This window comes from Atractosteus spatula, chromosome 14, assembly GCF_055471065.1.
Source record: "Atractosteus spatula isolate fAtrSpa1 chromosome 14, fAtrSpa1.hap1, whole genome shotgun sequence".
NCBI lineage: Eukaryota > Metazoa > Chordata > Actinopteri > Semionotiformes > Lepisosteidae > Atractosteus > Atractosteus spatula.
Window position 1 is genome coordinate 30,260,468 of NC_142719.1, and position 72,089 is coordinate 30,332,556.

Here is a 72,089-nt window from a genome sequence, read left to right on the forward strand (position 1 = left end):
AATTGGAACATGCAGACTCCACCTAGGAGACTCACCAGCCTGGAATCAAACCCAGCACCCAAGAAATATGAGGCAGCAGTGGTAACTATCATATCTCTGTCTTGTAATGCAGTATAATTGAATTTATGTTAATAATGAAAAAATCTATCCCAACATGCTGTAGTGAATTTGATCATCACAACCGTGTTGGGGACAACAATGTTTTTGCAGGGTACTAAGTGACATCAGGTGACACCAACATTCTGAGATAGACTGATTCCATTATGATGTCACTGCAGACATTAGAGCCGTGTGTTGGAAGTCCTGTGCTATCATTTGGTAGATCAAGATGAAGCTGAAAGCTGGAGTGGTCCTTCACTATCTGAACTTGGACACTACGTATTGTCTGTTATCGTTAAGAAATGCCAAGATATTGGTGGAGTATTTTCGGCTCCTGGATGTCCACAACAAGAACACTCTGAACGGTACTGAGAATCTTGACGTTTTCCATGAATGTGTGTTGGGACTGCTTTTGACTGCTGAATGAGTCAGAGAGAGTGTTAATAAAAGGTACTAGAGGAGCTCGGACTTCAGTGTGCAATGTAAAAAGATTGAAAAAGTGTTTCTGTTGTACATAAAGAAGTTTAGTTGGTACAGTAGCTTTCCTTCCTTAGAAAGACAGAGGCTTAAAAATGGCAAATGGTGTTAGAAATTATATTAACGAAGTAACATACTAATGAGGAATGAAAATGCAACTGTGCATGATTTTCTTTAGCTGCCCACTGACACACACCATTCACCATAGTGCGATTTGCATTTTAAATAGTAAACAGTTTTAGAAATTGAGGAGCCTTGTTCTTCGGGATAATAAAACACTGAGCACGGGTCACTTGCTAAATGATGCCAGGTGTTCAGTTTCTGTTTTTTTTTAAGAATGAGTTGATTAAGAATCTGCATAAATGGCCATTTAAAAAGAAGACAGTAATTAATACAAGAACAGTGAAAGACATGCCATGCCCCAGTTTGACTAATGAAGATTACCAGGGTGCTATCAGCATGTTTGAAGGCAGCCTGTCTGTGCGATAAGTTGCACAGAGAATGAAATGATCACCATTTTGTTTCGGTGATGTCCTGGAAAGCAGAGGGTCACCATACCAACCCAGAACAGTCAATCTGTGTGATCCAGCTGTTTATCTTCTTAATTTTGGTCAGACTGCAGCAATAGAAACTCCAGGAGGTAACAAACAACAGATCAGCAGAATGATTGTAGATGATGGATCTTCATACTCTAAGGACATTCAGGAGTAAAATATTGGCACTTGAGAGATTCAATCCCCGTGTTTTTTCAGCCATACATTTATCTGAGCTGACAGAAGCAAGAGAGGTTGACTTTTTTATTTACAGCTGAATGCTGTTTTTCCCTGGACAGATCTGATGAAAGACAAAGGGTGTGGAGACGTTGTGGTGACAGTGTTATGCTGACGTGTGTCAACCAACCACCGAGGGGGAGGTGGAGGTGTGATTATGTGGTGAAAAACCTTGTGAAAAACACAAGAAAACCTATGGTAGTAATTGAGGGGAAAGCCCTCAAGTCCCCGAGCCAATGGTTTTTCTATTCCTGGGGAACCAATCCTTGTGAGACCAATGCGAGACCACAGAGTGCTAGGATTACAAAGGCATAACTTCAAGACAACACTGTCAGGGTCCTCGTGCACTTCTTACTGTCTCCCCTTCTTCTCCCCTCGCAGATGTCCAGTTTTACCACTTTCTCAGACACGTGACCGATCTGAGAAAGAAGGACATCATGCTGATATTCGACATGCTTGACTGGAACGCCTCTGGAGAGATTGGCTTTGAAGAGTTCTACTTGCTCGTCTGTATCCTGCTGTCCAATGAGGTACACAGGCCACCTTTTGGAAAAAAAACGGCTGAAAGGATTTAAGGGGCAAGATTATCCTGGGAATTCCAATCCAGTGGGTTTCCTGGGTCACCTTTCTAATTAATGGGGAACTAATTTGAGGACAGATTTAAACCTGTTTGATTCAGTGAGGAATGGTTATCTCTAACCCCTCAGGCTGTTGACTCTCTTAATGACTCCCTTGAAAAAAGTACCTGTTTAGCACATCACAATTCAAATGCAAACTAAAAGCTTTTATAGGAAGCACACACACACAAAAAAGAGGAACTCGCTGCAGCACAAAACAAATCATATCTTCTACATCAAGCATACTGCTGTCTCATCACAGTTCCTTAACTGTTGCCATAGTACTTTGAGCGCAGCACTAAGCCGTCAGTTACAAAATGTCTGAACCCACCCGTTACAAAGACTGGCATGAGCTCAAATGTGCAAAATAAAGATCAAGAGAAAACAGTCAAAAGTCCAACAAAACACATGAATCTGTAAGCTGCAGGCTTTGATAATGTAACGCTTACGGCCGACAGGCACTGTGTAAGAGCCGGCGTACCAGAGCAGGTGACGTCACCGCCCTTCCCTGTGATAGCAGGACTACAGCTACTGGGCTGTAGAGAGATCTCTCTTTAGCTTACCGGGCTGGGGAACCCTGCTGAGTGACGCGGGAGTCCCGGGTTCGAGCCCCGGACGGTGCGGGGCCGACCTAATGCGGCAAGCATTAGCGCCCGCCTGAGCCCCCGTTGCGTTACAATAAATTGCTGATTTTAGGGGCAGTTTTGGGTGGCGATAGCTTGATCGTTAGAGGATCAGGGGTGTCATGCCTCCATCTGTAAAACCCCGGAGAGGAAACGTGTGGATGTTGTGCGTCGTTCATGTTGCATCTGTCCTGTCTGCTGCTCTTCTCCCCCGGCCCGGCTGGTGCTCCACGGCCACAGAACCACGTGGAGAAGCAGTTCATCTCGCGGCACTCCCGGCCCGTGTTCGAGCTCATCGACATGGACGGGGGGCGCACCATCAGCCCCGGCGAGTTCCAGGCCTCGGGCTTCCTCTTCAACCTGGGGGGCCACGCCCTCAACCGGATCTTCTACGACTTCGACGTCTCCGGGGACGAGGTAGGGCGAGGGGGGGGGGGGTTGGAGCACGGCGGCGGCGGGGGGCCGGCACTCTTCCGCATTGCCGTCTCGTTAAACTCGAGCGCCGAACTCCCGAATCGAGCTTGAGATGTGGTCTCGAGCTGCCGATGATCGAAAGCGAGCTAAAAAAAAATAAAATCAGATTGCTGCTTCTGAGGAATGAGGGGCTCCATCCTTCCACAAAGTGGGACTGGTATGCACAGGTATGTATGCACATAGCCTCTCTCCGGGACGATTTGTTGTTCTCTCAACAGCAGAAAAATCTGGAGCATTCTCTTTGACAAGGCGGTGCACGTTAGCAGTGTCATTAAAGAGACAAACATGCAAAACAGGATAGTTTCAAGGATGTTATCAGAATGCACTGTGGCTGAAATAAAAGATAAATCACTGCTGAATTTACATATAAAATTGGGCCTTTCGTTTTTAGCAATCCCAAACTCTCTTGGATTAGCCCTCTATTATTACTAGCTACTGTACCGCGTTTTTCAGGCAGTGTCCTCTTTTGTCCGTGTGACAGTGCTGCTTTTCGTGAAAAATGATTCCAGGAGAATGATTAGCGCTTTAGTTCTCTGCAGCTCACACAAGAGTGGGCTGACTAATTGCTCTTCCACGAATGTGTTGAGTCAATATAACGGAGTAGGTTAAAGTGTCTGCTCAAGTTTGCCATCTCAGTTGATTCAAGAGAAAGATCCGATTCTTCCCTTTTTTCAAAAAAGGGGAAATTTGTGTTCACACTTCCACCTGCCAGCAGCCAGACTTGTCTGCTGTGTCTGTGCAGCTCTTTTGCAGTGTCACTGTTCCTCTCCCGACTCCAGATTCACTCAGCAATGGAGAAAGATAGAGCTGGAAAGTTCACAACCCGATGTGCAGAAATGCCATCTGATGGCAGCTTTTCATGACTTGCTGATTCATGTCACATCTGGGGCCCAGATCACAAACTTAACCACAGAGTTCCTTCCTGCTGCAAATTTGATGAAAGCTGTACATGATGACATATTCACACTGCATGAGATGGAAAGTCACATGCCTATAAAGCCTGACTTATAATCAGGGTGTCATGAGGGAGGTTTAAAAGTCAAGTCGTTCCTCACACCTGACCCTTAACACTTTGCTCAAAGTGAGACATATATCAACAGTTCTAACCAGCGAAGTTGAAAATCGGTTCTGACCAGCCATGACTTTTAGATTCAAGTTGCAGTCCTTCAGGAGAGACACCCCCACTGTTAAATTCTTTCTGGCTTAGAATGTCTGCCAGATGTCAACCAGGTGGGTGCTGCACGTCAGTGGTGGAGGAACATGCTGGGATCCTTCGGGATTAAAATCAAATGTGCAGACCTAGATTAATAATATCATGAGGGACCAGGACTGGGGACCCCTGCTGCAGACACCCTGACCCTCCAGGACTGGGGACCCCTGCTGCAGACACACTGACCCTCCAGGACTGGGGTCCCCTGCTGCAGACACCCTGACCCTCCAGGACTGGGGACCCCTGCTGCAGACACACTGACCCTCCAGGACTGGGGTCCCCTGCTGCAGACACCCTGACCCTCCAGGACCAGGACTGGGGACCCCTGCTGCAGACACACTGACCTTCCAGGACCAGGACTGGGGACCCCTGCTGCAGACACCCTGACCCTCCAGGACTGGGGACTCCTGCTGCAGACACCCTGACCCTCCAGGACTGGGGACCCCTGCTGCAGACACCCTGACCCTCCAGGACTGGGGACTCCTGCTGCAGACACCCTGACCCTCCAGGACTGGGGACCCCTGCTGCAGACACACTGACCCTCCAGGACTGGGGACCCCTGCTGCAGACACCCTGACCCTCCAGGACCAGGACTGGGGACCCCTGCTGCAGACACACTGACCCTCCAGGACCAGGACTGGGGACCCCTGGGTTAAACTGTCACATTCTGTAGGTGTGGAAGTAGTAGATGCTGTTAAACACTCTCTGTCGTCTGTTTTCTTTAATGGGACAGGGTGCTGGCTTCGACTGAGGAGATCCCGGGACAAGTGAAAGGCAGATGGCAGCCCAGTGACAGGGAGATGGAGGGATGGGGGGAAACACTGGCAGAAAACCAAAAAGAGAAAACTATATTCCATCTTCTCGTCCCAGAACCTGAACTACAAGGAGTTCAAAATGTTTGCCATGGCGTGCATCGACATGCAGGAGGAGACGCGTGAGAAGGAGAAGAGGAAGCTGAAGGAGATGAGGAGAACGCTGAGGACCCGGAAGATCCAGCCCCAGGACCCCAGCACCAGCACGGAATGAGACAGCAGCCAGAGACCTTTCCTGGCACAGACAGCAGGCAGCACCACTCCCTTCAGTCAAACCAGAGATTTATATGAATAAATACAGAAAACCTCCACCTGCGGTATGACTGTGATTGTGGTATTTGTACCCTCCCTCGAACATGACATATCTTGAACAGTCATAAATATAGATCTACATACTGTGCATATATAAAGGTCTTTAGGTTAATTCGTTCCTTGCATTAATATTGTGCTTTACGTACAAGAGGGGACTTACTTCACCCTCCCCTGAAATGCAGCACCACCTGTACCACACCATTCTGCACCTGCAGCCTCATGACACACAGATCAGGGGAGGAGAGAGAAACTGTACAAGACCAGAGTGGGGTTCAGTCCTCCTGCAGCCCCACGACACACAGATCAGGGGAGGAGAGAGAAGCTGTACAAGACCAGAGTGGGGTTCAGTCCTCCTGCAGCCCCACAGCACACAGATCAGGGGAGGAGAGATAAACTGGACAAGACCAGAGTGGGGTTCAGCCAGGACACTAGTATGAACAACTCTGGGATCTATTAGGACTTTGCATGTTATTGTACATCATACATAAGGTACAAAATATTCACAGATGGTCGATATTTTTAGAATTTACATAGTTCTAGGGCTCTATTTGGTTGAAAGAGGCAGACTGACTAAGATAATGACCTCCCACATCACATGGCAAATAGTCAGGACAGCTGTCAATGGCACACTCTGTTGCACTGCCCAGGTGGTTGTTGTTTTTCATGGTGCATAAACCAAGCATGTTCTACTTATTTTTGGACTTACAGGAGCTGTATGTCCAAGTGGGCAAAAAAGACGGATTCTAATAATTACCCTGACTGGAACTCCACCCCCCCCTGCACTGTGGGAATTACCTGCAGCTTTGGGGTTTCCTCAGCAATAAATCGAGCCTCCCTGCTCCTGCCTGAAGGGTTCGTCTCTGCGGAAGTTAAGGAACTGGTCTGGCGAATACCGAGGAGAGCCCTCCCAGAAGCAGTTTTTGCTCACATAATGTCCCCAAAGCACAATGTGCCTGGAAGAGCTAAAACGTGAAGAAATATTTATAGCCAAATTTTACTACCTCTTCAATTTCTCTTTTCCTTGACAGCTGAGAATCTCTCCAAGTGCTTGGTATATTTTTAAAATGGGTTCTAGTTCCTCATTTGGCTGTTACAGGTCCTGACAGCTGTGTTTTGCAGGAAATCCCCAGAAGGTATATTTTGTGCTTCAATCTGTGTGTGTGTTGGGGGGGGACTTTGATTTCTCCAAACAAAGGCCTCCATGACCTTTAGAATAAACAGTTCTGCTTTCCTCTCCCTGAACTTTGAAGTCTGGGATGTTTTGAACTTGGTCTCGGTAACCTTTAATCCACAGACCCTCTCCTGTCTCCGGAATTTTCTTAAATGATCACTTTTCCACACAATTAATTTCTTTTTTCTTTAAATATTTTTTTTATGTTTTATGAGTTATGGGGAAAGAACTAGACCCAGCGCAGTTCACATGAATAATTACTTCCTATCAAGTACTTTGGAAACTATCAATGTAGTTTTTGGAGCATTCATCTTTTACACTGAATGCAAGTTGCCTTCAGATTAAAGTATCATCTTAAAAAGGGTTGATAACAACAATAAAGTATTATTAATACTAAATCAGCCTAATTATTCAGTTTTTAATTGAAAAATCCAGTTCTCAGGGTCTGGATCATGGACACTCTGGGCAGTTGTAAAATCTCTCAATATCCTTGCACATGGAGACTTCCTGCTAAAAAAGAGTGTCTTGCATTTTGGTGGGTTGAAATTTTAATATAATCCACGTCTAAGTGTGTCAGGTGCAACTCTGCCCCCCCCCCCACCTCTGGGATTCAATCATGTAGGCTCAGAGGTTCTCCCCCTGTGTTGGAGCCACACAGCACTTCTGCCCACTACACCAAAGGGCCAGGACTCATGCCAATTAAGTTTTTAGCATTATACAAGCTCTAATGGCACAATCACAAATCCACTCGCCTTCTGGCATAGGGTCAGTGCCAGATGAGCCCCCCACTAAACTCCTCTCTCTGTCGCAAAAGCTTCAGCAACTGATAAGTGTCAGTCAATAGCATTCATGAAACTAAGCCCCACCCCCCCAGTGTTCAATCATTGCTGAATTCAATCATGTGAATTCTGCTACGCCAAAGGGCCAGGCCTCCTGCCGCAGGAGAACTCAATGCTATCCAGGTTCCAGAGTGGTGATGTCACCTTCTGGAAGAGGCTCAGGCCCAAATGCAATCAGGACTAAGCTTCATTTACACCCCTTGAAGCTACACAAACAGAAAATGCATCCAGCAGCAAAGAATGGAGAAAGAAAGGGCCAAGCCTACATAAATGAAAGCAAATAACACTTACACTGCCACCTCTGTGGCGACTCTTTACATTTAAATAAGTCATTCAAGTCTTAAAATAAGCACTTATAAAGTTTTATTCAATTTTTGGACATTTTTTTAAGATTACAAAAAAAGACACAAGCACACAAAGTCTAACTAGAAAAAAAAAATAAGTATAAACATCAAAAAGGTCCTAGAATCATTTTTTTTCAGTAAAAGCTGCAGTCCAACAGATGACTCCAAAACCTCAAGTCCACGGCAAACAAAGTTAAAAAAAAAAAAACCAACACAAAGAAATTTAGCTTTAACCACCAGAAAGGCACATTTTGGTCAGGGAATAAATAACAGAAAAGATTTAAGCTTCTTGGTTTAGTGCCAACATCTGCATGATGCACATCCTGCAAGAGTATTGTATAATATGAAAAACATGACTTAAAATAAGGGATGCATTGTGATTGTCCTTTGATAGATCACTGTGCTATTCACAGGTAGCATTCGGTTATTCTGACAGTTCATTTCAGAGTTGTCCTGAACCAGAACGGTTTGACCTTGGATTCACTTTGTCCCTTACTGAGAGGAGACCAGCACATGAACAAATGCTCTGGAGAAGGAAAAAAAACCGGACCTGAAAATACACAGCAAAGCTCAGATCTACCAGCTGAAATCGCCTCCCTGACTGGACTTCTAGCACTGTAAAACGCAAAGCAATTTCAGATAATACTTTAAAGGACCAAGGCCCAGACCTTGAACTACAAAAACCGAATAGCTCTCAAGCACATCTCTGTGAGACTTATCCCCATGATAATCCATTAAGAAGCCTAAGAAGACTAATGCAGTCTCTTTAACCCACTGCTTCATTTCTGCTGTTCTAAATATTTAATTACCCGCACAACCTCAAAATCATGCAGCGGTTCAGTAGTTACATTCGTTTCGCATAAAGCGAGTGGCTCCGATTTTGTTGTGAAGTTTTGAAACGGTTATCGAAGCAACAGACATCATTGATCATAGGGAAATAATCATATATAGCTACATTTATTTTTATTAGGGAATATTTTCATTTTGGTGAAACTGAAAGTGCTTCGCTGTTACTAATATTTGAAAAATAAAAAATAAATCATTTGCAAGTTTTATTGTTGCTGACACTACTGACATTCTCAAAGCACCTTATTATTACCATTTTTAAATTATGCTATTATCTATCATTCATGCCCAGTTACCTAATGGACTAATAGTGCTTAATTAGGAACTGTGTTCTAAAAACCTAAGTGAACTCTTTACCTTATAGAAACTCTTCTTTAAATGTGCAAGAGACTAGCAATATATACATTGTCGGAGTCTAATGTAGTGGAACAAACAGCTGTCTAAACAAGTACAGAAAATGGAGGAGAAATTCTCCCTTTTCAGATGGCAGGAGGAGGAAGATTATAGGGCAAAAGGAAAGGCTGAGCTGGTGTTGTTTGAGTTTAGATCACCACAGTCATGTGTCCTTGTGTTTTCCAGATCTAAATTTTCAAAAGTCCAAGTTTTGATTATTTCAAGGTCCAGGTTTTCCTGTGCTTGTAATTGCTGGAGGTTTATAGTATGTTTCACTTCTACATGAAACTTTGCCAGACATTCTAAAGTTAATTCACCATCTTCAACTGTACTTCCCTGCTTCCTTTCTTCCACAGACAGAAGAAGGGCCTGTTGTTTGTCCTTGTTTCTCTGACCAATTGACCAACAAGTATTGTGCCTCCTTCAGTGTTTTTCACAACTCTATACACACAGCCACTCTCGGCAGCCAGATTAGTCACAGACCAAGAGACCTGATCCACTCTCTTGTTAGCAAATCAAGATGGCTTAGAATTCAAAATGATTGGTTCACCAATTGCAGTGGAATTTCTTTGATATTGAGAGAACGTAAAGTGAAAAAGTTATATAATGAATGGAAAAGGTCTCTGAAAGAATTACGACCTGGGATATAGAAAATACATGATCAACAGGGGGTGTTTAAAAAGCTATCCAGCAGCAAGAAGATCACCTCTGCAGTGCAATTTAAAACGCGCTTCAAACAAAACACAGGCATATACAATATGACGTCCGATGATACAGTGGCACTTCAGAATATGATGTTACTAACTCCACAATCCCATGACTGACACAAGTTTTTGTGAAGCTTGACTGTGAATTCAGTAACAAAAATATCTTTACAGGAATACAAACATTCTAGAGGTCCGCCTTGTACTGAGATGAACACCACATGAGAATAACTGATTTCAAAGCCATCTGTTCTTGAGCAGTGAGGAACTGTGACCTATTCATGTTGTCTGCAGTTAGCTCAGAGTCTCAAGGAGCAGTGTCCTGAAAAAACAGTTTGATTTAACATTAAAATAATCTGGTTAGGTAAGAGAGAAGTCATCTGGCTGATCATTAAAATACTCATCTTAGGAGAAGGTCAAAGAGCCGACATGTACATATTATTAAGGTCTCCGGACCCAGAAACCCTCTAGTCTCACGCACAGCAATCCTGAGAATGCAAGAGCCAGAAGCCCTCATATTCATTCTAAATCCTGGGAAAAAAACGAAATTCAAATTTGAAACATTTGCCAGGGCAGTATTAAAAATACTCAAAGATTCTCAATAGTCTTGGTGTTTCCTCATACTGAAAAGGAAAAGCAACGCTGGTATTGCAGAAGGAAAACCTTTTAAAAAGGTTACAAGTAACTCAAGAGTTTCAGACTTTGCACAAAGATCCCTGGCTTCAAGTCACCTGATGACTGTCCATGGCATTTTTATTTGAAAATTAATCATCTGTTCAAGGCATATGCACAAGACAAATGTTTAGATTTTTTAATAATAAAGTCCTACCACACAAACAAAAAAATGACATATTATTGCCCATGACCAAATTGCCCTAATCCAGAAACATGTTAATGTAAATCAAATATATCCCCTTGAAATGAATTAAATGGAAAAAAAATTAAAAAGAAGAATATTTGCAGCTTTAGTGTAAACCCGTTAATATGTGCAGCTCATATTTTTTGTAAACAGACATTTTTTTTCAGAAAAGCTTTTCAATGGCTGCTCTACGATTCAAGTGCAATTAGGGCTGTCTTTTTTTTAAAGTTGCAGGTGTGAATGCAAGGCAGTGTGCCTGCCTGCTGTCCTTGGAGACTTGCAGAAAAAAGGAAAACAAATTTAACTAAAATGGGATTTCTCTCGCAGGGTGAGCACTGCTGCCTTGCAGAGCTGGGAGCCTGGGCTAAATATGGGACCTGGGGTGCTATCTGGGTGGAGTCTGCATGTTCTCCCTGTGTTCACAAGGATTTTCTCCAGGTGCTCCAGTTTAGCCCCACGGTCCAAAGACATAGTAGTAAGGTAAACTGGCTTCTGGGAAAATGACCCCTGGTGGGAGTGTGTGTGCGCGTGTCTGTGTCTATATGTGCCAGGTTTCTCGTCCAGGGTGCAACCTGCCTTGTGCCTGTTGCTTCCTGGGATAGGCTCCGGCTCCCCACTTGTCTAACTGCACACGATAAAGTAGTTAGAAAATGGATGTATTTCTCTTACAGACATTTTTCTTAAACACTGCTTTGCTGGTCACTGCATGTGCTCCCTGCATGTCGCTCATAGGTTATGGTGTGACACTGCACCTTTGATGTTGATCACAGAGCCCGGCCTGAAACAAACAGGTAGCCACATTAAAACACACAGAGGCAAAAGGAAAGAAAATAAATCAACTACATTTTGACACTCCGATAAGAGCTAGGTCCTTTGGGGGAGCTGTACAAAACTCTACAGCAACCCGACACAAAAGATGCAGGACTGCGGCGTGCCTTGTGCCTACCAGCATACCTCATATTCACTGGGGCCACAGTGGGTGACAGCCGAAAGGGACTCATAGATTGCTACAGGTTACTGAAACAACAGCTCTGCGTTCCACAGAGCACCCTAAATCACACCCACACCCACCAGTCACAATGCACCAACCCAGGAATGTGCTCAGTGACGGCTTTTGACAGCCAGAGTTTCATTGGGAAAGTTGCAATTGTCAGGTGGGGCAGAAGTTGAGATTTAATTCATGCTGAAAACCGCAGGCATGTGGCGGTGCTCTGCTGCAGGGGTGCCCACACATCTGCTGCTTTTCTTTCCAGCCCAGCTCTGAGTTACACATATCGAACCCTTGACTGACTTAATAACAGGATTGATTTGCTCTGTTTGACAGCTATTAAGCATGTGGGAGGTTGCCTTTTAACTACTGCATCTCTTTACTAACATACAATTTCCAACATTTGAGTATAAAAAGACATGCAAATGCGCCAATCAAGCAAGGCATTAAAGGCTTCACTGGAGCAGTTAAACTCAGATGGACACACCTGCTGGTTTTTGCTCCATCTGATCACCTAATTAAATAATTTAACCCTTGACAGATCATTTTTCAAATTGTTTTTAGTTCCTAAACATGTAAGACTATGCCTTCTAACTATTGCATTTAAATAATTTAAGAGCTCCTGCCTTTGTCTAGAAAAAAAGAACTTGCAAAAAATGTGAATCTTGCTGGCTCCAGTTAAGGATCTGTTTAAGAGCTCAGCTACAGTGAAAATCGAAATGTGTGGGCGTCCAGAATCAGGATTGGACACCCATGATTTTAATCAACCCCACCTACAGCACAGGTCCCTTTAAAACAAGTATTACAGTCACAGTGCATTAAGGAAAAGACTGAATTGGTTCATTTACACCTTAAATTGGGCTGATTAGTAGGCTAATGATTTAGAGAAAAGCAGAATCCATAACATTCAGACGTCAACATAATGAAATGCAACTGGCTGTTGGATCAGAAAAAGCCTCTTGTAGCTTGTTTTGGAGTTCTGCACGATTGTATAAGTGCACCAAGACATTTAATAAAAACTGTTTGCATTACCCACTCCACCTGAACCTTTGTGTTTTAATTAAAAGCACAAGACGGAACCGTCTCCCTGGAGGCCCATGACTGGAGACTCCGAAGTTAAATTGTGTGCTAAGGTTTTTCTCTGCGCATAATCTACAGGAATTTCAATTCTTCTTTCCGGAGAATCTGCACAAACCTAACCAAGTGCAGAACGTACCATCTCAACAGGCATAAAGGAAATGGAGATACGAGACCGTTCATAAAAGTGGGCATTTGCGTTTGAATTGAAAGATGTGCTGTGAGCACGCACAGATTAGCCAAACAAATAATAAAGTCTTTTAAACCAAAATGCCATAAACAATTTTTATTGGTGGAAGAGGAATGAAAGTACACTTCTCCGCTAATGAAATTAGAAGAAAATCTAAAAATCATCTGTCAGGGCCTGGATACAATTACTCAAAATAATATTTTGGGTGCAGAACTTTTATTGGCTGGGATGGTGGCTGTTTTCTAATCCCATAATGACGGTGCAGTTATTTTCTACGTGAATAACTAGTTTTGCTGTAATTCTATTTTTTTTCACAAAGAAAAGGGAATTTCAGAATTGCCCCTATTTTACCTGGGATGAGATAGCCCACCAGTTTATTTTGGTGAACTTCTAAAGAGTTGCATAAAATAATTATATTTCGGCCTGCGTCTCTTGTTAGTTTTGTGGAAATATAGAGATACAAATCCTCTGGCTTGTGATTGTTTTTTGTTGTGCGTGGTAAACATTATATGCATTATAAAATAGGCAGGCATGAAAAACTTGACTTGATGACTCAGTAATAAACATAAAACAGTGGCTTCTGGATAAATATGTCTCTTTAACGCCTTTAAACAAACCCATAAACCCAGCACTGAATACTACAGAATCGTCAGCCAAAGAGCTGTGGGAGAAAACATCAAGGCAGTGAAAACCTCTTTTCCCCCCCCGGGGATCTTATCTGTTCATCTGTTTTTCTGTGATTCATATTTTTGGTTGCTCGTTTTTCTTAAAAGCAAGGGAAAACGACAAGACTTTAAAAGCCAACAGTGAAAAAAACAAAAGGCCGCGAAGACAACAAAACCGCCTGCGGCAATCCCGTGAGCTCCGACGTCATCGCGCTGCGACGCCACCTGCCGGCGAGCCTCTTCGTCGGCCGCGACCTCTCGTTCCGAATGTTGGAACGGGAGCAGAAGTTTAAAAGGGAAAAAAACAAAATACAAAAGCCAGAAAAGCACAGATACTTATTAGTATAAAGTTTTTTTTTTAGTTTTCCACAGGTGTGGGATTCTGCAGCGGTTGACTGACAATGACCTGCACCACGTAATCCTTGGGAATCTTTAGTTCTTCAAGTTTCATTTTGTCCGTCAGCGGCCGGCCGGAGAAGAACCAGCGCTGGCTGGCCGGGGCGACGCTCTCTTCTGCATGGAGCCGCCTCTTCATGTGGTGCACCGTGTCCGTGCTCCGCACCGTCAGCCTCAGGTCCTTGCCCGTGGAGAGCCGCAACCGCAGCTGACACTCGTGGCCGGAATTGGGCGGCGGGTCCGGCACGTCCAGGATCTCCAAGTCGCTCTTCTCCTCGATCATGTTGACGGGCGGCGCCAGGCAGTAGACGGGGAGCTGGTATCTGTTGCCAAGCTCATCGTAGCACTCGGTCAGGGCGCCTGGCGGAGAGAACATATGGGAGTTACTGTACAAAAAACGCATCAAAAACTGAAACGTTAGATTTTTAACTTCCCGAACGACTCCCCCCAATGAGCAAGCCTGAAAATGTATCCTTTCATCGCCAGGCAAAAAAAAAATACAAGTCATTTTTAAATAAAAACAACAATAAAAAAAACGTGGATTTTTTTTTACTCATTCCAGACGTTTTGGAATCAGTAGGAGGATCTCCCAAGTGCAACGCTCATAGTCCAGCCAAAGGTCAAGAAAGTGAAACCACGACCTTCCTGTAGTCTCGCTCAGATCCAGGCCTTTAGAGTTAAATAAGTGAATCAATTTTTTAGATACCTCTTTTCTCCCCACCCCACAAAAATTTAACAAATCCATTAATTGAACCTATAAATCTGTTGGGGTTACACCCTTGAAAAGTGAAACTGAAGAGCGCTGTCTTGCAGTGAAAAAAGAGGAGCAGATGAGAAAGGCGATTTGGGGAAAAGAGGGTAGCCAGTATCAAAGCTCTATGAATTGGCTTTGGTAAAAAAAACAACAACACAGGGTACTGTGTAAAAGCACCAGCAATACAGGTGCAAGTGGGGAGCTGTGTGAGTGTACAAGCTGCAAAGGAACAAGCAGAGGTTCAGAATACCCCTCTGAGAAGCTGGGAAAAAACATTTCAGTTGCTGATCCTTCTTCAGGCAAGTCTGCGAAGAAACAGACTTTTTACTTTTCCACAGGGAATTAACCACTATATGTTTTCAGTATAAAAATCCAAGCAAACCATAAAACTACCAGTTAAAAGACAAGGTCAAACAAGAGGTTTCTAAACGTATCTCCACGGTACGAAGAATCCCTGACTGTCCTAGGAAGTGAATTTCAAAGACATGGCTCCAATCACCCACAGATTTTAAAACTGGTCTTCATCCACCCATGAAGGACTGTCTCGATTCACTTAGACTTATTTTTAACCACACAGTATTTACAAACGTGTAGGCCAGCAACAGAAAGTTAAGCCTATCTTGATTTCCACAGGCTGCCAGTGTAGTGACTCCAGTACAGGTGTTTAACATGCTGAACAGATTAGATGCTGTTAAAACCCAGGCGGCAGACTTGCACATCTTATCTTATTTTCTTCTGTAATGTCACAAAAGTCAAACCAGTGTTTCTAAATCAAGGATAATCTTAAAATATAAGCAAGATGGCAGAAAGATGCCTTTGTGATGCCTTTAACATGGGTACTAAGAGGATGAAGGTCTGTATAGTGTGTACAAAACCCTGGGACCATGCTGGTCCTGGACACTGCTTTCACAGTACACTCTGAAAAGTTCAGCAGTCTCTGTAAATTACAACAGACTATGATGTACAGTGCTCTGCAAAATCAGTACAAAATCATGTTAAAGCAGAGAGAGGTTTGCTAAAGCAAATGCATGAGCATGAAAATTCCACGAGAAACCTGAAAACACCATGCAAGCCTGCTATTATCAGCTCTTCCAATGGCATATATATTCTGTTCTTTGGAATGCTTTTTTTTTTAACAAAACAAGCATGTGCCAATGTTTTTTTTTTGTTCGTTTCGTGCAGTTCAAACTCTGTCATGATCAGCAAGCTGTACAATATTTCCACACGGTCTCGCAAGCCTTCATTTCATATTCCAAAACTCATTTGGACCACGTTATTTTTAATGGCTAGGGGACTTTTGACCATGTCAGAAGATGTCAGCAGAGGTCTTCATAATTCTGAGGGACTCATCCACATGCAATACTGAGATTGGAATTCCTCTCTGCTGGGCCCAGGCTGAACACACAGACCAGAGAAAGTGAGCAACACTAGCATTAAGACATAAGTGAATACCGGTGAACTAGTACGGTTTTCCCACTTGTCTTTCCACATCACGCTTTGCTTAACCTGGTGAGGATCTATTGAATAAGCATGATAGAAAAAAAAACAGCACTGCTCCAGAGAAGCAGGGGCTGGTTCAAGGTACAAGCATGGACATTCCAAGGCTTAAATGTCTCACTTTGACAGGTTAAAAGAGAAAAAGCTCTTTGGTTTGAAACACAGAAGACTACAAGGGGGACCAGATTTAAGTATCCCAGATCCTCAAAACGTATTGTCAAAGTCAACCAAATTGTATTTCTTCAGGATCAGCAGTGAAACAAACCAGAGAACACGTGGTTAGTAGGAGGAATTTAATTTAAAAAGAGAACAGACGGGTGTTCTCTACACAAAGGTTTCTTGGGACTACAGAACAAGCTCCTCAAAATTGTGGTTGAATATGATGCTCTGGCTTTAAAGAAACGGATGGAGGATATCCTTGGATCAATTAGCTATTTAAAACTGACAACTTGGGGCACTTTATGTACACAAACGATTGTGGGTGCCTGGGATTGTTGGCAACCCAGCCCTGTTTTTGAAACCATTGCTCTGTGCCAAACAGAAAATTTATGACACTAGCATGATGGCCTCGTATGTCAGGCAGGGCCAGACTTAGACACGCATGCAGAAACAGTATACAGTATTTATTCTGTTGGCACAGATTTCAGCTAATGACACAGAGCTGACATTTATATCAAACAAGTGGAGCATATTACTCACTCATGCTGATCTGTGAGTAACTATACAGACTGTTTCTTTCTTATTTCCAGTTTTTAGAAAGTAAGAATGTACAGTACCTCAGGTAACGTGCAGGGACAGTTTGCCACTAGAGGGAATCATCCTCCATTTCAAAGGGAAATACTGTTTTTTTGTAGTCGAAAGAAACACACAGGCCTCAATATTCAGAGACATGGTATGAGTCACTGTGTATCTGTGCAAAACACCCTCACGCTTTCTAATTAGCTCTGTCATCTGTGACATTGGAAAGAGAGAGAAAAGTGGAAAGCCTCTTTTAAAACCTTGTTACTCGATTCCTATTTACAGTCTTTGTATTAACCTCTTCAGAATGGGGGAGGGTACAAAGAATCCTGTGTGGAACATTTTCATCTTAGTAGGTGTGGCTGTTACCCTCCCTGCTTTCACCCATGAGACACACACACTGTACAGGTATTCTGCACCTGCAGCCCCACTGCACACAGATCAGGGGAGGAGAGAGAAACTGTACAAGACCAGAGTGGGGTTCAGTCCTCCTGCAGCCCCACGACACACAGATCAGGGGAGGAGAGAGAAACTGTACAAGACCAGGGTGGGGTTCAGTCCTCCTGCAGCCCCACGACACACAGATCAGGGGAGGAGAGAGAAATTGCTTCACCAGCATAATTAAGGGGAGACTACAGGAAGAATAGACTTAGAAGTCCAAATCGGCATTTAGCCAAGCCACTCTTTTGAACCGAGGAATTTCTAATAAAGTTGTCTGGACTTTGATGTAATGTCTCATTTGAATGACAGCACCTTCTATAGCACAATGTCACCAGTGTGCCACTGGTTTTCTGGAAATTCTGGTCATTAGGCAAGAGCACCACCTACTGGTCCACCAAGACCAACAGCAGGCAAAACCAGGTTTTGCTTAGAGAAAAAGGGAAAACTTTTTTTACTACTACTTTGGATCAAGCTGCCCAATTAATGTTAAGAAATGGGGAAAATATTAAATTGTCTTGTGTCAATATTGTAACAAAATTTAAAATGAACATGGTAAAGACTCTGTCCTTACTTAACCATTTGAATTAGCTGATTGACCTTCTTTTTCAAACTTCACCCTGGTCTTTAAGATCAGGCGTGGGTGCCCAGAACCGAACTACTTTCTGTTGCGGACCATCACCTTCTCCATCGATGCTCCTTGCTTGTGGAATAGCCTGCCTGATCATCTCAGACAAGCAGTTTCAACTGAGACCTTTCAAAGAGATCTCATCTCCTCCACCAAAAAGGCCTATAACCTTCCAGTATTCTAAAACTCCTCTAATTTCATATCTTCCTTAGTTATTAAGCTCCTTGACTTCTCTTTTAGCTGCTTCTTTTATGTGCAGCGCACTGAGATTCACTGTAATTAAATGTGATATAAATAAATGTATTATTATTTTCCGTCCATGAGAGACGGTCTGCAACTTCAATAGTGACACCAGGTTACGAGCAGAACATGCAAAAACAGATTCTCATCAATTGCAAGAAAAAGAAAAGAGAGCCTCTTTTCCCACCTCTTCATTGGCAGCAGTATTACACAGCTGCACAACATTCTTTCACCTCTCTGATGCCACAAAGATGAACAGAGGGCAACACTAGCTACCTGCTTTAATGAAGAACTTTTCAAGAGCCCAGTGAAGAGAGGAAACTAATCTGACAGAGAGCTGTTTCTGTGTGCAGTTCACTGGAGGAGAGCATTATCCTGCTGTTTTGGGATACTGCATTCCAAGGACAAGGCTGAAACTCAGATGGGAAAAAATGTGAAATAAATTATTCTCTTTAAGTAAAAAACATCATCAAATAATAAAGCATGAGGTGATGAAGCACATCTTTTTTTTCCAAAATACTGAGCATTAAACTACTACTACTTTTCACTAAACCTTTCCAAAACACACAACGTATACAGGTTATGGATTAAATGTTTCTGGTTTTCATTTTGATTAACCATTAATTTGATTAATCATTAGATTAATAATTCAGGACACTCCCACGACTGTTGCATAACCTTTAAATCCCCTCATTTGCAAGAGCTCATTGGGCACAGGTGAGGAGGTGATTTAACCTGTTCAATGTCAAACCTGGTGAAAATCAAGGAAGAATAACAAAGAAAGGGGCCAATATTCTCTGGTTATGAAGAGAACATGCCATTGGTATGCTAGAGGCTGGACTAAGTCTCCCCAGACAGACCTGCTACCCTTCCTGTGGGATCATCCCAGCAGGACCGTGCACATTGTGAGCAAGTCACCCTCATGGCTGTTGTGCACAGCTGACCCTATTTATAGAGGCACCCTAGAGCCATCTGGGCAGGGGTGTCTAAGCTCTACAGAACGTACATTGATTAATGGAGACATGACTCCGGTGCAATACATTGATCAAGTCCTGGGACCTTCCTGGGGGCTCACCCTGATACGCCAACTTCACAGTCAGTGGAACCATATGTTCTCGTGCAGCAAATGTAACAACAGCTTTTTTTCTGTCAGATGAGAATGTGATGGTTATGCCGTGGAAGGATCTGTGGGATGGCATGTGTCATCTGGGGCTCAGAGACCAGTGAACAGCCCCATGCCTGTCCAGGCTCAATTGAGAGGAAATCACCCAAGACAGCATCTGCAAGACATGCATGCGAGGCACGCAACGCAGACATATAGCTTGTATTGTTTCCAGTGGAGGTCACACATGCCACTAGCCTGTGACATTCATAGTAGACCCCTGTTGATCAACTTGGCTAATAACAAACGTTAATCAGCATAATGAATTTAAAGGTCACATCCCTTCAACAAAATGCCACTGCCATTTGCTAGGAAAAAAAAAAAGATTGTCATTTCCCTGATAACTTTGTGAATTTGTTGCAGTTACAAGTGCAATGTTTCTTTTGATGCTCAGTTTATAACATATAAAAACCGGAATGAATTATTAATGAACCCCTGCAGTGTTATAAGTGGATCGAGAATCAATTGCTATGGATATGCCCTTATAATGATGTTTGGTTTATTTATTAAAAACACAGATACCAGAGTGCTGTTGAAAATTACACATTTGGAAACTAATTAGAAGCACAATATGTGTATATTTTTAACTCATCTATAAAAAAAGGTAATTAATTCCAACAGGGGATATTTAGCTTAGGGGATGAGCTACTTCTGTTTTATGAGACAGATTCTACAGAATTAAAATATTTCCTGAAAGTATTTAAAGACCACTGTACTTGGTTTATGTGAGGCAGATGGCATTAACATTGGTAACCGCAATTAAAAAGGCAAGCCCAGTAGTCACAATAATAAGCAGATGCACCTCGGGTACAGAGAAACAATTTGAGGTTTAAGAACTCAAATACATAGAAGAATGTTAAGATCAAAAGAGCTTGACTTTGTGACAAGATCAAACAGTCCACTGTGAGGATCCAAACCTATTATTTCCCCTTTCTGCACATCCCCACCTACTGTACAACTTCAAACACTCACTCAGAGCCCGAGTATGAAAACAGACAGAAAAAATACTTGAATAAGTTGGTTGTTTTTTTTTACCATTTCTTCGTAATGGCATGATACCAAATAAATTCAACCCAGTTTCAGAATTTGACTTTTTATTCTCTGGAGTAGGCGACTTTAGAAAACAAAAGGTCGTTTTAAGATTATTTTATTTTTAGTTGAAAAGAAAGTCAACAAGGACGTACTTAAGATATGTAATCAAATCTAGTTTAATATTATTATTATTATTATTAAAAGAACAGAACAACAGGGCCATTGCAATGATCTTTCATTAGCCAACATAAAGCTTTTCAAAGTTTTTGCACTTTCAAGCAAAGGGAGGTTAAGGGTTTGCTGATCATGGGATTACTGAGAGCAAGGCCACAGATCTGGTGAACAATGATCAGGAAGCCATGCTTCCCTGTACACAGATGCAACTGACCGATCCAAACATTAATTTGTGGACACGCATCTGGACTATAGGACTTTAAGGTCCTCCTGCTAATGTGTCAATATTGACATAATCTCGCTGAGTGGTCTAGCACAAAGTTATCGTAAGAGCTTATTGCACGAGTACAGTTCAGCTGTTAATCTTATTTTTGCTGATTCAGACCTTCTTACTCTGCCGAAGACCCAGGCTGCACACAAAGAGGATCTCTGTGTCTTCGCGTCCAGCGCCCTGTCTGTGGAGCTCACTGCCCAGGCCAAAATTAAGAGTGTCTTTGATTGTCCAAAATTCTCACCATTTACTCGAAGGATTCTTTTCTCTATGGCTTTTAACATATAGCTTAATGTTACTGTTGTCTTGACCATATCGATTTGTGGAGCGTCTCTTTTTCCACCGTACTGCTCTCCAGGTTTCTCGAACAGCGCTCATAAATCAAAATGTTTTCTCACTGTCACACCTGCGCGTGATTTCAATGGGCAGCTCAGGAACGCTGCGCGAGTGGGGTCTACTCAGCTCCTGGGGGTGTGCAGGTTGGTCTGGCTATTGATATCATAGAGAGAGGGCTATGTTACTACATTAATGCAATTCATCAGATAAGTGGAATTTTTCTCTTCTTTCCTGCCAAGGCTAAAAGACACTAGATTTGGAAAGCTGTAGTTCTGTAGTCCTCAAAGATATCTAATTGGTATAATTAGTGGCTTAACTGGAGCAGTTATTTCCCCAGCTAACAGGTATTGCTAATGTTATAGAGACCTATAAAACCTACAGGAATGTGACTCTAAAGTATTTAAGTTACTAAACTCTCATTTAAGTGATCACATATGGGGAAAATAAATATGAAGAATATTTTAGATTTGTCTAATAAAATTAGATAACTCGAGAACTCAGGTTGGAACGGAAACTGGAAGGCGCTGTGGCCCTCCAAGAACTGGGTTTGCTGACTCTGGTTTAGGCATAGATGGTCTGTACAGTACCAGGGCCAGACTTTTCTAGAAATTTAATCTGTGTTTTGGACAAAGAATGCACTACTTGCGCTGTTAAAAGGCAGAGGTGGTTGTTAGTTTGATAAAAGGGCTTAAATAAGAACGCCATTATTAAACCGAATGAGGCCATTGAGGATTATGCAGAATTAGACCTTAAGAGGTATGCTACAAAATTAGACTCAGGTTTCACAAGGCATTTGTTAAAACACTCCTGCTATGGCAGACCTGTCACAGACTGGGAAACATATCCGTGCACCATTTTATCAGCTCCTCTTCTGTATTTTAAACTACTACTTCATGTTTTACTTGATCATAAACAAAACAGCGACTCAGGACTGACAGTTCCCCCCAATAAATCTGATTTCATTGAATAACGCGAACAGGGCGGTGTCCCCGGCTGACTGTCTTCAGCAGACGCACGAACGGCCAAGCGACCCGGGGGGAGGGGGGCGGGCAGGCACACCTCAACGTCCTTTCTGCAGCGGCCTAGAGAGCACCAACGTGCAGTGGGTGCCCAAATGTGTACATGGACTTCCCTTGACATCACGAAGCCCGTGAGGAGTTGGCAGTGAATTTAGTTCAGAACTTGGGAGATGGCAAAACCTAATGCAAACAGAACTTGACTCATTTGAAGAATCGCACAAAAACTGTCATTCTTCAAACAAGCCCACCCATTCAAAATACATCCGTCTCCATAATGCAGTCTGATGTTTTTACATTACACAGAGGGGTTTTTTTTGGGACTGCGTTACTTGTGTGATAAACAACTACCAGCGATAAAACAATGATGATGATGACGACGACGACGACATGCAGCTTCGTTTTGACACCCCGAGTCAGTTAGTCGCTGCATTCTGTAATTATTCGTATGCAGATATGTCATGATTAAGCAGTGCAGAAGAAACGCTCATACGCCAATTAAGGGATAAGGATTGCTTTGATCCGATGCCAGCTGTGAAGCTGAGACCTAGTATCTGGGGCAAACACATGGAAACCCAGAGACAGGCAGGGCGGCGGGGAGAGATTTAAAATTCATCTCCAACAAAGAATATGCTGTAAATAAAATGAAAGAATCAAGTCACATCATTATGTTGCCTTTGTAAAAAAAAAAAAAAAAAAAAACATAACATGCTCAACTTTTTTTTTTACTATACTGTAGATCGGTGTGCGCTCTCAGGCCAGGCTAAGGAGCTGCTGAAAGGAGTAATATGAAGACTCTCACTGCAATCCCGGAAATAAAACTCGGCAGGGGAATAGGCCGGAGAGCAACAGTTACCTAGGAAAGTGACATGCTCCACAATAAGGGGAGCAGCAGAGAAAGAAAAACACCCAGTCGGTGCACAAGGAAAGCCACACACCCAGGGCCCGGTTATCCAAGAGGTTCTGGATAACGGCCTACAACAACTAAAGGACCTATGAAAAAAAACTGCAGCAAAGACCTTTTCTTAAATAAATCCACAGTAAATCAATACTGCTACAGTATAGCAAGGATAGACTATTTGAAAAAAATAATTTTGAACACCCGTCTACCCATCGAAATTGATACACCTATAAAAAGGCATCTAATCCAGGGGCCTGTGACTCAGAAGGGACAACAGGGCCTTGATCCTGCCCTGCACACACGTGGCCAGGAGCCCAGCTTGAAAGGTTGAAGTTCACTTGTTTTGGAGAAGAAGCTGCTCTTCTCTACCTAGAACACTTAGGAGAAATATTCCCCCTTTTCAGCAAGTGAGCGCTGATTCGTCACTGAAATGGTCTATTTTGCAAAAAGGAACTGGGCTCTGCAGCAGCCTGGAAGATGACAGGTTTTCTCTGGCATGAGTGACCCTTTTTCATCTGGGATGTTTGTTTCTGGGACCTTCCATGGCCTGGATACATGGGGCTGGAGACCAGCCTGTTTGTTTCTGGGAGACGGTAAAAGAAATCATCAAGATGTTGCTATGGTTGTTTCTTTCGATCTTTTGGCATTCGGTCTTTCTCTTATCTGTTTTTGCTGTGTGCTGGTCCTTTGCTTTGGCTGACCTTTGATGTCCATCTGAAACAGGGGTGCGTGGCCATTCTGTTGGGGGTCTCCGCTTGTTTGATCGTTAGATGTTTGTTGTACACCGTTTGATGGTATGTCATAATAAAACGTTGACCATGAAAAAAGGAAAGGTTACGAAAATATTTCTTCTGAAGTAATGCAATAAAATTGCTGTCTTTGACCTCTGTGTGACCTAACATGGAAATATACTTTGCTTTGCTCGTTAACCGAACACCCAGAATGCAACAGCAATGGCAGCTCACTTAGCCAAAAATTATTTTTTGAATGCATACCAGCCCTCGGTCAGCTTCCTCTTTTTCAGAAAACCCATCTTGCCCCACTGAATCATGGGAAGCTCAGATTCATCAGTGAAACTTGTCTGGAACAATCAAGCGTTTAACAAACATGTGAAAAGGTTCTTCCGTGAGCCAGAGACAGCCAGTTTGGAGCAGCTCATTTCACAGGCACAACATGATGCTGGAGAACTACTCCACGAAAAGAAATGTTTGATCTGAGAAAGTATGAGAGTGACCCAGTTCTGTCACTCAGCCCAGAAACATAAGTGCAAGTCTGAAGCAGAGATACTGCTGTCTAATCTACTGATTTGTCCTTATAAGCAGTCAAACTTCATAAGGATGGTTTTATTTCAAACTCTACCAAAAAACTACCAAATTGTAACCTGTAGTCAAAGTCAGGTAAAGGATATTTATGGCCAAAGTGAATTCTGTCCCTGGAATTCCTTTTGCATGGAACAGACTGGCTGAAGGTGATTTGTTGAAGCACTGCTTTAGCAGCAAAAACAAATGCAAAGAAATATGCAAAAAGTTGTATTTGCCATTCAAAAAAACCTCCTGGGAAAGCAAAGGTCGCTGCTGGAAGAGGTGTTAGTGGGACCAGTAGGGGGCGCTCACCCTGCAGTCTGTGTGGGTCCTAATGCCCCAGTATAGTGACGGGGACACTATACTGCAAAAAGCTGCCATCCTTCGGATTAGGTGTAAAACCGAGGTCCTGACTCTCTGTGGTCATTAAAAATCCCAGGGTGCTTCTTTACCAATCATGGCCTCCTAATAATCCCCATCTATGAACTGGCTTCATCACTGTGTTCTCCTCCCCACTGGTTCTGGTGTACTATGGCTGTCTTCACATCATCCAGTGTGAGCGCCCCTTACTAGACCCACTAACACCTCTTCCAGCGGCAACCTTAGTTTTTCCCAGGAGGTCTCCCATCCAGGTACTGATCCAGGTACTGACCAGGATCATACTTAGGACCAGGATCCTTAGCTTCAATTGTGAGCTGTAGGGTGATTTAGCTGCTGGCTATGAGGCCATTTTCAAAAAGAAATTTGAAGATAAACAGCTGTGGTGCACAAAACACAGTCAATGGAAAGTGAGTGGCACCTTTATTCATTGTTTTGACTTGGAATTTCTGTGGGACTTACAAGGAGGCGGCCAGGCGTGCCCAGTTCCTGGCTGGGCCTCTCTCTCAGCGAGTGATTAGCACGCCAGGGGGCTCATTTATTATTGACGCCACTCCCTGGCCTTGCTGCCGACAGCCCTGCCATCACAGCAGAGGCCCAGCTCCCTTTATAGGGCAGCACTGAAGCCAGCTCAGGCAACTCCAGGTAAGCAGAACAGTGGAAATTAATACTTTAAATTGAACAAAAAGCACTCGACATTTGAACATCAGGAGGAAGCGCCTGCCACGTGGGAACATTTCCAGACCCAGCTGGCCAGGTGAAGTCGCAGGGTAATGCTTCTCTCCTCCCCGTATTTCCTCCTCCTGGAAAACGCCGTCTGAATAAGAGAACAGCCCTTACCAGCATCTCCTAACAGTTCATTTGCCGTTTTTATCTCAAGCGATGTCTGTGTGCGCCCGTTCACCCAACTGGGTATTTTACTGGCGCAAGGACGCGGCCAGTCCAGCATCGGGCTGGACCCGTGTCCCAGCAGCCTTTGCCTACACTGCCCCGGCAAGCCCACGAGGCAGACGTCACAGAGCGAGAGCACCCCAGCCAGCCTGAGGCTTTTCAGGGGGCTGCCTGTCCTCGGAGGTGGTGAAGAAATGAATTAATTAATTCATTCATTCATTCATTCTTACTTCCTAGACTTATAAACAAACGTTGCTCCCTGCTTGCTCAGCCTCTGCTGGGATCTCAGGACATTTCCGGATTAACCAGAATACGGACTGTCAGGATGAGCGGACAGGCTCTGCGCGGTACACGGCGCCAGCCTGCCCTTGCCTGACCTGCTCACCGAGCTCCGGTTGCCCGTCATGCGATTCTAACCAGGCAGATTGCATGTCTGCCGCTCAGCCCCGCGGGCCAAGAAGCCAAGAAGTGGCTTTCGCGGCGCGCCGCACATCCGCGTGCTGGAGTGAGGACGGGGGCCGGCCGGGAGAGAGCGTACAGCCTTCTGAAGGACGGGCCTGAGATTCCCGAGTGCCTGCTTGCTACAGTACATCTGCTTGCAAAGGCGGAGAGGGGGGAGGCCTGGAGAAGGACTTTACAGCCCAGCCGCCTCAACATCTGTACGCGAGGCTTAAGGAACAGCGTGTGGAGCTGCAAGACCGCAACGGAAGGGCGTCAGCGGAGGCACGGGTGATGAGCACAACTAGCGCACGCACGTCTGAGCGTTCCGTCCCTCTGTGCCACCATCGCCCGGGCTCCTCAGCTCATCTGCTCGCAAGAGGGCTGCGATAGCCACGTCCTAATGGTCAGGCCCAGGCGAAGATAATTAATGCCGGATTGCCTGCTATGTAATACTATGGGGTCTGTCTGAAGCTATTTATACACACACTTACATACGTACATAGAGTAATATATAACATTCGCTTGCAACCCGAGCATTAAGCTCCATCTTTGTACCAAAGATGCACGCTTCATCTAAGCCTTTAAAGCATGAGATATTCCCTTTATTGATCTTAAAGACAGCCTGAAAAGCTTTTTCAAAGGCCTTGTTGTACTGTGCAATTATACCACATCCATGCCTTACTAATGCAGCTCTAAGAAACTATCGAGCTTTTGCAAGCATCCTGTTTTACGAAAGAGAAGAGAAGAGAAATAAACAGATAGCGAAGATGCCAGCATATTAATTAGAAGCCTGCGTCTGCTTTCTAATGAAAAAAAGCTCAACTCTACTTGAGCTCCTTAAGAATATTTTACAACGTTCCTGCTGGGGACTGACCTGCCTGAACCAGCCCGCGGGCACTCATTTTAGAATTATAATTTGACGGGAGCTTTATTTTAACTGGCGAAACAAAAGGATTGCAGTGCCAGATTACAAAGGCAATCTGCAATTCTCTCCAAGACCAGCCTGCAGCTCTAACCATGCATCAGGCCTATTCAATCACATTACATATAGTGTCCATTACCCCTGTCTGTTCACCTGTTTATATCTTCATGCCCAAGTATGACATGCACACTTTTTCAGAACCTGGAGCTCAGTGTAAAATGATTCATTAGTATGAACCAGTGCACAAAGCAGTGGATGTACTGTAACTCTATCGCCCCTGCTATGGCAGAGATTAGAAGCCAAACAATGAGAATCACATTATACTTCATAAATGCGTGGTGAGTGTTCTCAGTACAAAATATCACACACGTCTCACCACACGGTTTTAAAGGAATTTTAACCCCCCTACACAACAAACAGAAATCTCAGCTTGTTTTAGGCTCATGTTTAGCTTGGACAGGTAATCAGAGATCAACACACCAGGCTTTAGCAGACCAGAACCACAAAGAGCACCGACTCGCTTTCTACAGACTAGCAATACCGAAGAGGCTTTCAGCCTTTGCAGCTAATTTGCAAATAAAAATGAAACCAATGGAGAGAAAAGAGTGAAGAAAAAAAACCAATAAGTTAAATTGATGCAGGGACAGAAAAAAAATTAAAAAAATACAAGTTTATGCTTTTGTTGGACAAATTTTAATTGCAACAACAGCCAGAAAGGAAGCTAAAAGCACATCCCAGTGCCCTGGCTTATTTTCTTCCTTGTCACAACACCTCTAATCCATTGATTTTATCTTACACTGCTGGTGGCTGATCTTTTAAGAAAGTCTGGTTTTGGCTGTGCAGATTTAATCTGCACAGAATCCCGGGGGCAAAATCTTCCATCTCCTGTAAGGCCACGGTATCTTGACTGTTTTTTAAAAACTGTCCTCTAATCATTTCAAATTCCGAGAGGTTAAATGAGGGAACAGAATAGTTCTCTCCGAAATAAACACAAAGAAAAACATACCTTTCCTAGGTATCCTGCTGCAAAATCTAAAGACTGTAGATCCAGCCTCCCCTGTGCAGGAGACAAGGAGAATGCACGTGTGCACAGAGTGTCTATAATAATAATAAATGTTATTTTATATAGCGCCTTTAAATCTGGCTTCTCAAACTGCTTTACAGAATGACAACAACAATAAATAAAAAATACACAATATTAAACACAATTACAACACACAGAGGAGACCGTGGATGGTGGTACTAAGTGTAGTAGGAGCAGAGGGGTAAAGAATGGAACCAGTGAAGTAAAAGGTCTTCTAAAGAAGGTTTTGAGTCTGGATTTGAAGGAGTTTAGAAAAGGTGACTGTCTGATATCCTTGGGGAGAGAGTTCCAGAGCCTTGGGGCATAATGGGAGAAGGCCCTGTCACCCCTAGAGTGTAGACGGGCTTGGGGGAAAGTTAGGAGACCAGAGTTAGACGAGCAATAATAGTTCAGGTAGGTACTGAGGTGTCAAGCCATGCAGAGCCTTATAGGTGAGCATGAGGAATTTAAAGTCCACACGAAATTTGACAGGAAGCCAGTGCAAGGACTCCAGGATAGGAGTAATGTGAACACTTGCACTAGACCTGGTCAGGATTCTGACTACTGAATTTTGGACAAACTGCAGTTTGTTCAATGTACTGTAGATATGGATACCCCAGCGAGTAGAGCATTACAGTAGTCAATTCGGGAGAACACAAATGTGTTGATCAGCTTTTCAGCCACAGTTAGTGATAACATAGGGCGTAGTCTAGCGCTATTTCTGAGGTGAAAAAAAATGTTTTGGACAATATGCTGCACATGTGGGTTGAATGTTAAGCCAGAATTGAATATCACCCCAAGGTTTTTCAATTTAGACTATGGGAAGCTTTCCACACCTCCTACAAATTCAAAAGGCAAATGCCCAAGTAGGTCCAGGGTTATTTTTGTCCATGTAGATGTGCTGACAATGAAATTGAACCTGATGAATTATTTTCCCAGGAACTCCCCCCATCTTAAATAATGCCATCTCCACATCTCCACAACCATGCCTCTCTGGACGAAGAGTAAGTGGCACAGGGGTCATGACAAACGTGCGTGTGCTGGCTGCACCCTGCTGCTAATGGGGTTGGATGCACACACAGGTGGCTTGTCGCGGCAGAACCGCTCCGCACCTTTGAACTGTAGTTGCACAACCGCGCCACTGTATGGCGCCATTATGTCAATGGATTGCTCTGTCTGCAACTGCTCTGGACTGGAAAGAGGCTCATCTTGCATGGTCTTAGTGAGGCAGAAGCAGAAAGATAAGCAATTCAGCCTGATAGCAATGCAATTTTTGCTCATTTTTACCACTCTTGGTCAAGACACGCAAGAGTTCAACAGTCTTTTGTTTAGTGGTTTGGGGGAGGGTACAACAGAAAAGGCAAGACGAAATACACTGCGATGCACCACATCCTGACAATCAAATAAAAAAAACTCTTGAGCTCCAAGTACCAACTGCTTTACATAAACCAAGTAAAAATGTATAGAAAATATCTAAAAGCCCCGTTCATAAACATGCACAGTGAACAAAGGAGCCTGCTACTTGAGGTAGAGAGCACAACATCCCAAAGGAGCTCTGAAGCCATGGGTTCGAGCACACACGGAGCACTTGTGCAACAGCCAATTCGTGATCCAGCACTGAGCAAGCTCAGACATTAAAAGATGCCAGTGTAGGTAGGGCCCTGGAACGCAAGCAAAATGATCCTGTTTCTTGAGTTGCAGGAAGCCATGGGAGATTAGATGAATGGGGGTGCTCTGGCTGTGGATTTGAACTCATGGTGTATAAAGCAGTGGTGGGGATGGGTAGCAGAGGGAGTCGTGTTTGCTACAGAAAGCAGGGCCCTGTGGCTTTAGAATGGAACTACTTCACTTTGACTGCAGAGGTTTAGCTAAAGGAAGCCTGAAAATAGAGCTTTCGGCAAGTCCAGCACGAATAGAGATACACTGGTCTTATAGAGATAATGAAGGAAACCTACATGCCCTGCTTTTATTCAATCCAAACATGGACAACAGATGCCAAAACCTGCATCTACAATCCAGACTGGAACAGAACAGATCCCAGAAAGTCAGCAGGACACGAGACTCCCTTCACACCACAGACTGAATTTCAAGGAACACGGTCTAGGGAGAAAGACGCTGTGTGGCAGAACGCTTGAAACATGGGGGGGGAAAAAAAAAAAAGAAAAGAAAAGATTTTGGCTGATGCTTCCAAAAAAGCATCTCAGTAGCATGAAGGGTGTAGCACTATATCACATGTGCATGTTGCGTTGCTGCAGAATCACTACTGACAAGGTGACTGTGCTTTGATTCAGCACAATTACAATGAGAAGCTTACATGCTCAAAGTCCTACAATGCTCTCCCTGGTCAAGACTACAGACCTACAGCTGGGAGGGCGAGAGCAATTAGCGTAGCACCACAGCAACACTCACATGACCCTACTCTTCGCACCTCTATATGTGGAGGGATAATGGAGATGCATGCTGCTCAACAGGCAGACCTTTAGAAAGCATCAGAGCCAACGGGACTGTGCAATGAGATGGTTCCCAAACTCTGCAGCTGATGAAATGACTCCGATCCAAAGGCATGAATCATCACCACCTGCACTGAGTGCTTGAACAGGCAGAGCGATATGCAGGGATTTCATATTCAGCCAGTTAAAAAAAAAAAAAAAGACGAGGGTCAAAGCTACACCGCTTACAAAAAACTGTTAATAGGCGGACACTCTTCATGAGGTTTTTATAGGTGGAGTACAATTTTTGTGGAGGATATTTCAGGCTGCCATGTTGTCTCAAGCACTGACCTGCTGTTAACCCCAGTTTAGTTGCTGCGGCTGCTGCTTAAAACTCCCATTGCTCACTGGAGTTTATGCAGCTCCTCTGTGAAGAGAACGAATCAAATTCTAATGGATTTTAGAGAGTCTGACTCACTCCATCTGGGGTGCCTGTGTTGGGGAACCAGTAGAGACAGTACATGCAAACAGTTCTTGGAACTGCTTTTTTAAAGTTTTTAAAGAAGACTGACAAAAAGGCAGTCAAGATACTACAACAAAAATAGCACTGGCCACACAGAACTGCTCAAGAATTGCTTATGCAGCTCATGGAGGTCTGCAGTTACTGACAGTTTGAGCATGTCTTGCTTTGGTAATTTGTTTTCCACAGGTCCTGTTAAACTGACTCTCCAGGAACTCAGATGTTTCAGTTCTAGAGTGACTGAAACGCCAGAGACCCAGTCTGTAAAAAAAAAACAAAACACTGCGATCTTATTAACCTGTCTGGTTCAAAGAACGGGTGAATTTATCATGTCCTGACTCACGGCACCTTAAGCAGAGGCCTAATAGCTTGCTGCACTTTTAATTAGCTCTGTCACAGACCGCTGCACGAACAGCAAATATTCAGCAAGCAGAATGGCATCTTTAAACCCCCCTCTTCTTTCACCTCCAGCCCATTACTGCTCGTTTCAAATTCCTCAGCACCCTGTTGCCACTTTATCTTTTGGATGAATTACACTCCTGCATGGTACAGAAATAACCTTCTTTGCCCAGTGGCCTGTAGCTCCACCATGAACAATAAAGTGAATCTGCTCAGCTGGTCACTTCTTTCCTGGGACTGCAGCCCTTATGAAATCTGTCCGACGGCTCCAGGCTCTAATTTTCAGTGAAAAAAAGAGTCAGGGGGCACAAGTGCAAACTAGGTGGCAGTGCATTTAAAACTGAGAACAGGAGACTCTTCTGTACACAAAGGGGTGCAGGAGTGTGGAACAAGTTTGCTCTCATGGGGTTGAAAGCGACACCCTGGTTTCTTTCAAGAGACAGCTGGGTGAGATCCTCCACTCGGGACAGGAGGCATTTCTTTACACAAAGGGGCGTGGAACAAGCTGCCTGGCCATGTTGTTGAAGCCGATGTGCCGATTTCTTTCAAACTACCAAACAGGCCAGTTAGGCCAAATGACCTCCTCCACTGTTTTTAACGTTCCTGTGTTTGGAAACGCAAGCTTCATTGAGGGCCACAACGCCTGCCCTTTGTCCATCAGCCGCTGCAAAGAAGGAGAAGGAAGGCGGGGGGGGGGTAACCGCGCAAGAGGCAGCCCTCCGACCTACCGTGCGGTAAAGTTATACTCGCGCCGTCGATGATGGCCTGGGCCAGCTCGTGATCGTTGCTTTCGAAAGCGTGGGCCGCAGCCTTGAGGGCGTCCCAGATCTCCTTGCGCCCCTCGAAGGCGGGCGCCGTGTCCCAGAACTCATCCCGTTTGCTGCGCAGCTGCCCATCTGTCATCGGGTAATCACTCTTCCATTTGGGCTTGTCCTTCTTCAGGGGCTGATTCCGGCCCAGGGCCACTGAGGAGGGGAGAGGAGGAGTCACAAAAAGGCCCAACAACGTGACCGCTTTTTTTGCTACCCATAAAAATAATGAGCATCAGATTTGGAGAACTTAAGAACTTCATAAACCTAAGCCAACCCTTGTACTTTCTGTGGCTTCTGAACATGTCAGTGCTGACAGTTTTTATGAAGCAGCACATCAAGGATCCACTTATCCTGCATATCCTGAAACTGTGAATGCAGTCCAAAAAAAAAAAGACAACAGAAGGAGAAAGAAAGCATATATATACAGTATATAACGGCTCTTGGTAGAGAACGATCAAAAACTGAAAGCAGCTGAATAAAGGAGTGTGATGAATGGCATGCACAGGTTAAAATGACATTAGAAAGGCCAAGGGTGGCACAGAAAAGAGCACTGCAATGGAGGCTGAAAGAAATATTTTTCTAGCTCGGTGCTGTAACAGTGAAGGATGAAGTAAAGCAGCTTGTATACAGTAATGGGAAACATCCTGCCCATGAGAAGGACGAGGCTGTTAAACGAATAGTTCACTCAGGTGTTTAACACAAAAGACACTGAGGACATGCCACGGGCAAAGCAAAGAATTCTGCATTACACAATATTAGCACAGAGGAGGCATTGAAGAGGAGGCATGTTAGAAATACTACATCCCCAGGGCCTGATGGCATTTTCATAACTGTGTTAAAAGAAATGAGAGAGGTTATTTATAGACTGTTAATACAACATTCATTCAGGACAGGAGTAATACTCTTTGACTGGAAAACAGATCATCCACAGCAGACATCAACAAAAAGATTGGCCAAACCAAGACAATTAAATATATGCCAAAATACCAATGCTAACCACTGCACCACCCTGCCACCCCCGCAGCCCACATTTCTGACCCTTTTATGTCCTTAAAAACACAATGTTATGATCACAAACAACTCATAATCTTGATAATGCTCTTATGAATATCTCATCAGTCCATGATCTAAAGAAGCCAACATGCTTTTGCTTGATAAGCAAAAGTCCCTAAAAATGTATACCAAAGGGGCATAAGAAACGAAGCAAACACTATGCGTTTTGGATGTCGGGGAGGGCCAGCAAGCAGCATGCTAAAAAGGCAACCTCAGTCCTGCAGATGAGTCACGGAGGATTTCCTCATTCCCAATCCCAATCCCAGCAGCTGCAGACCTAGTACAGGCCTGCCTGTCTGTGAGGCAGGGGCTGGGAGCCGGCTGTCTCCAAGCCTGCCCTGGAGATTGGCGTAATACACGGCAAAGATTTCTACAGCAGAGTCCCACAGGACGCACTGATATACATACCATCTGTCTGCACCTATGGAGCCACTCTGCAGTCTTCCCCTTCTGCGGCAGGACTAGAATTACTTAAAGTGTTCTGTAAAAGGAGCGACTCCATTACCTGGTATAAGGCAGTCCTAATGCACAGTTAGTGAAATCTCCTGTGAGAAAAATCCCTAATTATAAACCAATCTAATAATATTTAAAGATATGTTTAAGCCTTAACTGTGCATTTGTAACATAATCATGACTAAAACCCCCCTTCAAATACACAGTGTGAGAATTAACTGGTTTAACATTCTATAGAAGCACAATGCACAAGTACAATCCAGAAGTGTTAGGACCACAAAAGTAAAAACATATCACTGTACTGCAGTCAAGAAATGTGTAATTTTGATCATGAAATGGATATGGATGATAACTACAATACAATAGGTCTTATATTGGGGCTATTCCAGGCATCCATTCGATCACATACTTTGTGTTCAATCTAGTGGCCAAAGGTATTACGGCACATTGCCTTTAAAAGTTTCAGAGGGTACAAGTTTGGTTGCACATCCCTTTAAGGCAATCACTACCCAAAGTGTGCAACCCACTGGGCTCGCCAAACTCTTTCTGCAATCATTTGAAATGTTTGCTGCAGCCACCTCCGAGTTCTTGCCTTTTCGTGGAGTGTTCCGACTTCAATTTCTTTCTCCAGCCTGCAAAACGCATGCTTGATTGGATTGAAGTCGGGAAATTGACTTGGCCAGTTGAAGATTTCCTACTTTTTTTCTCCCGATGAACTCTTTCGTTGCACTGTCCATTTCTGCTAAAAGTGTTTTCCCATTTAGTGTAAATCGTGCAGAAGTCGCATTTCTCTTAACTTGAGCAGCAGCAAAATACTGGGGAAGTGCAGATGAAATTGAGAGCAATAGTCAACCACGTATAAGACAAAGCAAAATAAATTTACAAGATTAATGAAAAGAAAATGCCATGCCAGTCCTTTAGGGCCTCAGTCTTTTCAATTAGTGCCTGATTACGACTGAAGGTGATTTGAGTTCTTACTCAAACAACTAATTCAATTAAACAATTAAGATCAGAATTGGTATGAAAACCCTCAGTCCTCAAAGACTGGCATTGCTTGTTTCTGAGTTAAATGATTAATAAATTTCTTACGGCTCAGTGACCACTATGTGCAGAGAAGGTATATCCAATGAATTTGAGTGGACAGGATGCATGATTTAATTTAGTTTCCACTCCAGCGTTACTTTTCTAAGGAAAACCCAGGATGTAAGTGAGGGCTGGAAATTAGATTCCAGGTACACAGCAAGTTGATCCCATTTCAGGCTTTTACAATCAGCAAGGTCTTTTACAATCAGCCTGACGTTAGCTCCGGATTTTAGCCACTGCGAATTTTCTCAAAATAAGGCTACAGGAATAAAACACCTCGGTGTTGGCTCACATGCTAGCAGTGTTGAAGCCAACGGAGATGCAGCTGGTGGCCACCATGGAGAGGCACCCATGCATCTAATGGAAAGTCATTTAGAGCAGAGAATAGGTAACACATCTTTACTCTAAAAGTGGTGGATGTCTGGAACAGGTGTCCCAGCCAGCTGTTAGAAACGCAAACTCTGGGTACCTCAAAAAACAAAATTAGATTCACTTGGCACTTGAGTACCAAACTACCAAACTCACAAGATGGGCCGAGTCCCCCCATCTATACTTTCTTATGTTCCAAGTATGGGCCCAACTTTTAACTCAAGGCACCACACCTAACATTAAAGTTAAACATCAGGCGTTTAAGAAAAATAGTTGCTATTCTGATTATTTGAATTCACTTGTATTTACACTAATAATAATGAAAGTCTGCCCTGCTCACAGGACTTTCTCTACTCTCATCAAAACTGGTTTAATGAAGTAATTTAACTGATATGACTGTGGATTACGGAGTGGAGGAAAATGGCTAGTTCAGGCTCTCTGTGCCACTGTGGTCAAGGATACAAAATAGTCAAGCCACCTGGGCCACTGTGGTTAAGAGGACAAACGGTCAAGCTGTCTGGACAGTTGTGGTCAAGCAAACAATGGTCAAACTGTCTGCGCTGCTATGGGCAAGGGTATCAAAAAAAGCTGACTGCTCCCCAGTGTCTAGCTGCCTGCTGAATAAAGCAAGAGATTTTTACAGCAATACATGGATGCCATTATTTTAATGGCTCTTGTGAGAAGCACAGGTTAGTAATATAACAAAAGAAGGATGGAGAGAACAGTTTCCCTCGGCCTCATGCCCTGCTGTACAATATACATCAGTGCTTCCAGGAAAAGCCGCCTGTGTTCCATTAACACTGCAGCAGCCTTTTAATTTCAGGCAGCAAAACTGGGCACTCAGTGATGTTACTGCAGGATAGCAGACTTCATACAGGAGGCCTGCATGCACCAGGGATGTCATGGTTGTTGGCCAAAAACAAGAGTCAGGGTAACTTTGCAAAAGAAGATTCTGTAAATTGTTCTGAATGTTAAAAAAAGCATATAAAAACCTTAGGGGTTTAAAAACATTATATACATTTAAAAGCGGTTATACAAAAGCTATCTTGTCAGATTCCCCACAAAACACTGGTATTAAAGGGCAGTCATTAAGTTTGCAGAATGTAAATGTTCAGCAAAACATGGCCTGTTATTCACAAGAAAAAAAAGTCAGGCTTTTATTCGTAGAAGCGGTTAAGGTTAATTAATCCCACTTGTTTTTATTTTGTGCATCTTTTAGATAGTTTTCAGTAAATGTGTCAATGGCAATTAACATGTCACTTCTGAAAGAGTCAACATACCTCTCTAAACCCAAAAAAAAACCTCAGTGATAGAGCTGCTTTTTATTTCTCTTGGTAAAACAGCTGCCTGCAACCTCACAGTTGTCTCCCTTTAACTGGTGCCAGCAGGAAAGCGCATCAAGTCTGCATTTCAGATGCCTGTTCACACAGCTGTCTCCCTAACTCTCCGACACCAAGAGCTGTTCCCGCATGGAAAAATACCAGAACCAGTCTGGTCACGGGTACCTAAACCCAACGCCACAGTACAAATTGTCCTGATGAGGCGTAAAAAGCAGCGTCGCCTTTACAGTTTTATCCGTCGATGTAGATTCATGCGAAACAAGCTCAGAACATTCGGCACGGAGCGATGCCTTTTTACAGGCAGGTGAAACCTGAAACGGATCAGACTGGCCCGCAGTCAGCCGGAAGACGCTCACACATCCAGAAACCCCGAGAGATGCGTGCTCACACACTTGCCACCATAAACTCCATACATCGCAATCCCGGGCAGCTATTCTGCTAGTTCCAGCTGCCAAACGGTTTAATTTAATAGAACACCGTTGGAGACTGACAGCATACGTCCAGATTTATCACAAGAGCAGCTTCCATACCTGAGCTTTCACGAGTACGAGGCCATCTGAATTGCTTACCGAAAAGCATTCATTGAATTGCCGTTTTCGGCAGAGATGTTGTGTGAATCTCTTGTCAACAAATCATCTAGAATTGGAGAGCGAACAATGACTGTCGGGTAACCTTTTCTACTGGAACTACTGCACATATAAACACATAAGGTGTTCATATCTGTTTGAAAGACCCATAGTGAAGCCCAAAAGCATTTGGAAAGGCACTCCAGATCCGACTCTCGGCTCCTGCTAGACTACAGATGGAAGACAATGAATGCACATCGCCGGCTCTGGTCTGATAGAGAGTATGGTCATCTTGGAAAGGTCCAGCTGTTTTGGCAATCTATCTCCTTGCGCCAAGCCATTCACAATAGTCACTTTGCACTGTATTCCCAAGTGCCTGTGACCTACATTTGAAACAAAAGAGCCTGTCCTCCTAAACAAATGGGCGGAGTGGAAATTTCTCAGCCCCTCTATTCCTTGAGAATTCATAATCCACACGCTGATCTGACAGTACAAATCACTTACCACCAGCCGGCTTCACTGTGCCAAAGTATTCAGAGCTACTGCAGTACACCAGATTTAGGGGAAAAAAAGGAGACAGAAACCATTAGAGGTCATGCATTAGGTTTTAGAGCAGCACAAACTGACAGGAGGTAGTGTGGTGGTCAGAATTGGTGCCTTGCAACGCTGGGGCCCAGGGTTCAGTACTTGGGGTCCTATTTGAATGTCTGGAGTGTGTATGTTCTCCTCGTGTTTGCCTGGTTCCTTCCCCCCACGTTTCCTCCCACAGTCAAACTACCAACATGTCTTTGAATTGGCTTATGGGAAAATTGTCCCTGACGTGAGTGTGCGTCTGTGTGTGCCTTGCAATGGACTGGCGTCCCATCCAGGGTGCACCTTGCCTTGTGCCCATTGCCTGCTGGGATAGGCTCTGGCTCCCCCACAACCCTGAATTGGATAAAGTGGGAGAGGAATGGATGGAAACACAGACAGGCCTTGTTGGAGGGGGATCCTCAGCAGCCCCTGTTGCTCCCTGACATAGCCATTTGGAGCTGAAAATACGCCACCCCCTTTCCCTGACAACTGAATTCACCCGAGTTTGCTCCACACTCCTGCACCTCTTTGCGTTAAGTGGCACCTTCCTTCTTTCTGCGCCTGCTCTCCCTGCCAAATTCAAAGGAGCAGTTCGGAGTTAACTCTGCAGACTGCTGCGATGAACACCTGGGTAAAAAAAAAATCCTTACTTCAGACCGCTTTCCAACTTTGAATAACTTGGATCAAATTACCGAATGGTGGGATAAAGGTAATCCACTTTACTCCTTTAAATTACACAGCTCCAGCAGGATTGAAGCCCCTGGGGGTGTTAAGATTAGGATGCTTGTTCTTGACAGACTGAAGCTTGCCAAAGTCAATTTACTTTTATTACCTCTATGGTTTTATTTTAGGCAATTCGTTTTTGGACAAACGTTTGGTCATTCATCAGATCCCTGGATTTCTATTAATCCTTCCCAGAACAGCATTCCACAATCTCTTCTCCAAGCCCTCCAGAGCAGCACTACCTCCCAACCCCTAGAATTGTTATCTTGGACTTGAACTAGCAAAAGTGGAGCCACACTGCACTGTACTTTCACCTCAAACACTGAAATAAAGAAGCCGACACCACTCATCAAGTGTTTGCTCGCAGTGCACCTCCGGAGTTTTGGAAAATTCATTGTGTGGCTCATTTGTCCTGGCGGCTGTAGGAGCATTTCCACTGAAACAAACAACAAATAAATAAACTTCAAGGGTGCAGATGGAAAATCCATGGACTGATTAATTCACAGTGTTACTCTTTCTTGAGCCAGTTAATGCTTGCGGTTCTACCGAGTGTATAAAATGTCACTAACTTTATAAAATCAACCTGGCTAATCTATCATTCTACTGTGTTTGAGATAATATTGGCAATGAGGCTCATCCATCCATTTTCTCACTGCTTCTTCCAAGTCAGGGTTGTGTGGGAACCAGAGCCTATCCTAGCAAGCGATGGGTGCGAGGCTAGCTACTCCCTGGGTGGGACGCCAGTCCATCACAGTGCACACACAGACACGCACATGCTGAAAGCAGGGTCAATTTTTTCGAAAGGTAACCGGAGCAAACCCACGTGAATGTGGGGAGAACATACAAACTCCGCCAAGTTAACACCCCAGGTCCGTAACTGAACTAGGGCGTCAGCGCTCGAGGCAGTAATGCTAACCACTGCACCGCCATGCAGCCACAATGAGGCTCGATTTAAACTTAAATTGACTTGTGCCCAGACTGCACACATACCACCTACTCAATGCACACTTTACCTGCTACAGTACTGCATATGTGCAGCCTGTAGGGATCTGTGGGTTTCGTTCTTACTGTATAAAGAAGAAACCGTAACGGTGGTTGTGTGTGCGCAGACACTGCAAAAGCCATGAATTCAAATGCTGCGCTACTGTCTGATTCTTTCGGTTTAACTAAGGTCCTCTCACCCCCTGTGGTGAGCCCTGCTACACAGCCGGTCTTAGATCTCGCACGTCTGCACAGTAAGGACCCGAAGCTGAACGACCTCCATTGGCCAGCGAGACACTGAGAAGAAACAGGTCAGGAGTCACACTTTGACACAAAGTAAAGCACTTTGAATGGTCTGGGCCCTTATTGTATAAACTGCTAAGAAACATACAAACAGTTTCACGCAGCACTGTTCTTTGTCGTCCAAACCATCACAGAACGATGTGCGGTGTGTGAATGAGCCATCACAGTATCTATTTGGTGCTTTCCAACTTATCGTTGGACATGGAATTAAAATGTACAGTTCTGTGCTGTTGTGTAAGAGAGTCTAGACATGAAGAAATAACTCCATTGGGGTTTTTAAATAGTCTAACTTTGTGTCATAACTGGTACAAACACGCCAATCAAACTTCTTGACGCCCAAGTTCTTTGATTTACACATCATCAGGTAGTTAACAGTAAACAGGTTTACAGCACGATATTCCCCAACATCTTTTAAAGTTCCTGGATTTGGAAAGTGCCACAAAGAGCAGAGAAACTTGCTTCTGAAGCATTTTCTTGCACTTGCAAGAAAAACATTGCACATTTTCTGCGATGCATCTGTAGGCCCTCCATGTGGTGTATATGAAGGCAAAAAAAAAGACGATCCAAAATATTTGCTGCATTCCTACGTTTTGAAAGCTGGAGCTTTCACAACTTTCGATGGCAGAGCCCATGAAGGACAAGTGATCCGAGGCGTGATGGAGAAGCGGAGGAACTCTCGACATGTTTTGGCGAGATCGAAACGTGTGGATTTCATTTTCTCAAGAATCGCAAATGAGCACCATCTGGGGTGAAGATTTTAAAGGAGCAGCGCATTTCAATTACCGAATCCTGTCTTGACAAACGGGGCAGAAAAAAAACCCTTGAGGATTGTATTACCGTGTAATAGGTGAAGTTTCATGTTGCAGACCCACGTGTGCTTTACGGCAAGAGTGTCTCTCTGTGCCTTCACAAGCCCATCAAGATCAGGCTGTCCAGAGGAAATTAACACAAGGCTATGGGCTAAAGTCTGTGCTTGACCAACAAAATGCCTTCAAACTCCAGAATAGATCCGACTCCCATTTTTAAAAATATGGAGAACCCTTACTGACAATCATTCAACAAGAACTGACATCTTTCCATTTTTTTTTCCTATTAAGGAAGGAAATGCGCCGATTGAAGATTATGAACAAATGGTAGAGGGACATTTGCAAATGGACATCCTTCCTGATGCTTGTGGCATTACACAACACATCGCAAGTGCCACCTTACCAGCCATTCTCACCAGCCTGTGTTAACTGGGCCACCTGACAGCACCAAAGCATTCCAAGGCAGGGCATGCCTGAGCCAGGGCTTTGTCAGCGGTCCTTAAAAGCAACCGTGCTTCCTTTGTTGCAAAGCCAGCAGCTGTCCGCTCCGTTTTCAGCGGGTGTGGCTCGTCTTTCCGGATGAAGAAGGCGGCAGCAGAACCAGGGCCTTGCTGCGGTCTGGAGCGTGCGGCACTGTGGTATCCTCTTACCGCGTGCCCCCCTCCTCTCCCCCCCCCGCCGCCATCACCTCTCAATATTCCAGCGTCAAGCGAGACTGACATTGCTCTCGTGTAACTGGAGACGGCGTGGTCCTGTTACACAGAGCGACTGCTAGCAGCTCACAGTGACAGCACACCTATGCGCATCTCATGGGCCTAGTACAGGGGTACAAGGAAGAGCCGAGAACTTTGCTACTTCCAAGACAGGAGGGTACAATTCCCTCCTGCACAGCCAAAACATTTCTGGTTATCTCTCTACCCGATCACTTAATTATCTAATTTAACTAGTTATTTAGATGAGTAGAAGGATTTCCTTGCTTTTGAGAAGGCAGAGATTCAAAAGGGAACCTCTAAAAACCTGCTGGACAGCAAACCTTTCTGGATCAGAGCTGGGCTCCCCATCTTCTTAAACGAGAGATAAAATATCTAGTGAACTGCTTTTTGAAAAACAAAAACCTTGCCAGAAATCTGCACCCATAAGATTCATTTTGGTCAATTCCCAAAATGCATGCTTTAATGAATTCATCACAAATTCATCACAAACAGCAAATTAGAGCACTAAACTCCCAAGTCTCAGTCGTGAATATTCTTCCTCATCACTACTCTTCTTCATCACCCCTCCAGCTACCTTCGTGGCCTTTTCACTGTAGGCACCTTCTAACTTTGAAATGCTGCAGATTTTTATTTCAATAAAGTCACTCTGAGATGCATTCACAGAGGGAAAAAAAGACCACCGTGAAACAAGATAATGCACTGCTTTGCAAAAGAAATAGAGGACATCGGTCTACAGATTTCTAATTACTCTAGATCTGCATGTTTATCACTTCTTCCACCATGTTACAAAGGGGGTATTAACGTTATTCCATCAGCTCAGAGGGCTACAAGGTCAGTTCCTGGATTTTGACACACCAGGGATGGGTAACTCCAGTCTGGAAAGGCTGAAAGCCAGTGGATCTTTTATTGGTTTTGTCGTACCTCAGCTACTGCAAAACCAGAGGCTGGTTCAGAGAAACCAAATATAGTAATTAGATGAACAGATGCTAAAGGAACAGAATTTCTTTGATGCAGGGCAGAGGCTAAATACAAGTATTTAAAATACTGACAAATTAATGACAAAGTCAACCAAGAAGACTAATGATCACAAGTGGCTGAAACTAAGAAAAGTACATATTTAGAACTGAAAATATGAGCTATTCCTTCACATATGGATTTATGAAGCAATTTTTCATTTCTCTGCCTGGGGACTGAACCCCACTCTGGTCTTGTACAGTTTCTCTCTCCTCCCCTGATCTGTGTGTCGTGGGGCTGCAGGAGGACTGAACCCCACTCTGGTCTTGTACAGTTTCCCTCTCCTCCCCTGATCAGCAGGTGAAGAATAGTATCACCCAGGTGGTTCTGCACTTCAGTGAGGGATGAAGTGGATCCCCTCCTATATGTAAAGCTCTTTTAGATCATTGTGGATGAAATGCACTACACAAAATTAATTATTATTCCCTTTCAAAATAAACCTTCTTAAAAATGCTCTACAGCATAAAATTAAAAATATCTAAAGCAACATACACAAAAACAGACACCAACCTTACTTTACAAAACACTAGAAGGCTGCAGATGATTGAACTTACCTTTTAATATGCAAATCTCAAAGCATCGTTAGCCAAATTAAAATAATTCAGTTCCTCAAGTATTAGCGCTCCCCGAGTCTGCAAGGAGACCCTATACCCAACAATGACTGCTAGGAAAAAATTGCCAGCAGCAAGTCATGTATTCAGACATACATCTAGACTGAGGGTCTATGTTACGCCATATAAAGGCCTAAGAGAACATTCAGAGCTCTTACTATACCATTGTATTGAAGAACAGTAAACGACAAACATTAAACAATAACTCATTTCATTCCAACAGGAGGTCTATCAATCAATGAGTCAGGCTACACTGCCTACAGTGAAGTTCAAAATAATGCCACCATTTCCCATAGAAACACCAAACAATGGAAGGCAAACCTTCACAGCAAACAGCACTCACTGCCCTGTAAAAGGAGCTGTGTGGATGTGTAAGTGGATTTGTTTTTTTAGTTATATGTACTTCATGGGCTGACGCACACTGGGCTTCTGTTTACCATTTTCTGTCTGAAGCCCCTTTTAGTACAGTAACTGCGCAGCAGGAGGGAAAAAAAGCACTAAAGCTGAAGGGATCGTACTGCCCTCTCATGAAGCACTGTGGTTGTGACACCTCTGAGAAACAATGAACCGAGTCCATTTCCTGTGGGGGGGTTGAAGACCAGCAGTGTCCCAGCAAGCTGGTGCCATTTATTAAGGCAATAATGACACTTCCTCCTCTCGCCAGCAGAAAGAGGGGAAGCATGTCAATTTCCCCATGCTTTAATCCACAGAGACTTACATTTGCACCCATTTATACAGCTGTGTTCACCGATCAATTAGAATTATGCAGAGTGCTATGGCGGGGCAGCAGCCAGCGATACTGCCTCGCAGGGCTGGGGCCTCGGGTTCGACTCCTGGGGTGCTGGCAGAAGCTGCCACGTAACAAAAAAACAGAAAAAATGATCGCTCCAGTGAGCATTGCCTTCGGTTTACAAACCCAGTGTGTAACGGCACAAGTCCCTAACGAGTTGGATTCCTTGATTCAAATGAAGAAAATGTGAAATTGACTAAAAAAAAAAAAATTGGATAAAAGAACAAATGATTAAACAGCAGGAGTGGACGCGGGCCTGTTTCTCTTCAGTTATCTTTGCTTGCCTTTCAAAGGACGAATGTACAACTCAGGGCAAGGTTATTTATATTTAAATGTAATTTGCAATCTCGCAGCTGAGCTCGCCTGGCCATTGTGTCGGAGGACAGAATGATACAGCTACACAAAGTGAACACAGCGGGGGAAAAAGCAGTCCATTATCGCCAATAAACCACTCAGTGCCCAGCGAAAACAAGCACTGGGTTAAACAAAAAAAGCCTGGTTACGGGACGCAGGTCGTGTACATCTCGTACGCAAGACCCACCGAGAGGATTTTGCTTCCGTTTACCTTTTGCCACAACCCTCGCCTGTAAATATTTTCTGCGATCTAGCACCAAACTGACGTGTAAAGGAAAGATCCAAGTCTTGGAACAAATAAAAAAACAACAAGTCCCCAAGGCAAAGCAGTTGTTCATCCCGATTAAAACAGACTCCCGTGATTCATTCAGGAAACATCTAATGCATTCTCACATTTTCATAAATATTTTAAAAGACGCGTCTGGTTTGGAGAGCGGCACGTGTGTTACGAAGGGACTCCCAGCTGCAGCCAATGTGTGCCCGTCGCTGTGGCTCAGTAATCCCGAGGCCTGCTGTTAACGGACCGCGCGAGGTTTCTTTTGTGCGTTGAGACACCTTTGCGGCCTCCGCTCACAAAGACTGAAGATGCCAGCGAAAAATAAAAATAAATTTAGCGCCTCGCTGCCGTTCCTTACATGTTCACGGTGGTGCCTGCCAAGTTATTCCAGGAATTTCTGGTAGAGATTTGTTTCTGAAGCCAAAGGAACAAAGGTTTCCTTTTGCGGCTGGGAATCCAACCCCTGCCCCAGGATGGTCCCCCATTCCTCTCCGGGTGAAACTCGGGAGCTGTCCTGTCCGGTTCAACCATTACACCGCCCTGTCAGGGAGAAGAGCAGCGAGGCCGGGAGACGTCCACAGCCAGCTGGGAGAAGAATTCGGGTTTTTAGGTGATGCTGGGAGAAAAGCATCTTGAGGATGAACTCTCAACTGTTTAAACTGTAACTGTAGCCGTAAAAAACAAAACAAAAAACAACTGCATTGTGAATCAAACGCGAGTCCGGTTTCTTGCTAATTCGGAGTGCTCTGGACAAGAAGGAAGAAGATACAAATGGAATGCATTTAACTTTTGAAAAGAGTGTCAAAATCTTATACCTAACATGTAGAAACGCAAGACAAAGCTGTTCATTATTTACGGTCAGGGTAAGTTCCCAGCTTGCATCAAAAAGCGTATTATTCTCATACAAAAAAAACCCACTTTGGCTCAAGACAATGACCGCATCTGGGCCTGTTTGCTTTTTTCGGAGGGCACCAACACCTCCTTCGCACACTTTGCCTGCTCCTTAACGATCCGCAGTTCGGGATCGGAGCATACATAGTGGAGACGGCGCTTCACCCCTCTCCTCTAGCCTTGACAAGACATCTGAAGGCTCGCCGGCCTGGTATCCATGTCTGCGAGTTCCAATAAACAAGAGGAGCTCCCCTGCCCGTGTGGTCAGAGCAGCCCTAAACAAATTACCCTGGCAGGTCTGTCAGCATGATAAATCTACCTGAGCAGTGCATTAGCTACAGCACTGCCAACTGCAAACAGGGTCACCATTTTGCGTGCTGTAGTGTCCTGGTGCGCACAATCCCCATTTCGCTGGAGATGCCAGGCCTCTGCAGTCTGCAATGAGTGTGCTGAATGTGGTCTGTTTTAAGGGCAAAGGATCCTCATGTTGTACAGACGCCACCGCATCCATAGGTGGTATCAGATGCAGGTTAAAGGTAGTATCTACTGTAGTATCCTCTCCCTCCCACGAAAATAAAATAAAATGCTCAGACAGGCCAATTTATTTTTAAGGGGTGACATGTAGAACTGCCCTCTCTCTAGCAGCACACACTGCAATAATTTGGAACAGTGCTGGGCATTGCCCTGAACTCCGCTGGCCGTGTTTGGAAAATTTTCCACCTGTCTGCTATCAGGCAGACAGTTTTCCGTGGCAAGCTTCGGCCGACCTCGGAAGGACAGGGCGGAAGGGTGCGACTGGGAGGACAGACTGGGAGCCCCCCGGATCAGACACTGGTCCATCAGTGGGCTGAGGAGAGAAAGGGACAATTCTGGACAGCCAAACAAAAATCTCCGGGAGATGTCTCCGGGAGACAGGAGGACACTGGAGTGGGACACTGGGGAAGCCTCGGGGGACCACGCACACTCCACCCAGACAGATCTCCGAGACTGAATCGAACCCAGGAGCCTGAAGCTGAAGGCAATAGTGCCAACCTGAGCACAGACATAAATGCTGCTTGATTGAAGCAACTAGCATAATTGCTGCCTGATGAAAATCAGAGAGCGGCACACCAGGGTGAGGAGCACAGAAAGGACAGGGATGATTTGCTTAAACCGAGTACTTTTAGGTCTGACGGCAGCTGAAAGACAGAACTGATCCTCACATACAATTCATCTGATCCCACTCTGATCCATACGCCCCATGCTGAAAAGACACACAAATCACTGACCAAACCCCAACTTCAACAGTGAATTACTCGACCAGCTGTAAATCGTGTTAATTATCTCGTAACCTTAATTTACATGTGGCACGATGACGCACAGTTTACAGGCTGTTCTAAGAAAACCTCCCACCCTGCGACCCCCACAAGGAGTATTTCTGGACGTGACCAACAAGAAGATGCCAAACAGCTGTTCTGCTACAGGCTGCTGCACGGACTTCGAGGCCTTCCACAGAGACACAGTTCAACGTTTTGCAACATACGGTCTCTGCAAGAACATGATACCGCACGCTCCTCCATTTATGGTGCCCTGACCTCTCAAAAGGTCTGCAAAACGAATCCACAACACAAGGGAGTTATGGGAAGTTAAGGCACAAAAACTCAAGAACACCTTTAATGTTCACTCACAAGTGAATGGATATACCTGTGTATCACAACGGCAACCATAGCTTCACGTCTTCATATGAGCCCCTTACTTACAAAGAGTGACACCCCAACTGTCCCTTTATAGTAGTCAAGTTGTGAAGTATAGTCACGGACATATAAAGTTATTTTACTGAGCCTGGCTTCAGACGGATCGATCTAGCAAAGCTAACACCACCGCTCCAAACATCCCGCACTAATATTAGTCTTTAACCCCGCAGGTCAACTGAGGGCACCGATTTTCTACAAGCCACTCCCACAGTCAGCGGGACAATAGGAGCCTCGTACCAAGTTAACCCTTTTCAAAACGGGACAAGGGGGGAAACCTTACCCCTCCGCTAGTGACAAAATGAAACGATTAAAGGAGAGCATTCAGAAAAATACGCAGCCACCTTCTTATTCATGTGGACAATCACCGCCCGTTCACCAAAGGCACCTGAAAACAACGATCCTGCAGCAACAATGAATGAATAATGTATGCATTTCAGGCTGGAAATAAATAATCAGGTAGCATTTTCAAGGCAGGGAACGAGGAGAGGAGGAAACGTGATCCCACAGCCCAGCAGAAGCACCTTAGGCGAGTGGGGCTGTGAAACTAGCAGTTCGCGACAGGGGTGGCTTGAGCAGGGCTCCCATTCTCTTATCTTCATTGTTCACCGCGTATTTCCACTAAAGTTGAGCTGGGCTTACGGCTCATCTCGCACCACTTCCTGTTTTCACTGAAAAAGCAACATGGTAACTAACGGTTTTTACGACTTAAAATTAATTCACCCATTGTTCATTTCTGGAGTCAATTACGAATTATTGCATCACTAATAGCTCCAGTGCTGTACGGGAAGAATGGGCTTAAATTAAAGACGTCCCATGCAAACAATACTAAACCGTAACTATTTCGTCTTCACAACTGACCCCGCTTGCGGTACTGATCTATCGTTTGGCTCGTATTGCTGTTATTACGCTATGCAAATCTTGTATTTGTTTAAAACACTGCACGGCAAACTTGAATCCAAACTGTGACCCACATTCAACGTAACTGTTAACTACACAGATAAAAAAAAAACCCCGGCTAATTTACTTAAAGACAAAGAAGCCACTGAGTGGTAACTTAATATTTCTCGCGTGCATTTGCACAATAACGAAAACGGGAGAGCTAGTTTATTCTGTTAAACCACAGGCCCCGGGTAGCAATAGAGGCAGAGGAGAAGCGGTGATGTTTTTTTTGCGAGCCCCAGTCGTTAACGGGGATGCAGTCAGCACTCCGCGAAGGAGAGAAAGACAAACGCTGGTTTCGGTGGGGACCAAAAAGCACATCCTGACAACTGAACCCGACCCCCCCAACTCCGTGCCATTTAACCGCGTCCCTACCTCCAGTTCCGTCTGAATTTTCGTTTAAACTGCCCGAGGAGTCATGGTGAGTGCCCACACACCCACCCATGGGTGTTTAAGCCTCTTGTTTCCTCTCCCCCTCTACGAACTCTCTTCCTTTCGGACTCGAGACTGACACACCGCGAGCATCAGCTGGGAAGAGGCGGGCTGTGCACACATCATCACAAGGTGACCGCTCCAGAACCGGGGAGAGACAGCACAGGCAGCGAGCGCGGCAGGGAGAAGGCAGGATATGAGCAGAAAAGCAGAAATAGCAGGCGCTTAATTAAAATAACTTCGTTACCGCGTGGTTGTGTCATCCGGCGCTCGACGCTCCCTCCCTCCTGTTTTCCGAGCCCTGGTGTTCTGTGTGTTGCTTTAACGGTGTGAGTGCGCACTGCAGACTCCGCTTGTACTTAAATGTATTTTTTTAATACAGAACTGGACGAAGGAATCTTTCGACCGTATGTTTAAAATTTATTTTTTTTAAACGTCAGTAAATAAAACTTTTATTTTGTAACTGGCAGAGCTGAATGTCTCCCTCTCATTAGGCACTAACTATTCCTACATGTTCTTATACTGTATGTTGTGGCAATGTTACAGTATCCTGAATGCAATTTGGGGTAGCGTGCTTTGCTTTGCATCTATTTATATTGACTTAATGGAGCATGCTTTTCAATCTCATCAGCCACGGGTGTTCCCTATCAATCACCGAAGCTCTAAAAGCTGAATAACGACTTTTCTTTTCTGATTTATTTAGAGAATACCGAATGAGTTCATAGATATACCACAGCCTTATCATGGCAGTTATAGAGTGAATAATCATTCGCTATCACTGCCATCCAGTCCACTGCCTTCGCTGTACTTGAATACAGCCAACATCTTGATCGTTAAATTGATCTTGTTAAATGTCACTTAAAAAGATAAGAGACCTCTGTGAGGGAGTAAATTGAAAAGGGCAGTCTGAGTAGGGCCTGTGCTGGGGGTTTTGAAAGTTAGGCATCGCACTGCATTGTGGGGTGCAGTCTCATTGACAGGACCACGGGGTCAGAGGTGCACCCCCAAAGTCATGAAACTGGAACACTGAAATGAACGCCCAGTAGAATCATTATAGGTGGCTTTCTGGGACAATCCAGTAATTACATTTACTGTGTGTCTTCTTCCCTCATATATACAGTACGTGACAAGTTTAGTTCTCCCTGCCCCTGAGGGTGTTTGATCAAGACTGCTTGCAGACTCCATGCACACACAGACCTTAGACCTTATCCTTAGGGAAAACCCCGTCACACTGGAAGAGTAGATCTTGGTTTCAGAGGGGGGTAATGTCACTTCTGTAACTTGCTTGGTGCACTGAGCCCTGCTACTGTATATCTGCGCCAATACGTATGAACAGAGAAGTAGTTAGTCCCCTCGTCCTCAAGTACTCAAAATCCTCAAAGACACTGAGAAAATCAATCCAGTGGACTTCTTCAGAATCAACAGAGAATCAGGCACCAGGAGACAGAAGACCAAACTACATGGAGAGTGCATTTAAAACCCACAGCAGGCTCTTTACTCAAAGGGTTGTAGGAGTGTGGACTAAGCTGCCCAGCCTTGTTGTTGAAGCTGATACCCTGGCTTCTTTCTGGGCTGGGCAAGATCAAACAGCAACTAATTACCAAATGGGCCAGAAGGGCAAAGTTTCCTCTGTTTTGGCAATAAATATTCCTATGTTCTTATGTGTTGTGCCACTATTGCAGTATCCTGAATGCAATTTTGGTAAGTATATTGGTAAGCACGTTCTTTACTAAGAATGTCCTTATTATGTCCATTTAGAGTTATGGTACCTTTAAAAGTTGTTTTGCTATGAATAATACTGCTATCAAAGTTGCTGTGAATGATGATATAGAAGACTTTTAAGAAAATCAGACAATTTCACAGTGCATTTCACTGTGGTTGGAACCAGCCTGTTCCAACTCCAATAGTCTATTAAACAACTTGCCTAATTACATTCTTAGACATATCTAAAGTTTTCATTAAGGTCTTGTTCAGTTAATTACTCCAAAATATCCATCCATTTTCTAACCACTTGATCTGGGACTTAGTTGCAGAGGGGCTGGAGCCTATCCCAGCAAGCAGTGGGTGCATGGCAGAATACACCCTGGACAGGACACCAGTCCATCTCAGGGCACACAGAGACTCACACCAGGGCCACTTTTACCAGAAACCAAACTAACTAGTATGTCTTTGGGCTGTGGGAATAAATCAGATCATCAAATTCCACACAAATAGCACCCCAGGTATTGAACCCAGGGCCCCTGTGCTCCAAGCATCAATGCTAACCACAGTGCCACCCTACTCGGAACATTCATCTCATTAATGGTGCTTATAAATCACCTTACAGCCTGGGTAGACGTGTTACAGTTGTGCAGCTAATTCAATAATTAGTCCAACGATATAACAGAAAATATGGTTAGAACAGAAAACAACAACAGAAAACACCAGAAGGACACCTGCAGGAACTGAATCTGACGCTTAACAGAATTTGAAGGGCTCTGACTTTAATTCATTGTATAAATTCAAACAGTGTTCGACACAGCTGCTACCACTCTGCTCTTGAGACATGGGTTCATTTCTAGCCAGGGGTACCTTCTGTGTGGAGTTTGCATGTTCTCCTCTGGGCTGTGTGTATTTTTTCATCCACATGTTCCAGTTTCCTCCGACAGTCCCCTTGTGTGTGTGTGTGTGTGTGTGTGTGTGTGTGTGTGTGTGTCCTGCGAACCTGCCTTGTGGCCATTGTCAGTTGCATCAGGCTCTGGCTCATTACAACTCATCGTATTGGATTGGACTGTAACTGAACACGAATGGTTGGATAAATGTCCTGCAACGCACTCTCCTGTTGGAAGGGAGAAAAATCCTTTCTGGGCTGCAGGTGCGGGTTAAGAGGAGAGAAGACAGCAGAGCGAGGACTGGAGATATCGGCGTTCTTCGGATGGGGATGTGGCATGATTTTTCCCCTTTCACTCTGGCTGCCTGACTGCCTTATATTACCGGTCCCAGTAACCGCCGTAACTGTCAATTAAAAACATTGAGAGGAGACGGTTAGTTTCAGCGCCTTCGTTGTCCATCGTGGACTGTATTTAAATTAAAAAATGATATAATATTACAGAAAAAAAATACAAGACTTTCATGTTATTTACAGCAGGTACATTATTACAGACCTGTAACAAAAGACTATTGAGAGGAGACGGTTAGATTCAGGGCTTTGGTCTCCACTGGTGTATTTAAACTAAGAGCGCGACTTCGTAACCGTTTCTCCGTCCGCGCTCGTATCCCGTCCCCAGCCGTGCTGCAGCGACCAGCATGGGCTGGTAACGTGTACTGGAGTCACATTACACTTCCAGCGCTACCATACCATGAACCCAGTCTTATTAATCCGCCCCTCACGATCTCGGATCTCAAGGACGTTACATCACGGGCAGTAACAAGTCTGGGGGTCAGGGGTCAGTCCAGTTCCCTCAGAGAGAGACCACCAACTTCCAAACGGGTTCTTGACAGTAAAAGTCTCTGGTATTCACTCTGGCAGCCGTCTTATCTCCGTTTCTCAGCTCCGAGAGACTTATCTCGGTTTTTACAGATTTTACAGGCGCATGCAGGGCTGTGAACCGCAAATGTAAATACTCCGAGGAACAGCTGAAGGTTAGAGATTTGCTTTTACTGATGCTCACTTGAAAATTAATGTGCAGTAGGTGGCCGTTTTGGCTTGCTGCCTGCCAGCCCAAAGCCATCTGTCTTGTAGTCCGATTAGGTGTGATTCTGTCAGTGTGCTGATTCAGCATTGGGAAGACTTCATGCTGCTGAGATTGAAAGGACAAGTTCAGTTTAAATCTTAAATAGTGGAAATGATCGTGACTAAAGCCCTGTGTAGTGATTATGAAGTCCCACAATTAACCAGGGGTCTGATTGGGCCCACACTGACAAAGGTGTCCTTTTGCTCTCAGTGAAGAAGGGAGGAAGAATTCTGAAGAGCCTCTCTGAGGGGTCTTTTTGTCTGTGGTGTACAGCAGGGTTCTCCAGCTCTCCAGCAATTATGTTTACAGCTTAACCTGAATCACCTGTAGCAAGGAGATTAGCAACAATGGTTCGTGTGCTGCCTCAGAGCTCTTTGGTCCTGGGTTCAAGTCTAGCCTGAGGCGCCCTCAGTGGGGTGTTTGTAGAGTATGTTTTCTGCTTGGTCCTGTGGGGTTTTCGTCAGGTGGCCTGGTTCACCTGCACAGATTGGCCAGCAGCCATGTCACCCTGCAGCTCACAGCTGGAAGAGTGGGTTGGAACTGGCCTGCAACTATTTCAGGACTTTGAGGAATACTCACCCATAAGGTAGGCAAGGCTAGTCCTGGTGCTCACAAAGGCGTTTTTAGCGGGAGAGGTTTCCTGACAGTTGAGCCCTGTGATACTCTACAGCTGTCCGGCTTCCCGTGAGGACAAGGTGATAGGATGAGCTCACGCCCACTGGCCTCTTCCAGTCCTTGCTTGGAGGGGTTTCGGTTCCAGAAACACCCACCCAACCGGCGTGATCAGCACCTACAGGACTGGTGGCTCGGGAATTTCCCCGTCCGGTTCTTCTTGCAGCCTTTTGGTTTCTAAACCGGTCCTAAACCGGCCTGGCAGAACCCAGCCATTGCATCACCTGAACATTCCCAGCAGGATTTTGGTCGACACGTGGAGACGCAGTGGAAAGGGAAATTCTTACACCCACTTCCCTTTTTTTGCGCTAAATTACTCCTCGGGCTGCAGAAGTGGCTGTTCAGAAATTATTCATGCTCTCCATGAAAGCATTTCCAGTAACTAATTATGCCCATTGAATTCTTGCCATAAAAAACTGCCCGTACAGTACACCGCATACTGCTCTGTCCGCGATTTCACAATGGCACGAGACAGCAGCCGGCAAGTGACAGTGCTGACATCGCAGAAACAGCACCCTGTTTGAGACGAGCCCGCTTAAGGACAAATTCGACGAAGCCGCCTGCAACTGGAGCGGAATATTTAATTCCTGGAGATGGCAGGAAAAGCCTTGAATGCTGGCAGCCCTCCGTAGGCCCGGGGTCACCTGACAGTTTGCCATGGCAACAGGAGACAATTTGGGATCTGGGAAGGATTCTGTGTGGAAGTGTGAGGCAGCTCAGACAGAGCAGCAGGAGCTGGGGACAGAGAGATGGACTCAGAGGGGGAGTTCGCTTAGAACCAGTACAACAAAGCTCTTCATTTTTTGAGACAGTCAATATTGGTTGCAGTGGGCCGAGTAACAGCTCTGTGCTCTTGCCCTCTCCCCTTTTCAAATGACACAACAGGTAGTGTTTGTGGTGGGGGGGGGGCAACTTCTCAGAGATGAGAATTGAGTGAATTCAGCTGTAGCAATGAATTATAACGGCATGGGATTAACCAGAGTGGCTCAAATGACCACAGTGTTCTAATCAACAAATGAATGAACCCACAGCAGCCATATTCCCGAGCTCTCGCTGGTCATTCTCCAGCCTGTGGTGTTTTTTTCAGGCAGTTAACTGAAACCACGGCGGACGGGTCATCTCTGTGTCACCCTGTCTGGACCAGACCCCCCCCATCCTCGGCTCAGCACGTGAGAGCGAGACCAAATGCCCCTCACTGCGGGCGACGCACAGGGAAAGTGGCCGCCTGCTGCCCTCTTTTGGCGAAGAGTGTTCAGTACGTTTAAAATGAAAAAAAAAAATTGCAGTACAGAACTAGTTTTTTTTTTTACAAAAATAAAAAGAAAATTATTATTTAAATCAGACCCGAAATACAAATGGTAAGAAATGGAGTGATGAAAATGTTGTTTTTTAAGCATCAGTTATCAACTCGGCTTTGATATCCAATACAGAAAAATGCCGTTCTAAACGAGTAAACTAACGTTTCTTGCCATTTCTTCCGAGCTCTGTCTCTTGGAGTTTCAAGAGTATCCATGCAACGTACTATTCCGAAGCTTAGTAGCGCAACGGAAAAATTAAATATTGTGCGTTTAAACTCAGTGTTATCTCGTTTAAACTCATTTGCCCCCTATGGCGCTAACAGGCTTCCGTGCTAATATAAAGCAGAACATAAAAAAACGTTTCCCCTTTTAGTATGAATGTCCAACAAGGCACTCTCTTATTCCTTCCATATATTTTCTATTCGCTTTCTCCAATACAAGGTCGTAGGGAAGCCAAGCAACAGGCACAAGGCAGGATACACACTGGATGTGATGCCAGTCCATCACAGGGCACACAGAGACACCCACACCAGGGGCAATCTTCCCAGAGGTCAATCAACCTACAAGTATGTCTTTGGACTGTGGGAGGAAACCCACGTGAACATGATGAGAACATACAAGCTCCACACAGACAGCACCCCAGATCAGGAATTGAACCCAGGGCCCCAGCACTGTGAAGCAGGAATGCTAACTACTGCGCCATTGTGATGCCCATGGGATGCTCTTATTTTATTTATTTAATCATCTGTGTTAAGGAAGTTCATGCAGTGGTTCCATGGGTGACTTGGTGTTTAATGCTAAATACCACCTGCAAAGAAAAGCCATATACATCCCCATGAGCACAAACATATTATATAATATACAAGCCATCAGACCACTAATCAGTGATTGGTACAGTAGGCTTAGGAGGTGAGTAAAATGAGTTAAAAATTTTTTTGTGATTCCTCATTTTTTTATCATTATACTGCAGCTTTGAAGCACTTTACACAATGGGTTGTAGGAGTGCGGAACAAGCAACCCAGCCATGTTGTTGAAGCCGATCTGGCGTCTGTCATGAAATGGCTGGATCAATTAATTACAGAGAGCAAATGGCTTGCTCTTGTTTGTAACCTTTTAATAATAATTCTTACACTTCTACAGTGTTGATCTGGACACTGCACTCAAAGCACTTAACAGGTAGTGGGGACTCCCCTCCATCACCAGTGTGCAGCCCCACCTGGATGAAGCGACGGCAGCCATAGTGCGCCAGTACACTCACCACACACCAGCTATCAGTGGGGAGGAGAGCAGAGTGATGAAGCCAGTTCATGGATGGGGATTATTAGGAGGCCATGATTGGTAAAGACCTGGGGGAAATTTGACCAGGACACTGGGGTAACACTCCTGCTCTTTTCGAGAAATGCCCTGGGATTTTTAATGACCACAGAGAGTCAGGACCTCGGTTTTACATCTCGCTGTTACGTTCCTAAAACCTCTGAATATACAAAACCAAAAACCAAAGAACTACTACTGTACGTCCAGTTCGTAGTGTGCAGTACTTAAAGGTGCCATTAGAGAGCGGCAGAGATTACAAAAAGTTCGTGGCTGAGACGTTCTCACGTTGAATCTCCTGCGCTCACAAACACAGTAGCTATTCATATTCAATTTTTTTTTCTCCACTTATAATTTAAAGCACCATACACGTTTCTTTTATTTAGGTTTGTATGCTAGTGATGGAGAGTTTATCTCTGCTTCCATCTGTTTTTTAGTAAGACAACTTCAGTAATAAAGTTTTACCAGTCATTAAATGTTTATTATAGCAGAAGGAAAGACCACCCTGCCCTCTAACCTCTGCTTATATTGTGATGTGTCCCAGGAGAGAACAAAGAGAACACTATGGCCTGATCTAAATATTCAAAACCCCACCAACTTCTGCAGAACCAACAATGAAACACAAACCAAAGGTCTGAAGTGGGAACAATGTGAACAGGAGGCAGATCTTTACACAAAGGGTTGTGGGAGTGTGGAACAAGCTGCCCAGCCATATTGTTGAAGATTATACGTGGTTTCTTTCAAGAAACGGGCTCTGCTTCTTTGTAACCTCTCTTACACTCTCTCATGATCCACAATCCACAGGGTGTCCTCTCACAGACTCCTGTCACTAGCTGGGCTAATGGAGCAGCCGAGTCACGTACAGAAAATCAGGCCCTTGTCTTAGCAAATGCAGCACTTTGCAGCTGTTAGCAGCAGATGCCAAAGATTTCTATGATTTCTGTGGTAGATCTCCCACCAGGCTGCCCTAATACCCACTGGGTGGTTTGTCCTTACTGCCCCAGAGAGAGACTTATCAGGAAAGACTTACTGTAGAGACGGAAAATGCTCCTGAATGACATTTACCGAAACACAGAGATAAATACCATCCACAGCTCGGTGTGGCTAATCAGTCTCCGCAGAAAACCACAAGACACGCGTACCTTGGCCCTTTTGAAAGATAGCGTAGGTTTGCTAAACGAGCATAGATTCATTTTAATTTCTCCATTACCTAAAAAAAGAAAATTTTCAGTTTGATCACTTTTTACAGCATGGCCTTTCACCTTTGCTGTAGAATATTGCGCTTTCCACACGTGCCAGTAAATGCATTCTATATTAACTCAATATTTACCATTTAATTTTTCATGAGGGTCAGAGTGGAGCAGGGCAGGGCAATGATGGTGATTCTTTCCTTCAAGTTGAGCACATTTTCAGTCTGTATGGCAGTGAAATGGGCCTTCATGTCTTTAATAACCTCATTATTTCCCTCCTTTTGTCAGTTTTTAGGAGTGTGTTTTTCACATTCTCACAGAATCCAGCTCTAGACGAATGTGCATAATAAAACAACTAAATAAGAGTGGGTGATAGAAAAACTAAATTAGATCTCTCTTAGGGGATACTGAATGGCAAATGTGAATCCTCTATGGCAGGGGTCCCCAGTCCTGGAGGGTCAGTGTGTCTGCAGCAGGGGTCCCCAGTCCTGGAGGGTCAGTGTGTCTGCAGCAGGGGTCCCCAGTCCTGGAGGGTCAGGGTGTCTGCAGCAGGGGTCCCCAGTCCTGGAGGGTCAGTGTGTCTGCAGAAGGGGTCCCCAGTCCTGAAGGGTTAGTGTGTCTGCAACAGGGGTCCCCAAGCATGGAGGGTCAGGGTGTCTGCAGCAGGGGTCCTCAGTCCTGGAGGATCAGTGTGTCTGCAGCAGGGGTCCCCAGTTCCAGTCCTGGAGGGTCAGGGTGTCTGCAGCAGGGGTCCCCAGTCCTGGAGGATCAGGGTGTGTGCAGCAGGGGTCCCCAGTTCCAGTCCTGGAGGGTTAGTGTGTCTGCAGCAGGGGTCCCCAGTCCTGGAGGGTCAGGGTGTCTGCAGCAGGGGTCCCCAGTCCTGGAGGGTAAGTGTGTCTGCAGCACGGGTCCCCAGTCCTGGAGGATCAGGGTGTGTGCAGCAGAGGTCCCCAGTCCTGGAGGGTCAGGGTGTGTGCAGCAGGGGTCCCCTGTCCCGGTTAGTGGACACGGATAGTGTCAAGATGTAAATACAAGTAAGAATTTAGGCTGGCAAGACAGTAACCCAGGGAGCTGATGGATGTCAGTGAGAAGCCCGCTTACATTCAGACTGTTCCAAAGACGTTTGACACCCTTCAAAGCCATCACCATGGCCACCAAGCCTCCTTGGTAGTACTTGCTCTTAAATAATCTGAGGATCTCATCCACACACTATTGAAGGAAAACAGGAGCATCAGCTTCAACAATATGGATGGGTTTCTTGTTACAGACATCCACTACCCTTTGTGTAAGGAAGGGTTCTCAGACTTCAGTGGTCTTCCTTGTAGTTTTCACTGGTGTCCTCTAGTTTGTGTTTCTCCGTTCATTCTGAGGAAGCTTTCTCTGTTCAAGTCTAAATAGGCTCATTTCTTTCAGCCTGTCAGTGTGGGGCATAGCACTGAACCTGGGAGTGTATCTGGTGGCTCTTCTCTTGTAATCTTTCTCGTCATCTGGAAACCAAAATTATCTACAGTACTTTCATTTATCTTACAAGTGCATTGTACACTTGCCCTCCAGATCACATCTTAATTCATTAAAATAAATGCATACGTATAATTCAAAAATTATTTTTGTTATCGTACACAGATATCCTTTTTTCGTAGATCATCAGAATTGCTAATATTTGTAACACAGAAGTCCATTAGACAACCTTATCTCAGGCTGTTGGGCGGTATCACCCCATCCTTTGAAGAAAAACAGGAAAGAAGAAGACATTTTTTTTCCCTTTTCAGACCTTTGCCTGCCTGTGCAGCTTTGAACTGTGAACTGGCATTTTTACAGGCAAAGCCTGATCACATTAGTCAAGCTTGTAAATTAGGCTCATATCACACTGTAGTATGCAATGGATTTCTGGGAGCCAGGGTGCTGCAGGGAAGTCTGCTATAGACCAATGTGTAGTTAGGGGCTAATAATAAGGTATCACACACAGAAACATGATAATTATCCACTCCAGCCAGCCACTGAATCCAAAGAAACCCCTATAATTAAAGCAGGCTCTTCATTCTTCTTGTAATTGAACAAACCCACTGAGCTTGCACCCTGTTCTGATTATAAAGATAATTTCTGGAGGCTTTGTTCCAGTATATTAATGTGCTCATCATAATTGAATATTAATGTAAAAATCTGTGGCCCTTGAGAAATTACATCACAGAGGCTGTTAATTCAGTGGGTACACAATAATAGACATTCATGTCTCGGCTACGTTTGTGTTAATGATCAAGCATATTACTAATTTAAAAAAGCCTTTCATGGTACAGTACTTAATGGCACATCTCTTTATACGAACTGGTAGAGATATCAGCTATCAGTTTGCTTATGGACAAAAGACAATCACCCCACCCACCCCGTACTTGTGAAGTTTTGAGTGAAATTGTGCCCTCTAGTGGCAAGCAGCTAGAACTGCGTTTGGTGGCGTTCATTACAGCAGTGGTTACATGCGCTACGTTTTAAGCACTTTAAAACATTATGTAATTCAACAGTTGCTCTCAATAAAATTTAATAGACTGCTAGGCTACATTATTCATTATTAAAATAATAAAAAAACAAATGTAACCTATCATATCATTTCATATTTGCATTTCCTTTCTTTTTTTACTCTAAACATTTAATTATAAGTCCAGTATTCAACATGAATACAGTCAGGAGAAATCTATACCAAAAGTCTTGGAAAACATCCCACAAGGCTTTAATGGATTGCTCTCAAATGTCATCGGATCCAGGGAGGCTGATATGGTCTCAGTCCTGATTATGACCCACATTAGCACATCAGCTCCCAGTTAGGTATCTAAATACCTTAAAGCCGTGTTAAAGCGCCAGTAAGATTTGAAGGACAGACTTGCATGGTAAGTATAAATAAATTGTTTAAAATTGAAAATAACCTGAACAAACATTTGCTTAATGCTGAAAGAACAAAACTGGTAAGTTCACTGCAAAATGCTTTTAGATGTGTTAAATTGTACAGAAAAACAGGAACATTACACTGAGCACCAGATATTTTATTAAATTAATACACCAGTCCGTCCCAGCCCGGGTCTGGCTGAGCTCCACCTCTCCAGTGCTATTTGATGACTTCATTGATCGTCTTGATCATTTAGGCTTTTCTTTAACTTGCTTTTTCAGTTGATCTTCAGTGTTAAAATTATCCTCCTTCAATGGAAGTAGTATACAGAAGTTAAGCAGCCTTTCTCCAACTTGATGGCTACTATTGCCGACTAAACATCTCTCAGTAATTGATTAATTTATTATTAACAAAAACAATGTATCAGACATACCCACAGGTGGGAATGATACTGTATCAGACATGCCCACAGGTGGGAATGATACTGTATCAGACACACACACGTCAGAATTATACTGTATCAGACACTTCCGTAATGAGTGTTACTTTCCTTCTGCAGGGGATCATGTTTATACATTTCAGCCAGCACACATGAATGAGGGCAAGTTTGGAACCTCAGAAATTGGTGGAGGGATGATACCAATGATAAATGCGACATTTGAAGAGCTGAAATAATATTTATAAGAGCAACTTAGAAATATGCCCCAACCAGAACACTGGAAACAACCAGTCTGTGATTAAGAACCCAGGTGGGATAAAGACCAGAAAACACAGTTTTCCTCCAGGACCAGGGCTGGGAACACCTGGAATAAAGCATGCAGGATCACACTTATTCATACAAGCTTTGCAAACTTCGTTGTTTATGTCCAGCCAGCCGCACTCATGTACAGTAGGCAGAAATCAGTAATCACAGCTGTTTTCATATTGCCTACTGCTGTCGCCCCATCCCCATTATCTTCCCCAGTCTTTGCATTGTCTACAGTTAGGAAACTATGGGACGAAAAGGAGGCCAGGAGGTAATATTAATTAATCCAGCTGTCTGCAGATGGAAATGGTAATGGAGCATCTGACACAGGTGAACTCCTGGCGCATGATCAACAGCATTCCTGAAACCGAGAGGCTTTACAGATCGGTTTCAGGAGGAGAGAGACGTGCAGATTTGCACTGCAAAGCCCACAGCCACTCACTCGCTTCGTTTAGCCTGAAGATCATGTTCTCTGGGAGATCATGTCACGTCTCCCATGTGAAAGCGACCATCGGACCCGCTTGTTAATCAGCATGAGCGCTATCTCAAACCGAGGCTCCCTTGGTGAAAAACACCATTGACTCGAAAAAAACAAAACAACAACAAGTCCTGCAGCTCACGTGAGGTTCAAAATGTATTAGCAGTGTGCTGCAAAGGCCAGCGGATTATCTCCATGCACACCAAGGAAAGAAAGAGTCAGGGCTGAGGAAATCAAAAAAGAAATGTAAAATAACTAAAACACAGTGATACCTGTGCCTGTCTTGTTTTTAGAGTCATTACCAGCTTGTGTAGACCAGCTTGGGAGAGTGCGTGCTCCTTCTTTTCATTTCTGATTACATAAATAAATATCAGAAACATCTACGTTCAAGGCCACAGATAAGGGAGTCTTGTCCAGATCAACAGGTCCTCTATCATTCTACAGCTAATGCTAATTGTTCTAAAGACAGCCCCCTGCACATATGAAATCCCTTTGAACTTCCCCCTCCTGGGAATGGGACAGTTTTTCAGAGATACCACCGAAAGTCACCTGCAAGTCTTTTAGGAGGTGGGAGGAAACCACAGCACCTGGTGAAAACCTCCAGAAACATGGGAACCACATGCAGACTCCACACGAACAGGTGCTCCAAGCTGGGATCAAGCCCAGGGTCTTGAAGTAGTGCGGCACCAGTGCTTACCAGGTATAAAGAGGGCTTTTGGACAGTGAAAGGTGAAACGTGTGCTAGTGAAATCCGTATTTCAAATCAGAAGATTAATACGAGAAGTATAGAATTTCAGTTTTGTTGAAATGCAGAGTAAATGAGTAGTCCAGTCCAGTCCTCCGCAGGCTTTACAAACAGCAGTTTCAGTTTATCTTTAATGTTGTGTGTGAAAGTTCTGATGGGACAGAAGAAATTAAATGGGTAGAAAGGCTTAAAACGTTTGTTAAAGAAATTGAAACAGACACATTAATAAGCAACCTGGCTTGCTCTGTACCATGCTGGGAATATCAGGCAGTACTAGAGTTTAACACTGGTGATGTACAGTGTCAGGGGCTTATTTTTTATTGGCCCAGCCTGCAGAAGACAAGCAAGAGATTTATTTCCAATCCCTTTAAACCTCAAAACAGTAACAAAAAGTCATGCTCAACAGATTAACTTACTGGGAAGCTCAATGACTCGCACGGTTTCACGTTTCACAGTCTCGGTGATTATTTGTCCCAATGCAATGTTCATACTAGCCTGATAGATCTAATGGAACTGAAAGAAATGGTCAGAACAACAGCTTTTACCCAGAGATTCCTGGGAGAGAGGTACTGAGTTTTGCGATCAATACTCAATTAACACGGACGCGTCTAGTGGCCTGAAACAAAGCTGAGAGGTTTCTGTTTCACGTGTGGTAGTTTCACTTGTTGCTTATGCACACTATCTTAAATCACATTGCCAGTGACCTGCAGCAGGCATTAAATACCCTGCCTCCTTTTCCTGGGGCAACAATAAATACAGTACTTCAATTTACAAACGGTGGATCTCCAATAGAGTTCAAATGTATCACAATGTATCAGTCTTCTCCTGCCTGACATGGGAGCAATATACTGTATACAGTTTTATTTCCATCTACTCTATAGGCTATGCGACACATTGATTAATAGTGCAGTTGTTTTATAAGCACCATTGTTAAGCTCTGTTAAATTCATGCCTCAATCAATTCTCATCATTCTGTAATCGATACTAGTGTTTAAAAAGATTTAATTTATTTTTACTTTGAGAATGTGCTTTTATTGCTGTAGTGCGTCTTTATTGTTTTGCTTTTTGTGTGGTTTGAGGCAATTATTTTTGTGAACCACACTATACTGTATTACAATGAGGGCCAAGTTTAGCATGGGGTTGCTTTTGTCTCTTTTTCAACGTAGACAAAGGAGAGACACATTATGACACATTTGTGGGATCCAAGTGCATCAATCAACTCTCTTTTCTTTTACAGTGCTGGCAACCTGCGATGAAGCCAGCGCTCGACTCGCCACAATCGCAACACTGCCAGCGTGTGGCTTGTTTTTCCACATTGAAGTGGTCTGTCCAGATCTTTTGGATACAGTTCAAGTATCTGCTGATGTTGAGACATGGGAGAAAAATCAGGATTCAACCTGTGTCACCTAGACTCCTGTTTCTCTCATCTATAAGAGGAGAGCATACTGCTGCACTGACCAGCGATGCCCAACTCTGTGAGACCCTAATGCCTCCCTTCAGCTCTTGCTCAGCTGGGCTTGTTCATCCAGCTCCATCCTCTGCAGCACACTACAGCCCCCTGGTGCTGGGCAAGTTAACTATCCAATGGCTGTCCAGCACCCGAGACGCCCCTCAGTACAGACATAAGCTGTATCTTTCTCAAGTACTCCTCTCTCACAGAGTCATGCAGTCCAGTACGCTACCTCAATGCACTGTCACTACAAATCCCCCTCACTAGTCAATAGTCACCTTAACAGGAGGGTGTTGAAGTCAGTTGTGTCAAAGACGAGGGCTCAATGTGGTGGTGACCCAGTCCCAGAGGTCAAAAACCTTTCTTTACCATCTCAGAGAGGGGTAGACAAGAGTTGAGTGCCTTTCAGGCAGCATCAGTAACCCTACGAGCCTTCAGGTTTTAAAAATAGGAAACTGGAAACGCCACACCAAAGTGGGTCGAGCTCTTGCAGAGTGTGGAATATTTTATGTAGCCATGTTTGAGAAGCAAATCCTCAAAGGCACCGACGAAGTCGACCCATTGAGGCTTCTCCAGAATCAACTGGACAAAAGAACCAGGGGACACCAGTAGAAGCTACACTGGAGTGCATTTAACCCTGAGAACAGGAGGCACTGCTTTACACAAAGGCTGGTGGGTGTATGGAACAAGCCGCACAGCCATGTTGTTCAAGTCAATACCCTGACGCTGGATGAGACCCTCTGATCAATTAACTACTGACCACCAAAAAGTCCAGATGGACCAATAGCCTCCTATCATTTGAAGTCTTCCAACCCAGAGCAGCCAGCACTTGGCCAACACTTAGTAACAGATGACAGGAACAACTGCAGCAGCTGCCCGCGGGCGTTGAAAAGTACGACTATCACACAGAATCTGACTCCTAGTTCTTGTTTTCAATATATAAAGTTACCGTACATAAAACAGCAGTAATTGGAAATGCATGCACGGCAGCCCTTTTAAAATAACCTATTATCTGTCTTAAGATCTCATTAACAATGAAAAAGAAAAACTACAGAAAATTAACTGGATGACGGCACTAGTACTTCAACAATGTTTTCTGAGTCTATCTATTGCAGTCTTCTAAGACTGAAGCATATATACTGTACATACAGTACGTGGATCTTTTTTTTTCTATAAAACATGATTTCCTGGCAGAGATGTTTCGTGCTTTATGCAGAAACTGATTACAGAAGGCATGACTCTGTAGACTTAAATGTGTCCGAGAAAAATCCGAGCTGGGGTACAGCTGTCACTGCTCAGAACAGAAGTGGGACCGAAAGGTCAATTAAACAACGCTTCTCACAGGAATATTTGTGAGCATCAACCCCAGTGGAGCTACTGCAACATACTGAGAAAGGGGGCAAACCAAAGGGGCCGACGATAAAACCGTTGTTGGCTTCAGCTGTACGGAAAATCAGAGGTGGTGGACAGCAGATAGTTTTCAGGTGGCAGGAGAGGGAGGAAGGGTGATAAATAAGTGGAAACAATAGGGCATTAAACTTCAATGAATATTGGCTTCACATTAGGAACTTTGGCTTCTCTGGAGCAGATGAACTTTGGCTTTCAAGTAAACCTGTGTGGATACGTTTTTTAACAATGGGCCCCCCCAAACAAATCTATAAAAATGATTTGCAGGTAGCCATCCAGGTATTAATAATAGTTAGGAAAGACACGAGTGAGGGACTGAAAGTGCAGAAGAGGGCAGGAGACAAGAACTCAGGAGGCAGTGCACACGGTGTAGGACACCTGATGTTGAAGAAGACTTGGGAAGTGAGAATGGGTTAGGGGCGGTGGGGAGTTAGCTTCCGACAGTGCACCAGTTGGGACGCCAGCAGGGAAGAAGAAGAGACAGGAGCAGGAGATGACCCTGCAGGCGAAGGTGTGGTGGGTTGGACGCCTGATATTGAGGAAGGGACAGAAAGGAGGTGGGGGGGGGGAGGACACACTGGCGAGTTGGGGCCTAACACTGGGCCGGGGGGGCTGACTAGCAAAGAAGGGGAAGAGAACGCAGGAGACGTTGCTGGGGCTGAAGGCACAGTGGGTGGGACGCCAGACACAGAGGAATGGACAGGAAGAGAGTAGTTAATCCAGCTGGAGGAGAAATGGGAGCTTGAAAGGAATGTGGAGGAAGAGATGCGCAGAGGTACAGTGTTGAGAAGATGTTTGAGACCCTCCACTATAATTATGTGGATTACGATTTCTTACCAAGATAACCTGCTTAGGCAAAACAGTTTTTTTTTCTGTAAATAACCAAAAGGGTTTATAATTATTAATAAGTATGGGCATCCATCTACCCTCCATCAGACAGTCTACACACTCTAAGAAATGACTAGACAAACATTTAGATCCAATTAGCTACAGAACTACCAAATGAGCAAGACAGATGAAATGCTCCTCTACCCCTCGTTAAGCCTGTTTAGTCTCCTAAGCTATTTCATGATTCTGAATGATGTGACGACAGCCAGAGTATGCCAGTATGCATAGATGGAATTATTAGGAGGCCATGATTGGTAAAGGCCAGGAGGAAATTTGACCAGGACAGTGGAGTAACACCCTATTTTTGAGAAACACCCTGGGATTTCTAATGACTATGGAGAGTCAGGACCTCAGTTTTATGTCTCATCTGAAGGACAGTATAGTGTTCCCATCATTATACCACAGAGAACACAGAGTGAGCACCTCCTACTGGTCCCACTGACACCTCTTCCAACAGCAGCCTGTCCCAGGAGGCCTCCCATCCAGGTGCTGACCAGGCTCACACCTGCTGAGCCTCAGTAGTTTGCCAGCTATGCGTTGCAGGGTGATATAGCTGCTGACTGAAAACCTTTATTGTGAAAAAACACACAACATGCAGTAAAGCGTCACGCTAGTGTGATGAGCACACCCTGATACAGTGTCATTGCAGGGAGGGATCACCAGGAACCTTAAATCAAATCATTGAGATCCTGCATGAGGGTCAAGTAGCTCAGACGACCTACAGTATCTTGAGCATGGCACATTTAAAACCGTGATAAACAGTAGATACAGTAAATCAGTACACAGACTGAACCAGAAAACTCCTTTTGGAATTATCACAACATTTCCATTACAGTCATCTGAGTGTTAATGTCTAGATGCGAACCCGGGTTTAATAAATGCCACAGTGGAGTAATTTCCTCGATAACTCATTAAACCGCAGTCAGTGCACCTGACACACTCCCACTGAGGTTCACAAGGTGACTGCTGATGCAGTCTCTTTATCCCTGGACTCAATATGCCAAAGCTGTTGATTACAGTTGATCGATATCCAGGTCAACATCTATTGACGCTGCTAATGTTCATATTTTCTTTGCACTGTACGCTCTAGTGTGGCCAATACTGTTGTCATCATCATAAGCCTTCTAATTTTATTTATTTGCGTTTTGGCCCTGCTGGTGGCTCTTTTTCCAATGCGTTTGCGAGAAGATTTGCACAGTCCGTTGTTTGCCCTGTGTAGTAGCGCAGGACGTGGATTCAAATGGATGTTGTGAGACCAAAAAAGCTGACGTGCATGTGTGTCAGAATGGCCCAGGCAGGATGAAATAGCTGTGTATATGCTAATTTCATATTCAGGGTAGTGTGTCCCGACTCCATATAATTACAATCCTAGAAGGCCATCCTTTTCCCTTTTCTCATGGTTTGTTATAAGGTCATTTGTCCTCTGCTCAGGTGCAATGACATGTTTATATAAGTATTGGCAGTGAGTGACCTGACGTGCATGAAAAAAAAGCACAGGTGGGATTCGAACCCAGGATCTCCTGTTTCATAGGCAGGCACTTTAACCAACCAAGCCAGGGTACCAGCCTGAGCTGTAGGCAGCCACGTACGTCAGACTCAGGATCGAGAACTGGAGAGAAAGGGTTTATCAAGAACTGCTGAACTCACTGTGGCATTGTCAGACACACAGTACACTCCAGCCTCTGAGGGAACCTGCACTCTGAGCTCTCTCCCTCTCTCAGCTTGTCTTGCCCCTCCAGTGCTGATCTCGGAGCAGGGAGGCCATGTACTGTGTCACCACTCCCCTTTATGGAAGCTGGTGAAGGCAGGGGAAGAGACAGTGAATTCAAAATGTGCTGCAAGAGCAATCATTAGAGCTTTTAAAACTCCCTTTCCTTGCCATTTGCAGGACCTGCCGTTCAGTTGCCTGTAGCAAAAGAATGCTGTTGGAAACTGACGTGTGCGTGCTGGAGCGCTCTGTGTTGTATGTTGAAGGAAAAATGAGTTCCCTGCCCGAGCCATCACAGAGCTACGTTTGTCCCGAACATAAGAAAGCCTTATGACAAGAACAGGCCATTCAGACTGTCAGGGCTCCCTGCCATCCTATAAACGATAAAGAGATTGCACCACTGAGTCAATGCCAGGTTTCGTGATTGATCCCCCATCTCCAGTTCTGCAATGTGACTTAATCATCTATGTGTGGACAGATCTCTGTGCGTTTTAAACAGGGGTTTCCTCATATTAAAGACCGCATTGGAGGTATCCTGGCTATCATGATTGAGAGATAAACATAGATCTGCTCTGCACAGACTGCTAAATAGCCAAGCTGCAGTTCCTTCAGCAAATCACAGTAATGGCTACACGGACATACAGTTTTTATTGTATTCGGCATACTGCACTACTTGGACATAATGTATTGCATACACACTGGACACATAGCAGCTCTATTTATATTGAGTTTTGTCTGAGTTTATTTTATTCAATTTCTATTGAACTATTATTAGTAAACTTATTTTGTAACTTTAATTTTGTGATTTTTATCCCCCCTGGTGAGCTCGTAGAAAAGACATTTCATTGCCTGCAATTACTGTTGCATGCTGTGTTGTTGTGCATTTGATAAATTAACTTTGATTGATTGATTGATTGATTGAGATCTAGCTGTTTAAGAGCTCTTTAGACTACACAGTCTAATGGTGGGGAGGGGGGAGGGGGATTTCATTCTCCGTCTGTTGAGCTTCTTGAATTCAGCTGAGAGATAAAGGAGGATGATGAAGAAATACAAATATTATGGATCTTTATATAACTGCTCCCTGGGGTAGTTATGGAGCAGCAGCTTGAAGTAATAGTTAATGCCAACCCAGCTGCAGCCATGAACCCCTAATAAAGGCTCTGTTCCATTAAAACTGACAACAGGAGGCAATTCTTTACACTAAGTGTGGTAGGAGTGTGGAACAAGCTGTCCAACCATGATGCCGACTCTTTTAAGAAACAGCTAGATGAGATCCTTGGATCAATTAACTACTAATGACCGAACAGGCTAGGTACGATGAATAGCCTCTGCTGGTTCTGATGTTCTTATATAGCATCATTGTATTATAGCCAACAGCTGTATCACCCCGCATCTCACAGCTAGCAGCCTACTGAAACTCAGCAGGTGTGAGCCTGGTCAGTACCTGGATGGGAGACTCCTGGGAAAAACTAAGGTTGCTGCTGGAAGAGGTGTTAGTGGGACCAGTAGGGGGTGCTCACCCTGTGGTCTGTGTGGGAACTAATGCCCCAGTATAGTGATGGGGACACTATACTGTAAAAAGGTGCTGTCCTTCGAATGAGATGTAAAACCGAAGTCCTGACTCTCTCTGATTAAAAATCCCAGGGAGTGTCTCGAAAAGAGTAGGGGTGTAACCCTGGCATTCTGGCCAAATTTCCCATTGGCTGTTACCAATCATAACCTCCATCTATGAACTGGCTTCATTACTCTGTTCTCCTCCCCACTGAGAGCTGGTGTGTGGGGAGTGTACTGGTGCACTATGGCTGCTGTCGCTGCTGCACATTGGTGGTGGTGGAGAGGAGTCCCCATTACCTGTAAAGTGCTTTGAGTGGAGTGTCCAGAAAAGCGCTATATAAGTGTAAGCAATTATTATTATAGGAGTATTTGTTATCTCCTCTCCCATGTTCTTATGGGCTCTCTTTAGCTTCTCACTATAGATGGCAACACCTCATTTGGCTTGTCTAGTTAAATAAAAAGAATTATGATCAATTTCCCTACGGGATTAATAAAGTATTATCTATCTATCTATGATCATGATTTTCAGACAATAAAGTCATGCTTCATAAGTTGTGCCACTTTCCCGAACTCAGCTTCTTTTCGATTCTTTCATGAAATACAACAAAATAGCTCACTGTGACAATTAGCCTGCAGCGGATTCTGTGTGAAGAGATCAAAGTCAGCACGCTAAAAAGCACCTGTTCTTTCCAGGGATGAGGTTACCAGGAGAGCGAAAAGAATTCTCCTTCCAGCTCATTGGTGCTGGTCACCTATCTGGACGCCAGGATCCTCAGTCTCATGACCATCTGCGGCACCACAGGCAGGTGCTGAACTGAGAATGGGATTCCTGGGGGATTCTGAGCAGTGGTGTGAGACCTCCACAGCCTTAGCAGTCTGCATTAATGGCAAGAAAAAGCTGTGCACTACCCTGTTCTGGGAGTAGGGTTCTGCAAAGCCCTTTGATGTTTGAGTTGTTTTCTTTGGACCTATGACATTAAGGACATCTGCTAATGTGTGGGTCCTCCTCCTTAAATTGCCTTGTTTTTATCAGAGGTTGCTGGAAAACTGCAGGTCAGTAGCGATCAGACCTACAGTAAAAGAGCATGCTGTATCAAATATAGCTTTTATCATCATACTGTTTCTAGATCAGTCCATCAAAGGGAATATATTTTACTTTAAATATATACACATACAGTAAAAAAGTTTCAAATTTCCACAGATCATATAGTTTTAATAGTATACATGGATTTTAGTTTCTTAGTTCTAAAAACTTAGAACGCTGCCAAAAGAAACAAGGATTCAAGTAATATCAGGTGTTCCTTATTAGTAGTAATTCATTTCTGAAATAATTATCCTGAAATCAGTCTTTTTCCTCTCTTTAACATTTGTATCTTTCCAACTGTCTGCATAACCTGAACTTTAGGAGGACAAACACAAGTTCTGAAAAGAAGCCTGAAAGAGTCATTTAGCTCCCTCTTTTTCTCCGAAGTATTTGCTAATTAATATCTGCTGTGTTTACATATTCATTACTTGCAGGAAGGAGGGCTGACATCTCTTGTATCCAGACGATACGGAGGTGCTTCTGAAATGTCACAGGCTGTACAAACCATCAGGTTCCTTCCAGGAGAGAGGAAACACGGTTCAAAAGAACAAAAAAAAAAAAAAATCTAAATTTGTCTGCTGAACAAATATTTCAAGAGCTATGTGTTATCAAGCGATACAAATCCTCCCGCTAGCTTTTCCTCCCCGCCACTCTTTTAAGAGGAGATTATGTAACTTTTAAAAGCCGACAAAAGGCGCATGATGCTGCAACAGGTACAGTATCTCTGTTAATAGAACACCTTACCTAACAACACATTAGAAGCCAAATAAGCCGGATGTTGTTTTAAAATAACCGAGGCTGCACAAACAAAATAGTGCATAACTGTTCTGATGCAGTGGGTCTGCTTGTCTATTTATTGTGGGAATTAATGTTAATTAGCTCTTGCTGTTTCACAACTCTGACAAGGCAGAACTGTCTAAACAGACGGTGAATTCTTTCGTGTTTATATAACCACAGCTGGAGGGCACAGACAGCTGTTTCTCTGATGAGCTCTAAGGGAGGAGAAACAGCTGCCCTGTGCAATGAGCTTTCCTGCAGGTGAAGCTGTGGTCTCCATGGCCAGGGAGGTGGGGGCTGTTCTTTTCAAATAAAGATTTGAGATGCCAAAATGTACTGTAACTGTAAATAAAGCGTCACTTAAAAATAAAAAAAACAGCATGTGCCTATAATTAATTGAACGTTATAAACAAACTTGAGTTAGTATGACAGTGCGTCCATGACTGCATTCTGACCATGGGGCGGCCTTACAGGAGCATTAAGTCCTTGGTAATTAACTTTTATGCAGGAACAGCTGCATTTCCTATTTGAGGCTCATCTGACCTTGAAAATGTTGGCTAGACTACTGACAGCGAAATATATATATATGAAAGACTAGCTTTATCACGCAATGTTTTCCAAGTGCGAAAGCGTGAAAGGATAGTTAGAAGTGAGGTGTTGAGTGATAATCTGCAGAAAGCATTATCATTTCAAATTGTGCAGCCTGTGAGTATACACTTTAGGAGGTGGGTTGGATCCTAATGAATGCAGTAGGGTTACGAGATATGTAGATATGTAGTATTTGGTGTGACCATCCTGGCTGAGGGAAAATCAGTCCAGCTGTGAGGACAGGCTGCCCAACCCCCCCTCACTAATGTCAGGAATGAGCCAGGGAGCTGCTGTAAGGGTGTAGATTGGGAAGTGGGGGACATCCTGGGTGCAAGACTAATATACAGTATGTAGGCCAGCGGAAGTGTGCAAGATTAGGATCTAGCCTACCTCCAGAACCTCTGTTATCCACTCCATCATGTTGTGTGTGCAGTCTACATTTCCCCTGTATGCAATTGCAGTTCACAGTTTCCTCTTTCAGAACTAAGCAAGTCAGCAAAACTATCAATACTTACAATTCATGCAGCCAGCAGCACTTCCAGATCTTAGTCTGTGGGGGAGCTGAGGGACAAGACTAGTACTTGTTTCAATAATGTATTTTCCCCCCTTACAGCTGGTAGAAGACTGTCCCATTTTGTGACTTTACAAAAGGATGCACATGCTTTTTAATATACTGTATCATTCGAAATAGGACTGCTCAGACTGAAAACTTCAAAGAATAAAATAAGTAACAGCAAACATCTGCAAAAACATCAAAGAGAATCTACACACTCAATGTTTGGTGGAAGCACCTTTGGAAGTATTACAGCCTTGAATTACAGCTGTAAGGTTGTGCACCGGCCTGGTGCAGATTTTGCCCACTCTTCCTGCCAGATGTGCTCAAGCTCCTTCAGGTTGTTTGGATGATGCTTAAGGACAGCAGTTCCTTTCTACAGCTTCTCACAAGGAGTCAAGCCTGTGCTTTGATTGGGCCACTTAAGAAAAGCTACTTTCGTGCAGTATTTTTAAGCCACTCCAGTGTAGCACTGTCCTTATGTTGTGAATCATTATCCTGTTGACAGGCTGCGGTTTTTTACCCAGGTTTAAGTCTAAAGCAGGTTTTCCTTTCAGATTTGTGAACCATGCTGTAAGAGATATTAAGGTCTTTTAAACATTGTTATATCCTTTTCCTGATCTGTACCTTTATACAACTTTATACTCCTTTCACTTCATGGTTGAATCTTCTTTTGAATTTCACTACCTTCCAGAGACAGGTGTATTTATTCTGAGATCATATGAACTACCGTTCTTGCATATAGAGGCCACTGACTAATAGTAACTAAATTAAATAAATAAATAACTGGTGTGGCTACTAAAGGTCATTTTGTGCACCTAAATCAATCAAGGTTTGCCA

General features: G+C 44.2%; 2 protein-coding genes across 2 annotated transcripts; one reads left to right on the forward strand and one right to left on the reverse strand.

Annotated features, from left to right (window-relative positions):
* The first annotated feature begins 328 nt into the window (after positions 1-328).
* Positions 329-5,398, forward strand: LOC148821056 (EF-hand calcium-binding domain-containing protein 9-like). The gene is made up of 4 exons (XM_088932593.1): positions 329-464; positions 1,728-1,876; positions 2,827-3,003; positions 5,141-5,398. Exons 1-4 carry the CDS (start codon positions 329-331, stop codon positions 5,294-5,296), a joined length of 618 nt encoding a protein of 205 aa, XP_088788719.1. The 3' UTR covers positions 5,297-5,398.
* Positions 5,399-12,887: 7,489 nt separating this feature from the next.
* ubtd2 (ubiquitin domain containing 2) lies at positions 12,888-48,281 on the reverse strand. The gene is made up of 3 exons (XM_088932635.1): positions 48,157-48,281; positions 32,126-32,362; positions 12,888-14,226 (listed from the first exon to the last, which is right to left on the reverse strand). The coding sequence occupies exons 1-3, from the start codon at positions 48,224-48,226 to the stop codon at positions 13,829-13,831; spliced, it is 705 nt and encodes a 234-aa protein (XP_088788761.1). The 5' UTR covers positions 48,227-48,281; the 3' UTR covers positions 12,888-13,828.
* Positions 48,282-72,089: the final 23,808 nt, after the last annotated feature.

Excerpts from the sequence above, each read along its gene's own strand:
- LOC148821056 (XM_088932593.1), top strand. The coding sequence starts at position 329 with ATGAAGCTGAAAGCTGGAGTGGTCCTTCACTATCTGAACTTGGACACT. Across the intron at positions 1,877-2,826 it reads GTATCCTGCTGTCCAATGAG|AACCACGTGGAGAAGCAGTT; the intron begins GTACACAGGCCA and ends CCACGGCCACAG. Across the intron at positions 3,004-5,140 it reads TCGACGTCTCCGGGGACGAG|AACCTGAACTACAAGGAGTT; the intron begins GTAGGGCGAGGG and ends TTCTCGTCCCAG.
- ubtd2 (XM_088932635.1), bottom strand. The coding sequence starts at position 48,226 with ATGGGTGGGTGTGTGGGCACTCACCATGACTCCTCGGGCAGTTTAAAC. Across the intron at positions 32,363-48,156 it reads AAATTCAGACGGAACTGGAG|TGGCCCTGGGCCGGAATCAG; the intron begins GTAGGGACGCGG and ends TCCCCTCCTCAG. Across the intron at positions 14,227-32,125 it reads GAGTATAACTTTACCGCACG|GCGCCCTGACCGAGTGCTAC; the intron begins GTAGGTCGGAGG and ends TCTCTCCGCCAG.